This window comes from Myotis daubentonii, chromosome 3, assembly GCF_963259705.1.
Source record: "Myotis daubentonii chromosome 3, mMyoDau2.1, whole genome shotgun sequence".
Lineage (NCBI taxonomy): Eukaryota > Metazoa > Chordata > Mammalia > Chiroptera > Vespertilionidae > Myotis > Myotis daubentonii.
The window spans coordinates 97,582,291-97,654,379 of NC_081842.1; positions in this window are offsets into that span (position 1 = coordinate 97,582,291).

Genomic DNA, 72,089 nt, shown 5'->3' on the forward strand with positions numbered 1-72,089 from the left:
GCTGTTCTTTGGCACTTTTAAAGCCATTTCTATCCATATTCATACCACTCCCCTTTCAGTTATCTATCAATCCTCCTTGAAGATTTTAGCAACTTCTTACTATCAGTCTTTCTTGTACTGCCCCATTTCTATCCTTAGTGATTTTGATATCCACATAAGTAAGGGACTCTTTTAATTTAATGTCCTTTCAGTTTCTTGAACTCATATCCTCCAAAGTTCAAGCCTGTATGATACCCAACCATTAACACCCTGTTGTTACCAATAACTAATTCAGTAACTTCAGCTTTAAGCATCTTACTCACTGGCTACCATTTCTGCCATTTCCATCTCACTTTCTCTGTTACCTCAACACTATAAATTATTTGACCACCCCTCAGGTACCTCATAATCTTTCTTTATAAATTTTACCCTCCTCATATTCATGCACTCTTCCCTCTTTACCTAAGTCATTGCCTGTGGTCTATCATTAAAATGTATACACTCACAACTCCTTTGCCTCTTTATCCTTTATAAACTTCCTTGGAAAAACTGGAATGCTTGTTATGTACAACTCTCACCTCTTTGCATTAGCTGACTGTGACTAGGAAAAATACAGTTTAGTTAATTTTGTCCCATTAACAGCTATTAATATCAAGTAGGCACTTTATACTGACTAGAAATCAGAATTATTTCTTTAGATCATTTACCCCATTTTTTAGTTCTATCCCATGTCTTTTCTTCTCTTTTCCAATGCTTTGTACCTCTTCTTTAACTTCAGAGGGTAATCTGTTCCTTATGAAGCAATCCAGAGAAAATTTCCACTAGCACTCACCACCACACCTGCACATGCACCAGCATGTTTTCTTGTTCGTTGACATTCTTCCTGTTAAATAAGTGACCTGCCCATGTGAGGTGTCATTAATACTATTTTCCGAGGATTCTGGTTCTCTCTCCGTTAGGAACATAGTGACATTGTATGATCCCTTAGGTTGGGTGGGTCCATGAGTTAGTTCTGGTCAGTGAATTGGGAATGAAAATGATGTTTCACTTCTAGAAAAACCACTTAATGACAATGGAGAGCTTCAGAGATCTCTTTCTGTGTGATTTCAAGAGAGGTAATGGTCTAGATCAGTGTTTCTCAACCTTCCTAATGCCGCGACCCTTTAATATAGTTCCTCATGTTGTGGTGACCCCAACCATAAAATTATTTTCATTGCTACTTCATAACTGTAATTTTGCCACTGTTATGAATCATAATGTAAATATCTGATATGTAGGATGTATTTTCATTGTTACAAATTGAATATAATTAAAGCATAGTGATTAATCACAACAACAATATGTAATTATATATGTGTTTTCTGATGGTCTTAGGCGACCCCTGTGAAAGGGTCATTCGACCCCCAAAGGGGTCGCGATCCACACGTTGGCGACCCACAGATTGAGAACCGCTGGTCTAGGTAATGGCTGTACTGTGAGTGTAGTCATCATGAAGACATAACCTCTAGCCAACTAGTTTTGAATGTATTACATAGACAAAAAGGTTTTACTTTAAGCCACTTAAATTTTGGGAGTGTTTGAAGTTTAATTTATGCTGAACTGATTCATCATGGTGTTTCTAATGGAAGCATGACATTTTTTTGATCTTATTCCATTACAATCAAGAACACTGGCATTGTACCCCTTGATACCTTGCATTTCTTTACCTTTCCTTACTAATAGATTATTCCCATAAAGCAGTTCATGTTCAAAACATATCTTTTCTGTTCCTCATTCTTGATATATATGCCCAATCAGGATAGAATTCTAGGTTAATAGTTTTATTTTAGCATATTGAAAATATGATTTTACTTCCATCTAGTTTCCCTTCTTGCTGCTGTGTTATCAACAGCCAGATTATCATTCTTTGAAGGTAATCTGTTTTCTGTTTTTTCTCTCTGGTACCTGTTAAGAATTGTTTGACTTTAGTGTACTGAGGTATCACTATAATATGGCTAAGTTTAGATTACTTTTTATTATTAATTGTAATATTTTTAATATTTTTGGCATTTTCATCATTCTGAAAGTTTTTAAGCTATTCCACTTTGAAACAATACCTCAGTCCAAATTTCTATTTTTTCTCATTTTGGAACTCAAAATCACCTCTTCTAAAAATATTCGTTAAGTGTCAATTTGGTCACACTTTCCTACATGTCTTATTAAACACTGTGGAACAAAGTCTAAGGGTTGTATTAGATATGATCACCAAAGCTGTCAATTGCCTGGTATTCAACAGCAGCTCTGAGAATCCTCATATAGAACTAAGTGGTGCCCCCTCTCTGAAACTGTAATTACTTGTAACCTGAGCCTGCCACATTGTGTCAGTATTTCTACCAAGTTTTACCCTATGCACTGGAAATCAAATGTCCTTTGTAACATTACCTAGTACTTCAGAGAAATCAAAGAAGCTACTACTGAGATATTAAAATTTTAAGTTTTACTTATTTGTAAATTTCTAAGAAATTCTTATCTGAAACAGGAATTGGAGATTTTTACTTACCTATTGGACACTTTAAAAAATAAGCAATATGAGTATTCCTTAAAATATCTTTAATTTATTTCACAGAACAATCTTCTCTAATACCTGACCTATTATAAAAGGTAAGTTAAGAAAGCAAAAGATAGTGCACACAGCAGGGGCCCTGCCCGAGCTCTGGTGCTCTGAGTATCTCTGAGTGGCTGTGAGTCCAGGGCTGGTTCCTTCTCAAACCCTGCCCACTGTACTAACTGTTGGGAACTTAGTCCAAGTTCCTCTTTATCCTCTGCTCACTAGGAACAGGTGTTGGGTCTAAGCCCCTCTGCCTGGGACTGGACTTCCTAGGATGCCAGGTGTTAGATGGAGAAGCCATACTCCAGCAGACTTCTTCTCACTCCTGCCTCAGCCAACTCCAGCCAACTAGCTGATCAGTAACCTACTTTTATACCATTTAGACAAAGAAGGTGTTGTGACAATAGTTATATCAATCATATTGGCTACTGAAGGGCACAGTGTACTGTGTGTCCTTGTACCCATGGTGTCTTGGCCTGATTAGGATTCCCAGGCTCAGAGTCCTTGAACATCCCGTTTAGGCACATGCCCAGAGTGGCCTTTGGCCATTCTGGTGTATTGATAGTAAGGTCTCTGTGCTCCCACTGGCCTTGACTATCCAGGGACCTGGCTTGTATCCCACAACCAGCTAGAAGAAATCTTTATTTACATAATAGTAATACTTTGAACATATACTGGGACTTTGTATGCATATGGGATTGTTCTAGTGATTTACATTATTAATTCACTAGATCTTTATGGTCAACTCTGTGTGTACCTAGTGCTTAGATTTCCATTATACAGATGGAAAGCCAAGGCACAGGGAGTTTAAGTGACCTATTCTTTGGCAAGTGACCAATAAATTGTAGAACAGGTTCTTAACTCCGAGTCTGGCTCTAGAATGTTCTCTCTGAACCTTGACATTATATTGCTTCTGTGGGAAAAAATATCATGAGAATTTATTAAATTCTCACTATGAGAAGTCACTTTGCAAAGAACTTTCAAGTATAATATTTATTGCCATGTAGCAATTTACCATAAACTTAGTGGTTTAAAACAATACATATATATTCAGTCCGTGTTTCTGTGACTCGAATCCAGTCATGGCTTAGCTGTGTCCTCTGTTTGGGATCACACAAGTCAACAGTCAAGGTGTTCACCTGGCTATGCTCTAATCTAGATGCTGGATTACAGATGAGTCTACTCTCAATTGCACAGTATGATGGTTGTCAGGGTCATTTTTTTTTTCTGGATGTAGCACAGCGGGTCTTGCTACTGCTGTTTCTTGTTCGCTGTTGGCCACTGTCAGCTCCTCCAGTCCAGCCACAGTTACTGGAGGGAACCTGCACTAACAGGGGAGACCATGTAGGTTTCCTAACATGCTGCTTACTTCATCAAACCAGCAAAGAGAGTCTCAAGAACAAGTTGGCTAGTAGGACAGAATCTTACATAATGTAATGTAATCATGGGAGTGGCGGTCCTTCACCTTACCATACCATATTGGTTAGAATAAAGTCCCAGATTCTGGTCACACTAAGAGAAAAGGATTACAAAAGTTTAACTTTCAGGAGGTGGGAATCATAAGAGGGTCAACTTAGCGTCTGTCCAACACTGTCTTCTGGACCAAATGACATGTCTCTCACATCCAAATAAAGTCATCCATCCTAACTTCCACAACAGTATTGTCCCATTACAGTTATTTGATTAAAGTTCACAAACCTCAACATAAAAGTCAGGTCAAGGTACGGATGAGGTTGTTTAGTTGGCGGTCAAAAGCTAAGTTAATCCCCCATCATCTCTGACTTTGATGTCCATATCCTTGTATTATAACCGCCTTTTGAGTATGAGCAGGACCTGTAATTTGCTTCTAAACAGTAAAATCTGGCAAAGTGGCAAAGTTAATGAGATGTTAGTACCAAGATTGCATTGGAAGACATAAGACTATGTGGCTGTCAGACTTGCTCCAGCAATTTCCTCCCCTTTGGTGTTTTCCAAGAAGGAAGAGGCCATGCTGAGAGCCCTAGGTGGCAAGGCACTGAAGGCAGCCGATCACAGCCAGCCTGGGGCAGCCTTTAAACCACAGGCAAATGGAGCCAGGGCCATGGAACCAGGGCCTCAAGGAAAGGAAATTTGTCAACAATCTGAGTGAATTTAGATGCAGAGTCTTCCTTAGTTCAGCTTCCAGATTAGAATACTGTCTGTCAGGCACCCTGATTGCAGCCTTAGGACCTAAGCAGAGGACCCACCTACGATATGCCTGGACTCCTGATGCGTGGGAAGTCTGAGACAGGAAAATGTTTGTTTTAAGCTGCTAAAATTCAATATGAATCAGTTTCATTTTTCTCACAACAACCTATGAGTTATGAACTATTGTTTTACCTATTTTACAGTTGAAACACCAAAGGTACCGAAAACATTAAGCTGCTTTCCCAAACTCCCCTTGGCAGTTGAGACAAAATGAGGATTTAAACCTACTTAGTGTATCATCAGTTTGCCTTCTTCCACAAAGCACTACACAGGCTTTTTAATTTTATTTTGTTTTTTTAGCTCCATGAATATAAAAAAAAAAGATTCAGTCAACATTTTCTCCTGATTGTTATCAGTCACCTGTGACTACAGTTCCACAAGATTAAGTGTATTTTCATCCCTATTTGCTCAGCGGTCAAGAGAAATGATTTTAAAATATTAATTACAAGTTGTCTCTATATTTTCTCCATCAGATCGCTCTCTGTTAGGCAGGGCTAATGTTCATCTATAGATTGCTCAGATCACCTTGCTATTTCTCTTTACCCTCCAGCTACCTGCCATCTTGTCATTTGTCTTCTGCCCTGGAAGCTGTCCAAGTTCACTGAGAGGAGGGCAAACTCGAATGGCTCTTAATAGCAGCTCTTACCAATGCAGCTGTGAGGGAAGAGTGAGCAACTATTGTCTGACATCTTTATCATCTGTGAATTTTAATTATTCACATGATCCCCACCCCATTACACTGAATAATTGAGAGTTGGATTTACTGTATCTCAGAGATATTTTGCATTCCTTAATATTTATCACTAAGCTAATATAATCATAGGTATGCAAACTTATAAAACAAAAGCAAACTTATAAAACAAAGAAAATACTCATTTTTTCCTGTTTCATCCTAATTCCTGTGGGATATACAAGCTCTTATACACAAAGTGTAGTTTTATAATAACCAAATGCAATTTTAATGTGTTTTTTTCCATAGCTACTTGAAATTTTGGCTCAAATTTGAGATCATTAAATAGTTGTAATGATGTCACCAGAAGTGCCATGCTCAACCAAATGCAAACATAATTAGAATTGAAATGCCATTTTAATTTCTGTTACATATTTTTAGCAGGAATTAATTTAAGAATACTTGCATATCAAAATTATATATATGTACCATTCCAATTACTAATTTTTTCAACCAAATGCATTGATTTGATTAACATTTATTGTTTCAATAAGTGCATATAAATGCACACAGAGATACAGTAGAAATAGACAGGTAGATGATAGATAATGGATAGATAGTGTAAAGTGTATTTTTGGTACAATTTCAGAGTGCAACGCAGTGTGTTAGCTTGTACAAAAAATATAGGATATTCTTTAAATCACTGTCTGGGAGATGAACAAATTACACAGAATGAATTCAAAATTTTTTGCTCTGTACAAAAATTATGTTTTGCAATTATAAGTGGTCATATTCAGAATGATCCTTTCTGAAGTGGGTCAGGGAAGGGGAGCAAAAGACTGTGCAACACGTGGTAAATATGTTTTCATCCCAGTGTAATATTTTATATTTCACTTTTCTCCACTTAAAAAAAATCAACAAGCATATATTAATTTCTACACCAAAAATACTATTTAAAAGAACAATATTCTGGCTTAATAATAGTAACTGCTTACCTGTATTGAGAACGGTGAAGTGATACATTAGTGTTACGTACTTTACAAACATTACACCACTTTCATCCTTTCAGCCACCCTATTATGTTATTTCCACTTTCAGATGAGGAAACTGAGGCCAAAGAAGAGTTTATCCTGTCCAAGTCCCAGAGCTATCTCAACTTTGTTTTCTTATTACTCTGATACTTACTAGATACGTTAGCCACTTGTTCATTTTTTCATAAATTGTCAATATCAGGGAAAATGGATTATTGTCATTGGATTTTGGTTTATTAGCTACTGAAATAAATTTCTGGGGCCTTGGATTGATAAATACTAATTCCTGGAAGCTGTCCAAGAAAATTTGAATTTTGTTGGTAATGAAGGCTCTCCTTATAGAACACTTGACAATAAGGAGATGGTTTTGTGTCTTTGTTTACAACTGCATTTATGACCATCCAGTTACTATTGTGTAGCCCATAGAATGCAGGAGAATTGGTGTCTTCAACCCTGAAGGGGACTTTACTTACTGAGGAAACTATAATATCTTCAAATACAGGGAATCTCTTGGTAATTGCTGTTACTAAGAGATGTTGGCTCAGAAATAGTTGAAATAAAAAGTAAAGAAAAATGCCTCAAACCAAGAAAACCTTAAATTGTGTTGCACTTCACAAATAAAGAACCACATTTCTACCTAATATAATCTTCACAAACAAAGCCATTCATTTTTTCTCTCAACATTCAACTCTTTTGCCTCCCAAACAGGAACTCCAGGCTCATAGGAAATTTGGCTGGCTCTGTAGCCGAAACCATTTAAACTTTTATTGATGTTAGCTTAGTTCAACTTGAATTGAGCCTATATCTATACTTTATCCACGATACCTGACCTATGAAAGCCAGTTCTAGAACATCAAATCTTTTATTTCTCAGTGTATTAATTACAATCTGAAAAATTTACATCTACTTCTACCCCTACATGCACATACCCCTACACTATAAAATCTTGATATTTTATCCCTAAAGGAATTCTTGATGAACATAGATACATTATTACTGCATAATTAAACCATTATCACTAATTGTTAAATATGTAATTTAGAAAAAATATTAAATGAGAAATTTAAAGAAGTTGCTAGGTGACACAACAGATAAGAATGTTTTTATTTTTGAAAATAATCCTAATAATCCTATCATTTCCCCCTTTATGGAAAGTGGCTAGCACTGAAGCAGATTGCAAAGAGGGACAGAGGAGGAAATGTTCTTTGGCGTTATGAATGCCCAGGAGCATCAGCAGCTGTGAAGACTGGTAATGAAGCATTTGGCCCTCATTTGGCATTGCTCACTATTGGGAGGATTTTCCTACAAAAGATCAGCTATTCAAAGTGTTCTGCAGGCTATCACTTTGACTTTGGCTTATTGGCATCTACATCCTGTTGAAATTGATGTCCCACCTTCAGCATGGCACAGTGCCCTTTTCACAGATGGGCCCAGGTGTTGGCATGACACAGAGAAAATATTGTCATTACATTCAAGTGTTAGATACTAGATTTCTTTCCTTAAGTGTCACATTGTTATTTTGGAAACAATTTTATCCTACTGGGGAATAATAGTAGGCATTATTCAGGATTTTATACTGGCTGAAGGATACAAGAGGCAACAACTATAGAATTACTAATAAGATATTATTATATTTCTAAATTTTAAAGTATGATAGCAGAATGATTTATCCTAAGGTCAATTCTCCACTAAAAATATAAAAAGAGTTTATATCTAACTTGAAATTTATCTTATATGCTTTAGTTTCAAAATTCATTAGCATGCAGAACTTTCTTGAGTTAAATGAAATCTAAAAAATGGACTTATTAGATATTATTAAGCATTGGCTAAATCAATGTTAAAATTTTGTCTAAAAGCAGAGGGAGACACTTAAACTAGTTTTCCAAATGAAGACTGTATCTTTAACTGAAATAGTCCTCAAAGATTGACAGGGGAAGGACATTATCCAAAGTCATTTTGCATTTTGAGCACAGGGTGCCCAGCTGCGACATTGGTGAGGTTAAAAGGTGTTAGCGTGTGTGCCTTTTAAATGAGCATAGTCAATGACAGTGAACAGTTCGGTCAGAAATTTGGCTTACTGGCTGTGCATGCTGTGCTTTATTGTGGTGTTGCCAGCTTCTCTGAATGAAAACACGAGCACAAATTAAATGGCTTTATGAACTCATAGGGGGAACAGTTGTTCTAGTGGCTTTCCTACAAATGCCTAATTAATTCTTGAAGTAACCGAAATTGTTCTTTTGTGATCTGTGATTGAGAATCTGAGAGAAAACCTGCGCAAAAGAAACTATGTGAAAGGGGAGTGGGGATTTCATGATTAGCTTTCAATTCATTGCTTTGGGGACCAGCACAATTTAGTTATTCTCCTCATTAATCTTACATTAGCAAGCTAATGAAACATTTGGGTGAATAAATTATGAGTAATAAAAGCATTAATTTTATTTTTCTGAACACTCAATTATGCTAATTGGCATCTGTTATTGTTTATTGTATATATTTATCTATGGAAATTAAGAACAAATATAGAATACATGAATGATTTTAAATGCTGCCAATACAATAAATTTCTATACTTTGTACACTTTTTGTAATTTTGAGATTACCACCAAATTATAAACTTAACCATATTTAAATTATATTTCCATTTAAGTATACCTTCTTTTTTATTTAAAATACAATTGGGTTCTTTTAACATTGAACATAAGTTTCTGTTAAAATAAATGCCATTGTCTTACGAACCAACTCAAAACAACATGATTAGTATACATGTAAACTATTTCTAAGCATGAGCATTGTACATTGAGCTCTGAATGAGTTTAGGAGTTTATAAATTTTTCTATTTCTGGATGCTCAATAGGATAATTTAGAAAAAAAGACACCCTTATATTTTATCAGATGTTCTTATATTTAGGTGTTCGTTTGTTTTTCAGGAAGTCTCTCTGTTTTTTACTCTTTCACAGCCAAAGTACCTCTCTTCAATGTAGATTTCCATTTAAAGGAGACCTTATTTCTACAACATTTTTCATGGTTCCCTATTTTAATGTCCCATCTCATTAATAACAAATAAGAGACATTGTATTTAAACATTGTTTTCTAAAATAATTTATGCAATTAATTACATATAACAAGGTGAGCATGACTTACAGGTGTTAAGTCTTAAACACTGTATATCAGAATCTAATTTCTATATCTGCCCAAGTGTTGACTTATAATTCCATATACCTGTCATTGTTAATTAAAAGTCAGCTGCCCCTCCTCCTCCTCACAACATATAAAATGAAGCCTAGAAAGCTAATTAAACAATCTGGGTGAGTAAGTTGGTTGTCCAAACCAAACCAATTAATTGAAGAAGTTATATTAGTTTCTCTTGTATCCTCCTCTTGAGAATTATTCAAGCAATATAGTAGTGAGAAAAATAAATCAATAAATTACTGTGCAATTCCACTCCTGGAACTTGACTCATAAAAAAAGTTCTACCTTTTTCAATAGACTGTTTGTCTATTGTTATATTTATCTGACTATATTAAATGGCTGCATGTAGTTTTTTTTGTCCTAATTTTATCCAAATCACTTCAGCTTGAATGATGAGGCATATATGTGTTCTGTGTTTCTAAAGTCTTAATAAAAAATGTTAGTGTTCACCTAAAAACTAATTAATTCAATATGCGCATGCATGTTTTTTGCTATTGTCATAAAATGGAGACCAACAAATCACAGTAATAGTTTAGATACTTCTGACAAGTTTTAACAATCTATACTAATAAAAGGGTAATATGCTAATTAGACCTGGAGACTGGACATTTTCCTACCGTCTGACTTCCTTCCGGACGAAGCCATGGTGGTGGGGGCCGAGGCAGAGGTGGTCAGGAGCGATCAGGCCAGCAGGGGAGGGCAGTTGGGCGCCATGAGGCCAGCAGAAGAGGGCAGTTGGGAGCCATGAGGCTGGCTGGGGAAGTCAGTTGGGGACCATGTTATAAAGCTCTATTTGCAGGTTGGCCAAGCTGCCCACCAGGGACCCTCACCCTATGAAGGTGTGGCCACCCTGGGTGAGGGATTGATGGCTGTTTGCAGGCTGGCCACACCCCCTTCAGGGTGGGGACCCCCACTGGGGTGCCTGGCCAGTCTTGGTGAGGGGCTGCAGGCTCTTTGCAGGCTGGCCAAGCTGCCCAGCAGAGACCCTCACCCCATGAGGGTGTGGCCAGCCTGGGTGAGGTTCTGATGTCTGTTTGCAGGCTGGCCACATACCCTGCAAATTCAGGACTTTACCTCCTTGGTTAAACTTATTTCCAGATATTTTATTTTAATTTTTGATGCAATTAAAATGGGATTGTTTTCCTAGTTTTTCTTTCTGATTATTTATTATTGCTATATAAAATGTAACTGATTTTTGGATATTTATTTTGTATCCTGCTACTTTACTGAAATTATTTTTTCACTGAAAATAGTAAAATATAAAAAGTTGTCATGTCTTTCAAATGGTCCTAAAATACTTTAAAATGATGTTGTACAGAACTGGTGTTTCAGATTGTGCTAGTATTCCTTAAGATAATTATTTTTTTTAATTAATATGCTTTAAAATATGTATTTATTACATTACAGGGTCAATCCTTTTCATTAGCTTTATTTCTTTTGTTTACTTTTATTTTTTATTACATTTATTGAGGATTGATATTGGTTAATAAAATTATGTTGTTTTAAGTGTACAATTCTATAATGCATCATCCACATATTGTATTGTGTGTTCACGATCTAAGAGCCTAATCTTCTGTCACTATTTTGTCCCCCTTTAGCCTCTTCTACCACCTCCCCCATTCTCTGTTCCTCTGGTAATCATACTATAATCTCTTCCTATAATTTTTTCTTTTTTTGCTTAATCCTTTCACTTTTGTCAACCAGGCCCCCAGAACCCCTTTTCTTTGAAAACTGTCAGTATGTCATCTGTATCTGTAAGTCAGTTTCCAATGTGTTTTTTTTTTTCCATTAGATTCCACATATAAGTGAAATCATATGGTATTTGTCTTTCTCAGTCTGGCTTATTTCACTTAATGTAATACTCTCCAGGTCCATCCATGCTGTCTCAAAAGGTAAGATTTCCTTCTTTTTTTATGGCTGAATAATATTCCATTGTGTAAATGAACCATAGCATTTTCATCCACTCATCTAGAGATGGGCACTTGGGCAGGTATCTCTCCAATTTTCCCAACAGCATTTATTGAAGAGATAGTCTTTACTCCATTGTAAATAGTCCTGCAATGAAGATAGTGGTACAAATATTCCTTCACATCAGTGTTTCAGGTTTATCCGGGTACATTCCCAGAGGTGGAATCACTGGGTCATTAAGGCAGTTCCAATTTTCATTGTTTTAGGTAACTACATACTGCTTTACAAAGCGACTACATGAATCTATTCCCACCAACAATGTACGAGGGTTCCCTTTTCCCCACATCCTCCCAACACTTGTCATTTATTGATTTAGTGATCATACCCATTCTGACAGGTGTGAGGTGATATCTAATGTAGTTTTAATTTGCATTTCTCTGATTATTAGTGACATTGAGCATCTTTTTGAATGTCTATTGCCCATCTCCATATCCTCTTTAGAGAAGTGTCTATTTAGGTATTTTGCCCATTCAGTGGGTTGTCCTTTTATTTATTTTGTTGACCGTTTGTTTTCTGTGCAAAACCTTTTTAGTTTGCCCTAACCGGTTTGGCTTAGTGGATAGAGCGTCAGCCTGTGGACTCAAGGGTCCCAGGTTTGATTCCGGTCAAGGGCATGTACCTTGGTTGCAGGCATATCCCCAGTGTGCAAGAGGCAGCTGATCGATGTTTCTCTCTCATCGATGTTTCTAGTTCTCTATCCCTCTCCCTTTCTCTCTGTAAAAAATCAATAAGATATATTTAAAAACAAACAAAAAAAACAACAAAACAAAAAAAAAAACCTTTTTAGTTTGATGTACTCACATTTCTTTATTTATTTTTGTTTGTTTCCCTTGCCCAAGGAGATATATCAGGTTATATATGAAAAACCCACAGCCAACATTATACTCAATGGGCAAAAACGAAAAGTGTTTCCTTTAAGATCAGGAACAAAACAGAGATATCCACTTTCACCTCTCTTATTCAACATAGTATTGGAAATTCTAACCACAGCAAGCAGACAGGAAGAAGAAATAAATGACATCCAAATTTGAAAGGAAGAAGTAAAACTGTCATTATTAGTAAATGATATCATAGTGTATATAGAAAACCCTAAAGACCACACCAAATACTACTAGAACTGAAAAACAAATTCAGTAAACTAGCAGGATACAAAATAAATATTCTTGTGCCAGGACCAGGCTGTTTTGATTATAGTGACTTTGTGGTATTACTTGATTTCCGGTATTGTGATCCCTCCAACTTTGTTCTTCTTTCTCAAGATTGCTGCAGCTATTCGGGTTCCTTTTTGGGTCCAAATAAATTTTTGGAGTATTTGTTCTAGATCTGTGAAGTATGTCATTGGTATTATAGAAGGGATTGCATTGTATCCATAGATTGTTTTGGATACTGTGGACATTTTAATGATGTTAATTCTACCAACCCATGAACCTGGTATATTCTTTAACTTGTTTATATCTTCCTCTATCTCTTTGTCTTTTGCTCTTGGCATTTTAATTATGTGTCTTGGTGTGGTCCTCTTGGGTTCCTTTTGTTTGGGGTTCTCTGCGCTTCCTGGACTTGTAAGTCTATTTCTTTGACCAGGTAGGGGAAGTTTTCTGTCATTATTTCTTCAAATAGATTTTCAATATCTTGCCCTCTCTGTTCTTCTGGTACCCCTATAATTCTGATGTTGGTACTCTTGAAATTGTCCCAGAGGCTCCTTACACTATCTTCATATTTTTGGAATCTTTTTTCTTTTTTCTTTTTTGGTTGGGTATTTTTTGTTTCTTCATAATTCAAATCTTTGACTTGATTCTTGGGATCCTCTTGTCTGCTGTTGGATCTCTGTATATTATTCTTTATTTCAGTCAGTGTATGCTTAATTTCTAGTTGGTCTTTTTTCATATCCTCCAGGGTCTCACTAAATTTATCAGTAGTTTCCGTAAAATTCTTGAAAAACCTTATAAACGTGGCCTTGAACTCTATATCCAGTCGTTTGCTTTCCTCCATTTCTGTCATTTGTGACCTGTTTCTTTGTCTCCACATTTTTTATGCTTCCCTGTGTTGGTAGAGTGGTTTTGTGTGCTAGGTGTCCTGTAGGCCCAGTAGCTCAGCCTCCCCAGTTACCTGAGGTGGACACTCTTGGTGTACCCCCTTGTGGGCTATTTGCACAGTCTTATTGTAGTTATGCCTTGATTGTTGTAGGATCACTGGGAGGAATTGACCTCCAGGCCAATTGGCAGTGAGAATCAGCTGTGTATGCAGTGGGAGAACTTCTGTGCTGAAGACACCCTTCTGGGGCAAAACTTGCTTCAGTGGGGCTTTGGTGCTCACTGAGTCTGCACCCTGAGTGTGTCCCTTATGGATCTGAGGAGTTGTAATCTGGATGGTCCCCCTCTGACCACTGGGTACACTGGCTCTTGGATCTAAAGAGGTGCTAATTTAGCCTCTGCCTGAGGTTACCCAGCAGGAGCTACAAAGAGAACTGCAGATTCCCCTTCCTTTTTTGGAGTTTAGAGGTGCCCTGATGAGGCCCAGCTGTGAAGCAATGCAAGCCGCTGTGGGGCCTTGGGCCTTCTCTTGGAAGTTCTGGATCTGTCTGGCCCAGCTGCAGTTAGGTAATTTTCAGGTTGCAAAGGGCCGGGGCATTCATATGCAAAAGCCTCTGCTGCAGCCTGGGTGGGGCGGGGTCTCAGGGAATCAAAGGGCAGAGCAAGCAGCTATGGCGGATTCTCAGCCTTGCCCTAAGGGGCCATGTGTCTCAGTGTCCTGGTAATTGCTGCAAGCACCTCTGAGGGAAAGCCGCCCTCAAGTTCCGAGTTCTGCCCGCTGCCAGAGAGTCCAGTTTCTCCCCGTATGAGTCCTGGGTCCCCAGAGACTTCCCAGAACCAGAGTTCAGAGCAGTCTGGAGCTTGTGACTCCCTCCCGATTCAAAAAGACAGCCACGTCCTCAGGTGCCAGCCCCTTTACGTGTGCGCGAGCCTCCGTACCTCTGCACTTTACTTCCGCAGCTCCTCTGGCTCTCAGTGTGCTTTTCTTTCCTTCTAGTTGTAGAATTTCCACTCAGCCAGCCTTCCTGTAGTTCTGGATGATGTCCGTTTTGTCTTTTTGTTGTATTTTTGAAGTTGTTGTGGGAGGTAGCAATTTCCCGGTGTTTATCTATGCTGCCATCTTAGTTTCTCCTATAATTATCGTATTAATAATATAGTCCATGGATTTTTTTTTTTAGATAAGTATTGTGACAATTATCAGGAGTAAATAAAATTACATAAACCGGGAATTCAGTAAGCGATGGCTTACAGTAACATCAGTGGAAATTATTTTTATAAAAAAATATGTATTGATGCATTCCAATTTGTCAGAATTACAGCCTCTGAGTTCTAACATAAAATTTATATTTGTGTTTTTTGTTTGTTTTGTTGTTGTTGTTTTGTGTGCGTTTTTTTTTGTTTGTTTGTTTTGTTTTTTTTTTTGCTATTGAGAACCACCTTTTTTGCCAGGATAATTTTATATTATTTGGTTCATCTCTCAGTTCTGATAAAACATCATGTTATTTTCTTGGAGTCAAGACTTTCTTTTAGATTCTCCCACAGGTCTCTAAGTGACAGTTTTGTAAAGGCACTCATTCCCTCCACAGCTGCATGGCAGCTCTGAGGCACATTTTGCACCTCTATTCCTCCTCTTGCCATTGTTCCAAGCAACCTTACTAGCTGAGCAAATGATGAAGGTTGTGGAGCCCTCTGGGAACCCAAGAGGCTGAGGGGAAAGGCCAGACTGGAAGAAATATAAACTGATGATGTTTACGAAGTCTCTTTCAAATGGCAGGTTTTTGATCTTGTGATTCTTATTATAACGGGATGAAGCCTCTGGAGTATCGGCAAAAGCCAGCTTCCTTTACAGGTAGAAACTCCATTGAGGAGAAACTCTGCCACATACTCATTAAAATATGACTGAAGCTTCCCTTTCCCTCTCTCTGTTTAGATTTGATGGTATTTTGTTTGTTTGTTTTTCCAAAAGCGGATTCTAATAGTCAAAGAACTATGGTTTAATAATCTGAAAAAAACTTCATTAAAATGTATTGATTAACACAGTCATATTATCTATAATGTAGACAATTTGTAAGAGACAGAAGCATTTTGGAGGTTGCAGTTTGGCATGAAAAGCATCAGAGATCTCAATCTTGAAGAGTAATCTCAAGTTCATTTTTCCACTTGCTTTGATCAGTTTTCAATGTGAAGGTAAATCTTTCGAAGCTGCTAATTCTCATTCAAAGTGCAGTGGGAATTTAAATCACATGCGTAAGTGTGTGTAATAGCATCCATGGTTATTTCACAGTAATTTAGAAGGTCACTTTCAGGATGAGTGGCTCATTCTAACTATTATCACAGAAAACCTGTAAAAAAGGAGGACTGCTCTTTGCATTTTAAACTTCAGAGGTGCTGCTCAGATTTTAACAGTTTTTAGGGGAAGAGTATTATTGCAGCTAGGCATTGAAAGAGACAAAATGAAAAAATATAAATAAGGGGTAATGAAAAATTCAGTAAAAAGTATTCCATATTGCCTCTTTATTGTATTTGCTACATTCCCTGCTGTTAACCAGATGACATCATCTAAGTTATTTTCAAAGACATGAAATTTTAGTATGTAAATTGTAATATAGAAAATATATTGCTTCAGAACAAGGAATTTTCTTGCAGGTAAAAAAGCTGTCTAGGCAATTTATGGTAGAATATTTTAAGGCACTATATAATTTGTACATGTTCACTTGTCTCTGTAAAAATATAAAAAGAAAAAAGAAAGGGGCAGAAAAAAGGGGCAGAATAAAGATAGAAGGAAAACTGGTTGTTAAGAAACAGAAAAATACTAAGGGTGGGAAAGAAAGAAAAATGGGAAAAGGAGAGAAATGGAAAGAAAAGAGATAAGGATAACAAAGGAGTGACTGTTGAGTTGAATGGCAGAACTCTTGGATCGCAAGCATAAGAAAAACACTTTAATAAGACTAAAAGAATATGTAAAACGGTCATCACGCAGTATCGCAACTTGCTTTCCCTGGGAGCAGACTCTGAGTCAGAATTCAGTGTGCAGGATGCTTACTAGGGTGGGCCTTTCATATAAACACTTGTGGAAGCTAGGAGAAAAGAGGAGCAAACAGCCATAACCTCTGCAGCCATCAGTCATTTCATTTGTGTCACCCCAGCACAGTGCATGACCTTAGGTGAAGAGGGCCTCATGAAATTGAGTCATTCCTGAAGGGGTTGATAGCTGGAAGCTGTCTTCTGACAGCATTCCCAGGAGGGAAGACAAAAAGTCCTTCAAAGAAGGAGCATAGAGATAGGGAGCACATCATAATGTCAACCAAAGTCTGGCCTTTATTCTGCTCTCTCTACTTTTTTTTAGCATAAATTCCTAAAACAAATATTTCACAGTATCTCAGGGGCTGTCTTCCTGGAGAACACTAAGAGGGAAGGGGAGAGTGATGAACTATATCCCTTCCTCTTGGGTCCACAACTGACAGTTATGTTCTTCCTACTTCTCTACTCATTCTAGATTCCCTTCATGCTTTGCCAGTCTTCAGATGGTCTTGATGGTTGTCCGATGGCATGACAAAGACCCTCATGCTGGAGGGTCTCAATACAGATCTTTGTGGTTTTCTCAGGGTGAGGTTGCTGCACATGTCTATTTGGGATTGGAGCATCAAAGAGGCACTCTGGTAGATCACCTAGGTGCTAAACATAAATCCCTCTGTCACCACATGTTATAGCAGACTTTTGGGATTTTAATGATTATGGTAGATTACCCTCCCCGCCCCCTATATGGGAGGATTATTTTCTTGCTAACTAGTCCCTTAGCAAAAGGAATCTAGAGTTCCCAGGTGACACTCATAGCTTATAACAGATTTAGATGCTGGCTGCATCCCTGGGTGAAATTGTTCTCCTTTTAGGGATGAAAACATCTGCACTCTCAGGGTCCATATTTGACAGAAGAGAAAGAACACCTTCACAAGGGGGTCATGGGACAATTGCAGTTTCCACTTTTTGTTTGTATTTTTTGGTTCCATGATTCATGTTTTGGAGACATAGCGTCATGTAAATTTCTCTGATTCCAAATATATACTACTTCTGGGAATATGGTGTTTCATCCTCTTAATTATGGTCTTCTTTGACCTGGAAGTTTAATTATGCCTTTTTCAGGCTGTTCAAAAGCTCTCTCAGGCCTGCAGTTTCTGGATGGTGTGGTATGGGATATCGTGGTTCGCGTCTTATTCTCACACCTCTTTTCTATAATATAGGCCCTTGTTCTGAAGCTATATGATGTGGGAGTCGATGCTGGTGGATAAAACATTTGAAAGGCCTGGGAATAGTAAAGCTTGATGAGGACCATTGGGAAAAAAAAAAGAAAACATACATCTGATATCTTCTGCCAGAATGTATTCTCATCCAATGTAATCAACCTCCCACTAATGTCATGTGGTTTCTCTGGTGCCATATTGGGAACTGGACATCGGCCTCTTTCTGGAAGGTTGGGCCTTTGTCAGCAGCACTGCTAGATCAGCTATAACAAATGCTTCATGTTGCTGATCTCATGCATATCCTCTATCCTTCCTACTGTGATCCTTTTACTTATATATGATGTGTGCCAGCACTGGGGTGGTCATTGGTAAAGTAGATATCAATTGGCCATGTCATTCTATTTGGTGGTTTAGTGCCTCTTTTATGGTAGATGCTTTCTGTAGATACTTTTATGATATACAGTATATCAACATGAGAAACAGAGGTGACCACACTTTATGCCCATTCCGTATGTCAATCCACAGATTATAATGTTAATATTAATTTACCTACCATATAAACACAAAACATAAGCTACTATTTCTCTGATTACATCATCCAACAGTAGTGCCCAATAGTTTTCTGTAAGGTCATGATACTAAAAAATATTGTTTCTTTCTGAACTCAAAGTCCATTTTACTCTGTAGCTGTTTGATGAATGCTCTGTGACACAGTTCAGGTTTAACTGTTTATAAAAGTGGGCCTAGCCCAGCCAATGTGGCTCAGTGGTTGAACATTGACCTATAAATCAGGAGGTCATGGTTTGATTCCAAGTCAGGCACATGCCTGGATTATGGGCTCCTTTCACAGTGTGGGGCATGCAGGAAGAAGCCAATTGATTCACTGCCATCATTGATGTTTCCATCTCTCTCTCCCTCTCCCTTCCTCTTTTAAGAGGAAATTATATATATATATATATTTAGGGCCAATGAAAGAGGCTGATGAAACCTTCCAGAAAGAGGCCAATGTTCAGTTCCCAACATGGGACCAGAGAAACCACATTAGGCCCATATATATTTTAAATGGGCCTAATGGGCCTTATCCAATACAAGAAAATGTGCTTGCCTACTAAAAATCATCAGATGGTTATTTTGTGTGAGTGATTCCAAAACAAACCAATTCCTACCCAAGTTAACTCTAACCTTTGTTTATGCTTAATTTGAATTTTAAGTCATTAAATGTAAATCCTAAGAACTACTTGTACCATTACGTTTTAATTATCAAAACTCCTCATTTAATTGACAGTTATATAGCTAAATCAGTGCATCTCAAAGTTTCAAAGGTGTCTATATTATAAAATGTTGATACTCTTGAAATCTCAAATACAATTTTAAAACATATTTTACATTATATCTTAATCTTTTATAGTATAATGCAGGTATACTTTGAGGAACCTGGATGGTTAATATAAACAAATTCTATAAAATATTAGTTTTAAAATTTCTGATTATATTACAATATGCAGATGTAAATATGAACACAATATTATTAGTACCAATAGAGAGTAAATGATATCATGGTTGCTGTATTGGAAAGCAAACATATGAAGGTAGAAGTTAGTAATACTTCCTTGTCATAGAAATTAAAAATATTTGAAGGTCATTGCAACTTAGAAAAGTAATTACATGCTTACACCAACATCATCATTTGAAATATTCCCACAATGATGATCAAGGAATAATTAATTCTTTCTTCTGTAACATCAGGGACATTGTATTCTAGATAATTATTCTCTCAAAGTATGGTCATTCCATCCTTGGCAAATTTATACTCCATCAAGCCACCTAGAATTATTATATGAAGTGCTCATTATTGAAGTTGTCAAATTTGATCTAAATGTAATCTTTAAGATGAAAGATTTTCTCTTTTCAATCAAATAGAGTAAATTGTGATGATTCAATGTTAATATTTTTATTTTGGCTACCATTTTAAATAATTATTTTTCTTACCTGCCATTGTCTGCCTACACTGTCGTTATCATATATCTTTTTCCTGTATTCAGCCACCTGACATTATAGACATTTTTTTTCCTTCATTGCCTGCCATCAATGGGAGAAAGATACTTTTTATGGGTTCCTCAGGTCATAGAGGATAGATTGATTTACTAATTCCATCAATGGGGCATAGCTGCCTGGAGCAGTGTTTCAATATATAAGCTTTCAAACAGATTCCACGCAGCAACATGTCAATTTATTTTGCCAGCATTTGAATTCACTCACAGGCTAGGTATGATCTCCTTTATCTTTGAGAATATAAATTAGATATAAAATAGCCAAAAGGAGTAGTGTCTCTAAATTACATTTTAAATTAATTTTAAACTCAGCATTTTTTTTCATATAGATATCTATCAAGAAATCTTAAACATTCATAGATGGTACTATTCTGTCCTTGTGTTCACATTTATTCTATTATCAGTTATTCAATATCAACTGGTTTATTTTTTCAGAAATAACAAATTATAAGAAAGTATGTTGTTATTGTGGGGATTTGTTTTCTGTTTTTTCTTTGTATTCACAGAGGAGATTAGACAGAATAATTAACTCACCTAAACTTTTTTTTTTTTAATCTGCACCCAACTATATGTTTTTTTGTGTTTTTTTTTTTTATTGATTTGAGAGAGAGGAAGGGAAGACAGAGAGACACCTTAATGTAAGAGAGAAACATTGATTGGTTGCCCCCTGAACAACCCCAGCTGGGGATCAAACCTTTTGGTGTGCAGGACAATGCTCCAACCAACTGAGCCACCTGCCCAGGGCTGTCCTAAACATTTCTACAGCATTCCTTAATACCTTAAAACTGCAACAGCTTCTTTCCAATGCTGTATGCCTTATCAGACAGGAATTTCAGCATCATTATTTAAAAAACAACACAACCTTCTTTTAAAAAAATATGTGTTTATTGATTTCAGGGAGAGGAAAGGAGAAGGAGAAAGAAATAGAAATATCTATGAGAGAGAATCATTTATAGGCTGACTCCTGCACGCCCCCTACTGGGGATCAAGCCCACAACCAAGCATGTGCTCTGAACAGGAATTGAACTTTGACCTCCTGGTTCATGGGTCTGTGCTAAACAAGTGAGCCACACCGGCCAGGCAAAAAAGCAAACTTTTAATGGACTTAATGTTGGCTTATATTATTTATTAAAATAAAAAATGAAAACCAAGATAGCATCACTCCCCTTTGTAACATTTAACCACATGTGATAGCAATATTTAAAATCATTGTAAAAATAATGGGAAATAATACTCTGTCCATATAGTATTAAGCAGTCATCCTTATAGGAGTTGTTCCTATGCTCACTTTACAAATAAAAAATACTTTAAAAATGTTAACTGACTTATTAGTGAATATACAAATCATTGATTCAGCTGAGATCTTTCTTCCTTTTCCTCCACAAAAATTTCCAATTCTCATTTTATGAGAATTTATTGCTGTGTCAAATAACCCTAACAACTTAAAATGACAGCCGTTGGACTGGCTGGATAAGGTATTGCAAACACTCTAGGAAACACAGCACTGCTAAACAAAGCCCCATCAGTACCTTCCTTATTTGGGACACATCTACTAACTCACTTTCCTGCTTTGTAAAATATAGGTCTTTACCAACCCCCCCGCCCCCCCCCCACACACACACACACCAAAAAACACAACAACAACAACACAATTAGGTTCCCAACCAGAATTGTCATTCTCTAAGTTTTTAATTATTAGAAATGAAGCCCCTATTTTCAAATAAGGAATACATAGAACATTTCTTTTGCACCTAGTCATATGTTTCCTGTTGATTCTGTTTAGCCTTCTAGTATAACCTGTTACTATGAAATGCAAGTACTGAGAAATCTATTGAAGATGCTCTTAATTACAACTAAATGACACTTTGAAAGAAGAGTACATGGGACTGGAAAGGCAGATTCAGGAAGAGGAGTTACAAAACTCTTGACTGCTTAACAAAGGTGAATTTCTACTCATGAGACAAATTATTTTGCCTCTCTTCTCTCTTCCCAACTGCAAGAAACATAAAAAAATTAAATTGCATTCATTGGAATGATTTGATAAGCTAATAGCCTATCTAATAATAGACAAACATGGTAATTAACCATAGCTCTGACACACTTCCCATTGGCTAATTAGAGAGATATGCAAATTAACTGCCAGCCAAGATGGCGGCCGGCAGCCAGGCACCTGAAGAGAATAGGAGGCTTGCTTGATCCAGTGATAGAGGAAGCCAAGGTTCCCTGCCTGCCGCTGCTGGCCTCTGAGCTTGCACTCTAAGCAACTATGTTGTAATTATAGAAGTTAAACAATCCCCAGAAATCTGCTTTCAGCCATCAGAGCTGGAGCGAACAGGACCGCAACAGTGTTATAATTATAGAACCCAGACAAACCCAGATACCTGCTTTCAGCAGCCGAGGCCTCAGAGCTGGAGCCGAGCCTCAGAGCTAAAGCCAGCTCTCAGCTCCAGTGACAGCCATAGAAGGTAAATAAATCCAAGAATAAAAAAGGAAAAAAAAGGAGAGGTTGGGAGCTTCAGTCACCCGCCAGCCTGAAAATGGCCCTCAGCCCCTCACCCAGACTGGCCAGGCACCCCAGTGGGGATCCTCACACTGAAGGGGGGTGACCAGCTGCAAACAGCCATCATCCCCTCATCCAGGTTGGCCAGGCACCCAAGCGGAGCCTCCACACTGAAGGGGGTGTGACTAGCTGCAAACAGCCATCATCCCCTCACCCAGGCTGGCCAGGCACCCAAGCGGGACCCCTACCCTGATCCGGACACCCTTCAGGGCAAACCAGCCGGCCCCCACCCATGCACCAGGCCTCTATCCTATATAGTAAAAGGGTAATATGAAAACTGACCCTAACAGCAGAAAGACTGGGAATGACTGGTCACTATGACACACACTGACCACCAGGGGGCAGACACTGACTGCAGGAGCTGCCCTCTGGTGGTCAGGGCACTGTCACATGGGAGGAGCTCTGCTCAGCCACATGCCAGGCTGATGGCTGCCAGTACAGCAGTGGTAGTGGGAGCCTCTCCTGCCTCCTCAGCAGCGCTAAGGATGTCCAACTGCAGTTTAGGCCTGCTCCCTGCTGGCAAGTGGACATCCCCCGAGGGCTGCCAGGCTGCCAGAGGGATGTCTGATTGCCATCTTAGGCCCAATCCTCTGGGGAGCGGGTCTAAACCAGCAGGTGGTCATCCCCTGAGGGGTCCCAGACTGCGAGAGGGCACAGGCCGGGCTGAGGGATTCCCTCCCCCCTGAGTGCACAAATTTTTGTGCACTGGGCCTCTAATATATATATATATATATATATATATATATATATATATATATATATATATATATATGCATATATACTCATAAGGAGGAGTGTATTTTCATTGCTTCCATATTGCAAAAAATACAAATCTCCTAATGATGGAACCCCTCTTATTGACATTTTTGTCAAAATATATAATAAATTCCAGATTTCAAAATATTATTTTCCAATTACAATTAACATACAATATTATATTAGTTTCAGGTGTACAACCTAGTGATTAGACATTCATATTACTTATGATGTGATTATGCCGATAAATCTAGTACCCATCTGACACCATATGTAGTTATTACAATATCACTAACTACCTTCCCTATGCTGTACTTCACATCCCCATGACTATTCTATAACTACCAATTTGTACTTCTTAATTCCTTCATCTTTTTCACCCACTTACCCCTAACCCCCTCCCATCTGACAACCATCAAAATATTCTCTGTATCTATTGAGTCTGTGTCTGATCTGTTTGTTTTTCTTTTTCTTTTTAGATCACACATATAAGTAAATCATGTGGCATTTGTATTTTTCTGCCTGACATTTCACTTAGCACAATGCCTTCCAGGTCCATCCATGTTGTTGGATATGGCGAGCTTTCATTCCTTTTTATGGCTGAGTCATATTTCATTGTATATATATGCCACTTATTTATCCATTCATCTAATGATGGACACTTAGGGTACTTCCATATCTTGGTTATTGTAAATAATGCTACAATGAACATATGGATGCATATGTTTTGTCTTTTTCTCAATTTAGTGTTTTGGGTTTGTTAGGATAAATGCTGATAAATAGATGCTGAGTCCTTTGGTTGTCTCTTGTTATAACCTTTGTTTTAAAGTCTATTTTGTCTTCTATAAGCATTGCTACCCCAGCTTTGTTTCTTCATTTCCATTTTCATAAAATAACTTTTTCCATCCCTTTACTTTCAATCTGTATGTGTTTTTTAATCTGAAGTGAATCTCTTATAGACAGCTATATAAGGCTTAGGCCTGCTCCCGGGTGGCAGAGGGCAGGCCCAATCCCTAGGTGCAGCCCCTGGTCGAGCACAGAGCAGGGCTGATTGGGGAGTTGGGGCGCTGCCCCCTGTAATGCACAGAGCAGGGCGGTTTGGGAGGTTATGATGCCACCCTCAGTCACGCTCAGGGTAGGGCCGATTGGGGGTTGGGTCACCGCCCCCTGTCACACTCAAGGCAGGGTCGATGGGGAGGTTGTGGTGCCACCCCCTGTCACGCACAGAGCAGGGCCAATCAGGGGGTTGGGGCGCTGCCCGCTGTCACTCACAGAGCAGGGCCCATCAGGGGGGTTGGGGCTCTGTACCCTGTCATGCACAGAGCAGGGTCGATCATGGGGTTGTGGAGCTCCTCCCTGTCATGCACAGAGCAGGGCTGATGGGGGGGGGGTGAGGAGCTCCCCCCATCACTCACAGAGTAGGGCCGATAGCAGAGTTGGGGCTCTGCACCCTGTCACACTCAGGGCAGGGCCGATGGGGAGGTTATGGCTCTACCCCGTCACACACAGAGCAGGGCCCGTAGGGGGCAGTTGGGGCTTCGCCCTCTATCACCCGCAGAGCAGGGCTGATCAGCGGGTTGGGGCGCCACCACTGTCACACTCAGGGCAGGGACGATGGGGGGGGGGGGTTATGGCTCTACCCCGTCACACACAGAGCAGGGCCCGTGGGGGGGGGGGTTGGGGCACCGCGCCCTGTCACACATAGAGCAGGGCTGATCAGGGGGTTGGGGCGCCGCACCCTGTCACACACAGAGCCACAGGGTGATCAGGGGGTTTGGGCGCTGCCCCCTGTCATGCTGATCCCGGTGCTGGGAGGCCTATTACCCTTTTACTATATAGGATAGAGGCCTGGTGCAAGGGTGGGGGCTGGCTGGTTTCCCCTGAAGGGTGTCCTGGATCAGGGTGGGGGTCCCCATTGGGGTGCCTGGCCAGCCTGAATGAGGGGATGATGGCTGTTTGCAGCTGGTCACACACCTTCGGGGTGGGGGTCCCCACTGGGGTGCCTGGCCAATCTGGGTGAGGGGCGAGGGCTGTTTTCAGGCTGGCGGGTGACTGAAGCTCCCAACCGCTCCTTTTTTTCTTTCTTTGTTTTTTATTCGGGGCCAGCTTTAGCTCTGAGGCTTGGCTCCAGCTCTTAGGCCTTGGCTGCTGAAAGCAGGTATCTGGTTTGTTTGGGTTCTATAATCGAAACACTGTTTCAACTCTAGCTCTGAGATCCCGGCTGGCTGAAAGCAGGTTTCTGAGGTTTTGTTTAGCTTCTATATTTGTAACAATGTTTCAAACTGCAAGCTCAGAGGCCGGCAGCGGTAGGCGGGGAACGTTGGAGTCCACTGTCACTGAAGCAAGCAAGCCTCATGTTTGCTTCAAGCTGCCTGGCTGCCGGCCACCATCTTGGCTGGCAGTTAATTTGCATATCGCCCTGATTAGCCAATGGGAAGGGTAGCGGAGGTATGGCTAAATACCATGTTTCTCTTTTATTAGATAGGATTTCTTCTTCTTCTTCTTCTTCTTCTTCTTCTTCTTCTTCTTCTTCTTCTTCTTCTCCTTCTCCTTCTCCTTCTCCTTCTCCTTCTCCTTCTCCTTCTTCTATCTTCTTCTTTTTCTTTGTCTTCATCTCCATCTCTGTCTCATTCTCATTTTTATTCTTATTCTTCCTCTTGTTAAAGAAGACCCTTTACCATGTCTTATAATACTAGTTTGGTGGTAATGAACTACTGTAGCTTTTGGGACACTGAGTGCAAAGAAATGAAGAATCAGTAGGAGCTGGAGAGGGAAGTGCTCAGGAGAAAAAAATAACATCCCTGGATTGAAGGCTGGTAATCAAGTAAAAAGTTAAATAGAGAAAGCAAGTCTTGAGGATATGTTAGGTTATATCCCTCTCTTATCTAAGATATCAATAGAAAAGTAGAATAATTTTACTTAGGAGACAGTTTTCAAAAAAGGGCAAAAGAATAGAAATATCAGACAAATTAACATTATAAATATGAAAACTAAATAAAAGAAGATAAAGAACAGATACCAGCTGTCCAGAAACAAGGATTAAACATGATGCAAGAACAGGTTTGTTTGACCTCATCCATGAATGTGGGAAGCCTAGTTAGGATACTTCTGTGGACGGATTTAGGTAGACAGAGGTGTGTTAGACTGGGGAAGGTTGGATGATGTCAACAACGTTACATGGCATATACAAAGGTTAGGAATGAGGTTTTAGTCAATAGCTCTATTGGATTCAGCTTAATGTCTGGAAAATATAGAAACTAGAGAGGAATATGTATATGTATATGTAGGGAAATCACTCATAATTTTGAATAAGGCAATGAGAAATTGCTCCACTCCACTGAGAAGATAATATTTGAAGAGTACAAGGTAGGAACCACACGCATATTCAGGGAAAGAGTTTTCAGGATAAAAGAGCAAGTCTAAAGGCCCAGAGATATGAAAATGGTTGATGTGTTCTAGAAACTACAAAGGATCCAGAGTGAAAGACTATGAGGTCATTGAAGTAACTGGCATTTGGGACATATAAGGAACTTAGTGACCTTAGCTTTTACTTTAAATAAGGGAAGAAGAATTTAAGGGCTTTCAGCAGAGAATGTAATGATCTCATTTATGTGTTAAAAGGAACACTTACTTGCCTGATGCTATATTAAACATAAACCAGGGTTGGGGCAGGAAAGAAAAGAACCAGAAGAGCAGTTAGAAAACTATTGCAATAAACCAGGTAAGATGTGATGGTGCTTTGGACAATAGTGGCAAAGTGGAGGTGTTGATAAGTGCCTGGATTGTGCAGATATGTTGAAGGTTAATTTTACTGAATTTTCTTATAGATTTAAAGTAGGGTTTGGAATAAAGAGAAAAGTCATGGATTACCCAAGGTCATAACAAATCCATAGCATAGCACTGAATCTTTTTTTTTTTTTTAACTACTAAATTTTTGTCAAGTGGATCTGGATATTTTTGTTGAAAATAAATGTCCACTCAGGATCTCATTGGTTGCTGAATAAAAGCTAAGGATATGTTATCCTAACAGGATTCTGTGTTTTGGGGAAAAGGACAAACCAACATTAGCCGGGAGAAAATCTAGAAACAACCACTGGCAACAATTATCTATAATAATAAAAGCATAATATGCTGATTAGACTGGACAGCCAATGACCTTCCAGACATCATTTCGGATGTCCTTCCTGATGAAGCCGTGGCAGGAGGGGCCAAGGCAGAGGTGGTTAGGGGTGATCAGGCATGCAGGTGAGTGGTTATGGGCAATGAGGCAGGTATGCAAAGTGGTTAGAGATGATCAGGCAGGCAGAGTATTAGGGGCGATCCGGCAGGCAGGCAGGTGAGCAGTTAGGAGCCAGCAGTTAGGACCCCATCCCTTCATGCATGAATTTCATGCACCGGGCCTCTAGAATTATATAAAAGAACAAATGTTGATTTTTTAAAAAATTTAAGAATTAGTAATGAGGTAGGATGCTCTCTTTCTCAGCTCAAGCTGCTCTAACAAAATACCAATGACTAGGGCCCTAAAACAACAAACATTTATTTCCCACAGCTTGCTGGCTGGGAGGTACAAGGTCAAGGTATCTGGTGAGAGCCTTCTTCCTGGTTTGCAGACAGCCAGTTTCTCATTATTTCCTCACATGGCCTTTTTTTGGTGCATGAATGGCCCCACCTGCAAATACTAAATCATCAAGGATTAGGGCTTCAGCATTTGAATTTGGAGGTTTTACAATTGCATCTATTGCAGGTTGCTATAACTCAATACCATAGACTGGGTGCCTTAAACAACGGACATTTATTTTTCACAGTTCTGGAGGCTGGAAAGTTTAAGATTAAGGAGTCACCTATTTGGTTCTGGCTAAGAACCTTATTTTTGGCTTGCAGATAGCAATCTTCTCACTGTGTCTTCACATGGAGAAGAAAAAGAGAGCTGTGGTCTTTTTGTTTGTTTATTTCTTTCTTATAAGAATACTAATCCCTCATTGGGTCGCACCTTCATGACATAAGCCTAATCAGACCCTATCTGCAAATACCATCACATTGGGGGTTAGTGCTTCAATATCTGAATTTTAGAATCTGGGGACTCTAAGAATCTCTGAGACAGCTTGGTCAGAGTGGCTCAGTTGGTTGAGTGTCTCCCTGTGCACCAAAGGTTGTCAGTTCAATTCTCGGTTAGGGCATATACCTGAGTTGCAGGTCTCATCCCTGGTCAGGGCATGTAAGGAAAGCAACATTTCTCTCTCACATCAATGTCACACTCTCTCTTTCTCCTTTCATCTCTAAGCATGTCCTCGGAAGAAGATTAAAAAAAAAATAATCTCTGAGACGTAATATTTAAAGACAGTGGATAGTATTAGATCACCTTGAGACAGAGAAAAAAAGGAATATATTTTAAATTTTATAAAGCAGCCCAGGGTGATTCAGACCTTTATTTTCCTCATCACTCAACTCTCATCCCACTTTGCCCACCTCTTCAAATTATAATTCTATATGAATTGTTTTTGATGTATGTTTTTAGATTAGTTGGCATAATAGCTTTCTCACCCTGATAAGTCTGGGCAAAGGTAAAAATTAAACAACCTATGCAAAAGTGAGGACTGTTTTATGATACACTTATGAAATTATAAGTTAAACTTGGCTTGTAGAGCAAAGAACATCCTGTAAATGAGGAGAGTGGCAGGGAATGAGTTAATAAAGTTGCATAGAATTAGAACTTCTGTATGCAAAGGCAAATACTTTAGTATAAGAAATTTGTAACTTTTATCCTAGTCTCTCAGGATTTACTTTATTTTATATATGTATATACGTATATATCTATAGGTTGTTTTTTCTTACATTATAGAGGTTAAGTAGATGTTATGGGTTAGGTATATAAATTACATGAACCTATACTTAAACATTATAGACGATAAGTATTGATTTTGGAGTCAGACTCTAAATTTGAGCCTTAACTACACAATTTGTTGTTTTTATATTTATAGAAAAATTATTTAATTCCAGTGATTTATTTCTAGCACTATATCTATCTCAAATAATTCTTGTCAAGTTTAAATTTGATATATTTCTAAAGTTGTGGTACATGTTAAGTACTCAAGTATTATCTATTTCCTTTTTCATTCTTAACTGTGTTCTAGATATTTGATGTTACCACATAAGTTATCTCAAGATAAATGGAGTATTAAGATATGTGTCTGCCTTTAATGTTGTCCAGAACTCAATTGAACATTTCATTAGCATTTGAAAAGTGATTGATTTATTTTTATACTTTAATATGCATTTCACAGGCCAAAAACTTTGCTAGTGTTCCATGTCAGAGCTGTAAATGTTTTATAACTGCCTCTTTGAACATGAATTACTGTTTTCTATATTCCCTTGTGTCAGAAAAAATGTTCAGTTAGAACAGTGTTTTGCTTAACAGTGACTACCATTTATACTAGCAAAATTTCTGTTGATACTATTAGAGAAGATGAGGGTTGGGTTGAGCATTTTAATATATAGCATTTGAATATGGGATGGTATGATCAAACCTGATACTTATGTCAAGTATAATTTTGATCTTGAATATGCAGTAATATACTGGGGTTCCTTTACATCGAATGTTAAATCTCTAAGCAAACTTATTCATATTTTAAAATAATTGATCTGTTATTGAAGGAGAAGGATGTACTAATTATGCAGAAGGACAATTAACCTCAAATTGTTCTGTTACAACTGACAGTTTAGAAAGTAGTGTGCTATTAATGAGATTTTTATGGGTTTTCTAACTAATAAAATACCAATCTCACTTCTCACATTATACTTTAGGATTGAACCATAAGGGGGGGAAATGCAGGCACTGCATACCTCATTACACAGACCTAAGAGGAGGTGATGTAGCAAGGGTTACAAAATTACTGTGAATCATCAGAGCCAAACAGAAGCTGATGAAATAGAAATAGTTTATCAGAATCAGTCAATCAAAGAAAGCAATGGATTTAAATCAAAATGATTGTATAGAGACTAAAAGAAAATGTGCCCTGTATGAGCAATGGAACAAAAAAAAATTGTTATAAAAGGAAGCACTGGACAGAATGGAATTCATATAATTTTTTATGGAATTCGATAGGTAGTTTGCAAGTATGTGAATTGTAGAACTATTATTTTTATATGAATCTGTTAAAGTTAAATAGATAGAAAAATTAAGTTTCTTTTTAATATAAATTTTAACATATATCCCCAAACATAGGGAATGCAATTTTTACTTTTCCTTTTGGTTGTGTTAGGGTAAAACAAAAAAATATTTTATATTGAAAGAGAAAGCCACTCTTTTTCTCTGACATCCTATTTTTTCTTATGTAAAACAACAGCATTGGAATAGATGTTTATCATATATGCCTCTGGTTTCAAATTTGCATGATTCCATAAACATGGTTTTCTACTGTACTGAAATACCTTTCCATTCTTTACAAGAATAGTCATTTTAAGTGCTTTATTTTGTAATTTGTCAAAACTTTTAGTAACATTTGTTTGTGGCATTATTTGATTTCTCATTCTTCTCTGGTGGTTAATTATATCTAAAGTATTATTAAACCTCAAGCTATCTCCATAAACTGAAGATATCCTCTAATAAATATGTGGACTAATACATTTATGCTTATAAAATATTTTATAAAAGTCATTATTTATATGTAGGCCAATCTCTGTGCTTAATAACAAACCTACGATGTAACATTAAATCCTTGATAGGACAGGCTGTTTTTAAACCCACAAAATAAGTTTCAGTTTTCAACACACGGACTTTGTGTTTTTTTACAAAGCAAAATATACTTCACCTAACTTTGTGGAAATCCACCCCAAGCCCCAGTTAAAACTTCCAAACTTAAATTATCATACTGATATAGCTATCAGCTGTCCCTTTTGATAACACTATATAGATGAATAGGAACAGAAAGTTCATTTCATTTGTGTCAACATTAACAGAAAATAATATGACAGAGTTCGAGACTCAAGGGATTCATCTGACATTATTGAACAACCTCTCACCCTAGGAACTGCCTTTCACTGGGCCTTCTCCAGACACATTACACAAAGGAAGATCTTCCGGTGGCCTTTGAACAATCTGAGACACTGATCTATGCATTTTTGAAAGGCAGCCCTAATGGGAATGCAAATAATTTCATCTGGAAAGCATAGTGAAAAGCCTGAAGACTATTACTTTGTATGGTTATTTGAAAGATCTTTTACAATGACCATTCACTTCTATACCAAATCCTTTGTGGGGAGGAGAAAAAAAAAAACTTGACATAAAATTATAAAATACAATTAGCATTTTATTATTCAATTTAAAAGGGGATGAAATATGAGAGTGGTTTTAACTTACTGAGAAATGAACTTGAAAAAGAGAAGCAAAATGTGTCCAACTAATAAGTGTAGATTTTTAACTTCTAAAGAGATAGGTTTCATTGTCAAAAGTTACATTTGGCAGGATAATTTTCTGTACAAAATTATTGTTTATTATTAAATAAAATTATTTATCATTTATTTTTCATGAACAAATACTGAAATAGTGATTAAATATGGATATATATATAAGATATAGGCATGCATAATAATTTTATATGTAATAATCCATTAGTAAGTTATTATATGATATAGAATTGATTTTTTTCGGTATTTGAACTTCAATAATAATTAAAATTCCTAATTACTCAGGATTATTTTTAGTGGTTTCTTTGGTTCAGTAATGGTCAAACATATTTAGTAATCACTGGGATGATATGCAAATCCGGCACAAATAAAATTCTGTGGTGATAGTGCTAAGCTTTATAATTTTCTTTTCATAGTATTCCATGGTATAAATGTACGACAGTTTTTGTTTTGTTTTGTTTTGTTTTGTTTTGTTTTGTTTTGTTTTGTTTTGTTTTGTTTTTATCCACTCATCTACTGCTGGACATTTGGGCTGTTTCCAGATCTTAACTATTTTAAATTGTGCTTCTATGAACATAGGGGTGCCTACATTCTTTCTGATTGGTGTTTCGGGCTTCTTAGGATATATTCCTAGAAGTAGAATCACTGGGTCAAATAGTAGTTCTATATTTAACTTTTAGAGGAAATGTTTTCCAGAATGGCTGCACCAATCTGCATTCCCACCAACAGTGTACTAGGATTCACTTTTTGCCACATTCTCACTTGTCATTTGTTGATTTGTTGATGGTAGCCATTCTGACAGGTGTGAGCTGATGTCAAATTGTCATTTTAATTTTCATCGCTGTGATGATCAGTGACTTTGAGCTTTTTTTCATATGTCTCTTGGCCATCTGTGTGTCCACTTTTGAGAAGTATTTATTTAGGTTCTCTGTCCATTTATAATTGGACTAGAGCAGTGATGGTGAACCTATGACACGCATGTCAGAGGTGACACACAAACTCATTTTTTTGGTTGATTTTTCTTTGTTAAATGACATTTAAATATATAAAATAAATATCAAAAATATAAACCTTTGTTTTACTATGGTTGCAAATATCAAAAAATTTCTATGTGACACGGCACCAGAGTTAAGTTAGGGTTTTTCAAAATGCTGACACACCAAGCTCAAAAGGTTCGCCATCACTGGACTAGAGGCTCAGTGCATGAAATTCATGCACTGGGGAGGGGTGTCCTTCAGCCCAGCCTACACCCACTCAGATCTGGGACCCCTTGGGAGATGTCCGACTGCCCCCACAGGGATCGGGCCTAAACCGGCAGTCGGACATCCCTCTCACAATCTGGGACTGCTGACTCCCAATCACTCACCTGCCTGCCAGCCTGATCACCCCCTAAACACTCCCCTGCCAGCCTGATTGCTCCCAACTGCCCTCCCTTACACGCCTGGTCACTCCCAACTGCCCTCCCCTGCTGGCCTGCTTACCCACAACTGCCCTCCCCTGCCGACCATCTTGTGGCTGTGGGCACCACCATTTTGAGGGAATGGCATTCAATTCGTATATTCCCTCCTTATTGGCTGTGGGCATTGCCATCATTGCTACAGTGTGAGGGACAATTAGCATATTTCCTCTTTATTAGATAGGAGCATTTGTCTTCCTTTTGTTAAGTTGTATGAGTTCCTTGTATATTTTGGATATTAACCCTTAATCAGATATATCATTACTAAGCATGTTCTCCCATACAGTGGGCTCTTTTTACATGTCTTGATGGTTTCTTTTGCTGTGCAGAAATTATTTATTTGGATATAGTCACATTTGCTTATTTTTTTCCTTAGTTTCCTTTGCCCTAGGAGATACTAGTATAATTGCAAACATATTGCTAGAAGAGATTTCTGAGATTTTGCTGCCTATAGTTTTTTCTAGGATTTTTATGGTTTTATGATTTACGTTTAAGTCTTTTATCCATTTTGAGTTTATTCTTGTATATAGTGTCAATTTACTTTTGTGCATGGTGGTCTAGTTTCATTTTTGTGCAAGTATCTGTCCAATTTTCCCAACTCCATTTATTGAAGAGACGCTCTTGACTCCATTATATGCTCTCGCCTCCTTGGTCAAATATTAACTGAGTGTAATGGCTTGGGTCAAAGTCAAGGGTATCAGTTCTGTTCTATTGATCTATATGTTTGTTCTTGTGCCAGTACCAGGCTGTTTTGATTACAGTGGCTTTTTAACATAACTTGCTATCTGGTATTGTGATCCCTCCGATATTGCTCTTCTTTCTCAAGATGGCTGTGGCTATTTGGAATCGTTTTTGGTTCCATATACATTTTTGGAATATTTGTTCTAGATCTGTGAAATATTGTAATAGGTAGGGATTGCTTTGAATGTAATAGATTTCTTTGGATAGTATGGACATTTTAATGATGTTAATGCTACCAACACATGAACCATGGTTTATTCTTCCATCTATACTAAAAATAACCTAGGTGGCATCACGCCATCACGTCATCATAAGATGGCCATCACAAGATGACTGTCACAAGATGGCCGTCATAAGATGGCCGTTACTACATGGCCGCATGCACAATGGAGGCGGGGCCTGGTGGCCGCTCCACACAATGAGACCTGGGGGTCCTGCAGCTCCACGCAGCACAGAGGAGGTGGGTTGTGGCAGGGGAGGGCAGTTGGGGGGGATCAGGTCGGCAGGCAGGTAAGCGGTTAGGAGCCAGTGGTCCCGGATTGTGAAAGGGATGTCCCAGATTGGAGAGGTTCAGGCCAGGCTGAGGGACACTCTCGTGTGCATGAATTTCAAGCACTGGGCCTCTAGTTTGTTTATATTTTCCTCTATTGTTTTTTCCACATCCTGTATTTTTCTGAGGATAGCCCTTTATGTCCTTGGTTAAGTTTATTCCTAAGTATCTTAATTTTTTAGTTGGAATGGTAAATGGGATTGCCTGTTTATTTTCTCTTTCTGAGAATTCATTATTGATATATAAAAATGCCATCAATTTCTGGGTGTTAATCTTGTATCCTGGTACATTGCCGAATTCCTTTATTAAATCTAGTAGTTTTTGATGGAGTCCTTAGGGTTTTCTTTGTACAATATCATATCATCTGCATATTGTGGCAGATTTACTTCCTCCTTCCCAATTTGGATGCCCTTTATGTTTTCTTCTTCTCTGACCATATCCTCTTGTTGGATTGACCCCGTTAGTATTATGTGGTGACCTTGTTTTGTCTCTTGTGATGGTCTTCATTTGAAGTCTATTTTGTCATATATGAGTATTACTACGACAGTTTTTTTTTGTTTCCATTTGCATGGAAAATTTTTTTCCATCCCTTCACTCTGATCCTGTGTGTCTTTTGTTCATAGGTGGGTCTCTTGTGGACAGAATATATTTGGGTCATGTCTTCTTATCCATTTGGCTACTCTACATCATTTGATTGGATCATTGAATCATTTTGCATTTAATGTTATTACTGATAGGTACTTATTTATTCTCTTTGCCTATTTTCTCTCTATTCTTCTTCTTATTATAGCAGCCCCTTTAACATTTCTTGCAGTGCTAGTTTGGTGGGGATAAACGCTTTTAGCCTTTTTTTGTTTTGTTTTTTTGTCGTTGTTGTTGTTGTCTGGGAAGCTCTTTATTTCACCAGCTCTTTATTTTGAATTATAGCCTTGTGGATATAGTAATCATGTTTTCAAATCCTTGCTTTTCATTACCTTGAGTATCTCATGCCATTTTTTTCTGGCCTGTAGAGTTTCTCATGAGAAAGCAGCTAACAGCTGCCAAGACCTTCACTGTGGGGTTCAGGATCTGAAGGAGGGGCCTATGCAAAATGAAAATACTATACAAGAAATATAAATTTAGAAGGCATTGGGGGGCAGGTGAAGACCTCTTTCATGAAAAGGCACACCAACTTCTTTCCTGGTCCACTTTTTATTTACTTTAATACACATTTTCCCTTTAGCAATGCATATAGGCAGATCAAAGATAAAGTTTGGCAAACAGTATAAGGATTATCAGGTTAGGAAATTGCCTTGAGCCATTGAGCCCACAGCAGGGCAACATTATGCTGATTTTCAGCCCTGCTGAGTATCAAAGTCCATTGGTCTTCCAAGGTTTTCTTTTTGCATTAATATGCTAACTGCTGTTGGCTTTAGCCTCTGGCAACAGCCTTATGGGAGCTCCTTTGTAGATAACAAATTACTTTTCCCTTATTGCCATTAAGATTCTTACTTTGTCTTTAATTTTTGGCATTTTAAATATAATGTGTCTGGGTATGGGCCTGTTTGGGTTCCTCTTTCTTGGGACTCTCTGCTTTGTGCCTGCTGAACTTGTGTGACTTTTTCCTTCATCAGGTTAGAAAAGTTTTCTGACATTAGTTCTTCAAACACAATTTTCTATCCCTTGCTTACTTTCTTCCCCTCTGGTATACCTATTATGCAAATATTGTTAAGTTTCATTTTGTCTCACAGCTCTCTTAAGCTGTCCTCCTGTTTTATAATTGTGTTTTTTTTCTTCTTTTTAGTTATCTGATTGAGTGATTGTTTTCCACCCTGTTCTCTAATTCACTGATCAGATCCTCGGCTGTCCCTAGTCTAATGTGTATTTCTTCCAATGTGTTCTTTATTAGTGCTATGTAATTTTTTTCTTTCCAACTGGTCTTTCTTTATAGTTACTATATCTTTTCTCATGCTGTTGAGCATCCTTGCCATCATTATTCTGAACTCTATATCTGATAAATTTCTTAACTCCATTTCATTTAGCTCTTCTTCTGGAATATTCTCTTGTACTTTCATTTGAGGCTATATATATATATATATATATATATATATATATATATATATAAAATTGATTTCAGAGGGGAAGTGAAAGGAATAAAGAGATAGAAACATCAATGAGGAGAGAGAATCATCGATTGGCTGCCTCCTGCGTGCTGCACACTGGGTATCATGTCCTCAACCTGGGCATGAGCCCTGACTGGGAATCAAATTCTGACTTCCTGGTTCATAGATCAATGTTCAACCACTGAGCCATACTGGCCAGGCTGGGGCTTGTTTTTTGTCTCCCCATTTTGGCTGCCTATTTCGGTTTGTGTCTATTTATTAGGTAGATCTGCTATTATTCCCCATCTCCAGTGTAGGACAATGTCAGACATTGTTTGTGACTGGTCCTGAGTACCCTGTTTAGAGTTATCAGCAATCCACAGCTTGTGGCTCCCTCTGCTGGGACTGGGTACCTTTAGGAAGGACCTAAAGTATGTTACTTTTTAACATACAAGTTTTTATCATGTATTTTATATTCTGAATTAATTTTTGTATATTATAAGAAAAAAGTCCTTCAATAAACCTCGACAAAATTAAATATATAAGAAATTATTATTGTTATTTTTAAATAGTTTAATGGTAACAAGTTTGGAATAGGTATGAGAATTGAAAAAGGTTTTAGAGAAGGAGGATAAGAGATGAAAGAATGCACCCCAACAATTGATGTAAGCCCATGAGAACCATCTCCTCAAAAAGGATTTAAATATTTGTGCTAAGAATACTCCCTGATGATTCCCATGAACTTAAATGAGACGGCAAGGATAATTGTCAAGGAATTTGACAATGTGTCATACATTAAAAAATCACAGGAAAGATCATCTTTAGAATGAAATAACACAATAGCAAATTATTAATATGCAGTATGTGATACTTGAGGGCTTCATTTTCACTGACATGTGTGACTTTAAATGTGAAATTAATCCATGGAGTGAAAGTTGCACTTTTTTCTATCCATAAAATTTTTGTGTTGCAAAGTATAAGTTGAATTGTACTGTGATCCGGATTTCAATCAATGCAGTCAAAATAAATAAATAAACAAATACATGTCAGTGAATTATAACAAAATTTTATTTTGAGCAATATTAGTTTTCTTTCGGTGATCTTTTTTGACATTTGATAGACTTTTCAGTCATGCACAAATAGAAGAAGAATGCAAGTGGGATGAAAGTATAATACTTTTCGGCACCAAATGAAACATTAAACCATGCCAAAGAGTGCTTCTGGATGGGGCCATTTCACCCATGAATGCTTCAGGCTCCAGATCTAATGTGAGGGAAGCAATGCAGTGGCTGGTCTCCTGGGGCGCTCACATTGGGGACTAGGGCTAAGAGGTGGCTGGCTACATGATGCACTGCTGAGTTCTGCAAATAAATCAGTTCACTTCAGTTTTAGAACGAGGGTTTTCCATTTCCAGTCTGTGAAGTAAATTTGAATAATCATATATATATAGAGAAAGAGAGCTGCTGCTGTTCCATAATGACATTGCTTGCACATAATTTTAGTTATAAGTGCATCCTGTAAATATCAGTGCTCTTTGTTATCAATATTGTGAAGAATTGTAAGCCTAGAAAGTGCACAGAAAAATAATAACTATTCATGTTCTACCAAAATTAACAGTTTTTCCATAGTTTTATTATTTCTAATTTTTTTGGAAGTAAAAAATATGAGAGATTGAAGTCTCATCCCTGCAATTCTCTTCTGCACTGACCTCTGAGGAGTTAGTGTCTATCTCAAGTTTGGATATGACATGCCATATTTTTATTTTATATAAATGTGTAATTGATAATATATTCATATGTAATATGTGTATATATTGTTTTGCATATTATATTATCGCATATTTTTAAATGATGTGATGCTATATGCATCTGTCTTCATATTACTTCTTTTAACCAATTATTGGTTTGAGATTTTTCCATGTCTATATGTGCAGCTTTATTTTCAGTATTCTATACTGTTCTATTTTTAGCATGTATCAGAATTCATTCTTTCTCCTTAAAATTTTTTCTAGTTTTTTCTCTACTAAACACATGCTCTGATAAATATCGTTGCACATTTATCCTGGGTGAATATCTAAATTATGTATAAAAATATGTATTCCTATAAATATGGAATTACCAAGTTGAAGATTTTACACATATGCTACTTTAATTAATATTATTAAAGTCTTTGCTAATGTGTTTGAAAACTTCTATGCTTATCAGCAGTGCATGGACATTTTTATTGTCCAAGATCTTTGTCAAAATTTAGTATTGTGATAATAATTAATTTTTGTAAATTTGATGAGTGGAAAACAATATCTGACTATAGCTTAATTACATTTTCCTGATTGCTAATGAAATTAACCATATTTTTTAATTGTTTTCTTTATTGATTAAGGTATTAAATATGTTTTTAATGTTATATTGGCCATTTATATTTCTTCCTCTATGGTCCTATTTATAGGCTTTTCTGACTTTCTCATACTATGCTTGTATTTTGCTTATAGATTTTGTAGATTTCTTTATATAATTTTATCTCCCTAGCAGAGGCTTTTTTTGCTCTTTTCCTATTGCCTTTGTAATATAGAAACATTTAGCATGATTTTTTATTTCTATAGTTTTAAATTAATAGTTTATTTTTTTACATCTAAATTTTCCTTTTATATATGGTTTGAGGAAATTATTTTAATATTCCATTATACAGAACTAATTATCTCAGTACCAATATTCTATACAATTATACATTTTATAACATGTAACTTTCTCAATCCTATTACATCCTATTTTTTTTCTATTTAGCTTATTATTTCTTTATTTTTTTATTGCTTAAAGTATTACAAAGAGTATTACATATGTCTCCTTTTTTTCCCCCCTGCCCTTGACAATCCCCTGGCCTCCCCTACCCCCCAGTGTCTTATGTCCATTGGTTATGCTTATATGCATGCATACAAGTCCTTCAGTTGATCTCTTACCCCACCCCCGCCCCCCGCCCTCCCATCCTCCCCGGCCTTCCTGCTGTGGTTTGACAATCTGTTTGAGGCAGCTCTGCCTCTGTATCTATTTTTGTTCATAAGTTTATAATGGTCTTTATTATCCATGAATGAGTGAGATCATGTGGTATTTTTCCTTCATTGACTGGCTTATTTCACTTAGCATAATGCTCTCCAGTTCCATCCATGACGTTGCAAATGGTAAGAGTTCCTTCCTTTTTACAGCAGCATAGTATTCCATCGTGTAGATGTACCACTGTTTTCTAATCCATTCATCTACAGATGGGCACTTAGGCTGTTTCCAGATCTTAGCTATGGTGAATTGTGCTGCTATGAACATAGGGGTGCATATATCCTTTCTGATTGGTGTTTCTGGTTTCCTGGGATATATTCCTAGAAGTGGGATCACAGGGTCAAATGGGAGTTCCATTTTTAGTTTTTTGAGGAAACTCCATACTGTCTTCCACAGTGGCTGCACCAGTCTGCATTCCCACCAGCAGTGCACAAGTGTTCCTTTCTCTCCACATCCTCTCCAGCACTTGTCGTTTGTTGAATTGTTGATGATAGCCAGTCTGACAGGTGTGAGATGGTACCTCATTGTTGTTTTAATTTGCATCTCTTGGATGATTAGCGACTTTGAGCATGTTTTCATATGTCTCTTGGCTTTCTGAATGTCCTCTTTTAAAAGGTGTCTATTTAGGTCCTTTGCCCATTTTTTGATTGGATTGTTTATCTTCCTTTTGTTAAGTTGTATGAGTTCCCTATAAATGTTGGAGGTTAAACCCTTATCAGTGATAGCATTGGAAAATATGTTCTCCCATGTAGTGGGCTTTCTTGTTGTTTTGTTGATGGTTTCTTTTGCTGTGCAGAAACTTTTTATTTTGATGTAGTCCCATTTGTTTATTTTCTGTTTAGTTTCCAACGCCCTAGTATCTGTATCGGTGAAGAAATTGCTTCGGCATATGTCTGAGATTTTGTTGCCTTTGGATTCTTCTAGTATTTTTATGGTTCCCCGTCATATATTTAAGTCCTTCATCCATTTTGAGTTTATTTTTGTGTATGGTGTAAGTTGGTGGTCTAGTTTCATTTTCTTGCATGTATCTGTCCAATTTTCCCAACACCATTTATTGAAGAGACTATCTTGACTCCATTGTATGTTCTTGCCTCCTTTGTCAAATATTAATTGAGCGTATTGGTTGGGGCTGATTTCTGGGTTCTCTATTCTATTCCATTGATCTATATGTCTGTTCTTGTGCCAGTACCAGGCAGTTTTGAGAACAGTGGCTTTATAATACAGCTTGATATGTGGTATTGAGATCCCACCTACTTTGTTCTTTCTCAGGATTGCTGCAGCGATTCGGGGTCGTTTTTTATTCCATATGAATTTTTGGAGAGTTAGTTCTACCTCTGTGAAATATGCCATTGGAATTTTAATGGGAAGTGCGTTGAATTTATAGATTGCTTTGGGCAGTATGGACATTTTAAGGATGTTAATCCTACCAATCCAAGAACATGGTATGTTCTTCCATCTCTTTATGTCTTCCTCTATCTCTTTTATCAATGCCCTGTAGTTTTCTGAGTAGAGGTCTTTTATCTCTTCAGTTAAGTTTATTCCTAGGTAGCTCAATTTTTTGGGTGCAATGGTAAATGGGATTGCTTTTTTAGTCTCTCTTTCTGCAAATTCACTATTGGTGTATAGAAATGCCATAGATTTCTTGGCATTAATTTTGTATCCTGCTACATTGCCGAATTCTTTTATTAAGTCTAATAGTTTTTTGATGGAGTCTTTAGGGTTTTTTAAGTATAATATCATGTCATCTGCAAATAAGGACAGTTTTACTTCTTCTTTTCCAATTTGGAGGCCTTTCATTTCTTCTTCTTGTCTAATTTGCAATGGCTAATACTTCCAGTACTATCTCGAACAGGAGTGGTGAGAGTGGGCATCCCTGTCTTGTTCCTGTTCTTAGGGGAAATGGTGTTAGTTTTTGTCCATTGTGGGTTTGTCATATATGGCTTTTATTATGTTGAGGTATGATCCTTCAATTCCCACCTTGCTGAGAGTTTATATCAAAAATGGGTGTTGAATTTTGTCAAATGCCTTTTCTGCATCCATTGATATGACTATGTGGTTTTTTTCTTTCAATTTGTTTATGTGATGTATCACGTTTATTGATTTGCAGATATTGTACCATCCTTGCATCCCTGGGATAAATCCTACTTGGTCGTGGTGTATGATCTTTCTGATGTACTGCTGGATCCGATTTGCTAAGATTTTGTTGAGGATTTTGGCATCTATGTTCATGAGGGATATTGGCCTGTAATTCTCTTTCATTGTGTTGTCTTTACCTGGTTTTGTTATTAGGGTGATGCTGGCTTCATAGAATGAGCTTGGAAGTGTTCCTTCCTCTTGGATTTTTTGTAGTAGTCTGAGGAAGATAGGTTTTAGTTCTTCCTTGAATGTTTGGTAAAACTCCCCTGTGAAGCCGTCTGGTCCTGGGCTTTTGTTTGCTGGAAGCTTTTTGATGACTGCTTCAATTTCTTCCACAGTTATTGGCCTATTGAGATTTTTAGATTCTTCCTGATTAAGTTTTGGAGTGTTGTATTTTTCTAGGAATATGTCCATTTCCTCCAGGTTGTCTAGTTTGTAGGAGTAGAGTTGTCCATAGTATTTTTTAACAATCATTTGTATTTCTGTGGGATCTGTTGTTATTTCACCTCTATCATTTTTTATTTTGTTTATTTGGGTCCTCTCTCTTTGCTTCTTGGTGAGCCTGGCTAGAGGTTTGTCAATCTTGTTTATCCTTTCAAAGAACCAACTCTTGGTTTCATTGATTTTCTGTATTGTTTTTTTGGTCTCTATGTCATTTATTTCTGCTCTAATCTTTATTATATCCTTCCTTCTGCTCACTCTGGGCTTTTCTTGTTGCTCTCTTTCTAATTCTTTGAGCTGTAAATTTAGATGATTTACTATCATTTTTTCTTGTTTGTTGAGATAGGCATGTAGAGCTATAAATTTCCCTCTTAGGACTGCTTTCATTGTGTCCCAAAGGTTTTGGATTGTTGTGTTTTCATTGTCATTAGTTTCCAGGATGTTTTTAATTTCTTCTTTGATCTCTTTGGTAACCCAATCAATATTTGATAACATGCTATTCAGCTTCCAAGTGTTTGAGTATTTTGAGTTGTTTTTATTGTAGTTTATTTCTAATATTATGCCCTTGTGGTCTGAGAAGATGCTTGGTATGATTTCAATCTTCTTGAATTTGGGGATACTTTGTTTGTGACCCAATATGTGGTCTGTTTTTGAGGATGTCCCATGAGCACTTGAGAAGAACGTATATTTTGTAGCTTTGGGGTGAAGTGTTCTGAAGGTGTCGATTAAGTCCATCTGATCTAGTGAGTCATTTAGGATTGCTGTTTCTTTGCTGAGTTTTTGTCTAGTGGATTTATCCAGTGATGTCAGTGGTGTATTAGTCCCCTACTATGATTGTATTGTTGTCAATCTCTCCCCTGATATCTTCCAGGAGTTTTCTTATGTATGTGGGTGCTCCTGCATTGGGTGCATACATGTTTATCAGGGTTATATCCTCTTGTTGTATTGATCCCTTTAGTATTATGAAGTGGCCTTCCTTATCTCTTGTTATGGCCTTCACTTTGAGGTCTATTTTGTCCAATATAAATATTGCTACCCCACCTTTTTTTTCATTTCCATTTGCCTGAAAGATATTTTTCCATCCCTTCACTTTCAGTCTGTTTGAGTCCCTACTTCTGAGGTGGATCTCTTGTAGACAGCAAATATATGGGTCATGTTTTTTTATCCATTCAGCCACTGGATGTCTTTTGATTGGACCATTTATTCCACTTACGTTTAAAGTTATTATTGAAAGGTACTTGTTTGTAGCCATTTCTATTTTTTTGTGGCTGTTTTCTTTCTGGGCTTTTTAGTTCTTCTTTTTACACCAGTCCCTTTAGCATTTCTTGCATTGCTGGCTTGGTGGTGATAAACTCCCTTAGCCTTTTTTTTTGTCTGTGAAGCTTCTTATATCCCCTTCAATTTTGAATGATAGCCTTGCTGGATAGAGTATTCTTGGATTCAGTCCTTTGCTTTGCATCACTTTGTAAATTTCTGTCCATTCTTTTCTGGCCTGATGTGTTCCTGTTGAGAAATCATTTGATAATCTGATGGGGGATCCTTTGTAGGTAACTTTCTGTTTCTCTCTTGCAGCCTTTAAGATTCTCTCTTTGTCTTGTACATTTGCCATCATTATTATGACGTGTCTTGGTGTGGGTCTTTTGGGGTTCATCTTGCCTGGAACTCTCTGTACTTGTGTAACTTTTTTCTTCCCCATATCTGGGAAGTTTTCTGACATTATTTCTTCAAATAGATTTTCTAATCCTTGCTGTTCTTCCTGTCCTTCTTGCAGCCCTATTATGTGTATGTTACTTCATTTCATGTTGTCCTGAAGCTCCCTTAGGCTCTCCTCCTGCTTTTTAATTTTTTTCTCCAGTTGCTGCTCAGATTGAGCTTGTTTCTCTGCCTTATCTTCTAACTCACTAATTCGGTCCTCTGCTTCTTCTAGTCTGCTGTTGAAACTTTCCATGGTGTTTTTGATTGTAGCTATATCACTTTTCATTTCTTCCTGATTCTTGCATAGGTTGTTGATTTTCTCATCCATCCAGTGAATGAATTGTACAACCATTATTCTGAATTCTTTTTCTGTCATGTTGTATGCTTCAACTTCATTAATTTCCTTTCTTGGCGACTCCTCATTGTCTTTCCTCTGGGTGTTGTGTCGTCTCTTCATTCTGATTATCTCCTGATGGTTCAAACGTCGAGTTGTGTGGGCCTGGGCCGTGTGCAGTGGGAGCCTCCCACCACCCTAGTGTCACTGACGAGCTCTGACACTAAGATGTGTGGTTGTTGTGGGTTGGTGGAACCAGGTTCGCTCAGAGTCAGTGTTGTCAGCGCTCAATGTGGCCTCGTATGTGCCCTTAGAATCAGGGACCCTGCCTGCACCATGCTGAAACAGAGACCCCCTGGAGCATGTTGAAAACCAGAGCACCCTAGCATGAGCCATGAGTCAGAGTTCCCCAAGAATCCAGTATCAGAGTCTCTGTTGCTTCGCACAACCTTGCCTTGAGAATCAGGGTCCCTGTGTGCCCTTGCACCAGGAATTGGAGTCACTGGCTCTTAGTATGAATGCACAGGGAATCAGGATCTCAGGTGCAGGTGATAAGAAACACAGTCAAGTCACTGGTGCTTGGTGCTGCCTCCTGCCCAGAGAATTGAGGTCCCTGGGCCTGTGATACAGGGGACAAATTCCGGTGTTCACGCGATTGCTCACAGCCCAGGGCTCCGAAGCCGGCAGTGCGCATAGGATCAGTTCCTGGGGTTCCTGCGATTGCTCCCAGCCCAGGACTCCTGAACCTGGCCCTATGCCGGATCAGTTCCAAGATGCTCGCGCACTTCCAGGCTAAAGTTCCTGCAGCACTGAGGCCCCGGCAAGGGGTGGGTCTATCAGTTAGTTACTCTGGCTCTGCCCTCGAGCCTGCAGGAAGGGGGGATAGTCTCTGTTACTCACGGATCTGCCGCGGGGATTTCTGAACTTTTGGTGTCCGCAGGTCTGTAGCTGTGGTCACAGGTCTCTGTCCCCAGTGGCTGCAGGGTCCTGGTATGCGTCTGAGATCAGACTGGGTGGTGCTGAGGCCAGGATCCTAGTCTCAAGCAGCTCTGTTTCCCAAGATGGTGTGGTCTCTGTCCCTATTACATCCTATTGATAGTTTGTCAGCATTTTTCTTTTTTTTTTAAAGAACCTATTAATTTTATATACACTCTGTACTGCTTATTTTTTATTTTTGTATGTATGTTTCTTCATATTCCTCTCCTAACCTATTTGCATGTACTTAGTTTCATTTTTAAAAACATCCTAGAATAGAAATTTTATCAAAAATTTTCTATGTTATTTCTTTTCAAATGAAAGCTCATAAAATTGTAAATTTCTTCAATACCTAAGTGCATCACACATTTTGTCGATAAATAGTATTTTCATTATAATTCTAATTTATATGTTTTAACTTTTTATAATAATTGTCTTGATATATGAGTATTTAGATATTTGCTTCTGAAAATTTTAAATATGGATTATCTAAGAATAATAATACAGACAGTCTGAAATGCCCATATGTCTAAGTGTGTATGATGACTACAGATTTCCAGGTCCAGAATAAAACAAATTAACTTCTTTTGCCTGAATAACACTTACTTGTAGTTCTCCATTTCACTTAGAGTTAGCCCTGGAAAAGTCCTGACTTTGTAATGTATGTAGGTAAGGTAATTTGTGGATTTTAAATCACTATATTGTAGTTAGAAAACATGATATATAAATGGCATGATTTTATTACTCTTTTATATTTATGTTTGGCATAAATAGTTAATATTGTATATTATATATTTATATTCCCACATATTTATAAATACACAAACAACATATAGTTACTACTTTGTTATTATTTATATACTAGTAGCCCGATGCACGAAGATTTGTGCAAGAATGGGCCTTCCTTCCCCTGACTGCCAATAATGCCATCACTCTGGCCAGAGCCGCCTTTTTGCCTTCCCACACTGCCCAGAGGCCCAGAGTGGCTGGGCTGTGCAGAATGCCTGCATCCCGCCCCACCCCCAGCTGCTTGGCGTCTGCTGTGCAAATTAACCCACCATCTTTGTTGGGTTAATTTGCATACTCACTCCTGATTGGCTGTTGGGCATCAAGAAGGTACAGTCAATTTGCATATTTCTCTTTTATTAGTGCATATATTCAACAATTACTCGCTTGCCAATTTCTTGCTTCCTCTTTTTTTCTTTTGGTTTTCATTTTTTTTTATGCTATAATACTTGTTAACTATAGTGGTTCTCCACCAAGTTGTATATTAGAATCATTTACAGAGTTTTATAAAAACTGTGACTCAGTCTCACTCACAGGGACCTTAATTTAATAGATCTGAACTGTGACTTATCATTGAGAATTTAGATGTCCTCCAAGTGATTTTAATAGGCAGCCAGAGTTCAGAACCAAGCTCTTGTAGTTTTTTCAGCAAAGAGCTTTTGGAAAGTCTGTTTTGTTTTGTTTGTCTTCAAATGTTCTTTGTTAATGTCTTCTGATTCATAGGATATAGAATCCCAGGTTGACAACTACTTTCTTACTGCACTTTGAAGATGATGTGTTGTCTTCCTAATACTGTGGTTGAGAAATTTGCATTTGGAATCATTGTTCTTTGCTGGTTATTTGCCATTCATTTTCCAGCTGATTTTAATACTTTCTATCTTGCTTTTGGTCCTCTGAAATTTCACTACCACATTTCTTTTTAAAAAAACCTTTACTGTTGAAAGTATTACAGATGTCCCAGTTTTCTCCCCATTGATCTCTTCTAGCCTGCACCTGCCTCCCACCCCAAGCCTTCACCATGCTATTGTCTGTGTCCATAGGTTATGTATATATGCATATAAGTTCTTTGGTTGATCTCTTCCCACCCACCCACCTCCATCTTCCCTCTGAGATTCCACAGTCTGTTCCATATTTCTATATCTCTGGATCTACTTTTTTCATCAGTTTATTTTGTTCTTTAGATAGGTATCACATGATCTTACTCATATCTGGAATCTAAAGAACTACCATATTTCTTGATATATAATTGTTTGTATTTCTTTTTCAGTCCAGCATAGTATTTAAATCTAAAGGTTCATGTATTTTATCAAAACTGAATAAAATTCTGCCCTAACCGGTTTAGCTCAGTGGATAGAGCATTAGTTTGTGGACTGAAGGGTCCCAGGTTCGATTCTGGTCAAGGGCATGTACTTTGGTTGCGGGCACTTCCCCAGTAGGGGGTGTGCAAGAGGCAGCTGATTGCCGTTTCTCTCTCATCAATGTTTCTAACTCTCTATCCCTCTCCCTTCCTCTCTGTAAAAAATCAATAAAATATATATATTTTTTTTTTTTTTAAAAAAAACTGAATAAAATTCTATTACTTACTCTGACTATCACCCAACCCATTTGGGGACAGGCTATGATTTTTTAAATAGTGTCTTTTTTTTCTTCTTATTTTTAAATCTTACTTTATTTTCTATGTATATATTAGGGGGAAAAAACCAATGTTCATAAATTTTCTGTTATCTAAGCACTCGGGGGTTGAATCCTTCTGTTGTGTTATCTGTGAATTCTTTCTCATGGTGTATTTATAGTTTAGATTATGAGTTTACTTTCAGTGGGGCTTTATATATGTCTGGCTGTGTTGAAAATGTTTTTCCACTCATCTTTGTACTTGCTTCTGTTGGATTCCCCAGTGTTTTATCACAATGGTGTAAATTTTATGGCTGGGAGTTATCCCAGATCTTATAACACAGGATGTCTGAGATGCAGAAGTGCCTGAGGGCATATGATCGATATGCATTTTCAGGCCCAGGACAAAACACATTAAATTCTTTGTGCCTGAGTAGCAGACTATTTGTAGTCCTCCATTTCACTTACAGTTAGCCCTGAAAAGGTCTTTACTTTGTAATGTAAGGTAGAGTTTTAACTCCTCAGATTTCATTAGCCAAGACTTTTTCTCCCATCTTCAATCAGAAATTAATATTTAAGCCCCTAGAGCTTAATCACATCAACACCTTTGACATTTTGGGGTGGATAATTATTTAGTGGTCCCGTGATGGGGCAGATGATTGGGGTTATGTATCCTGTGTGTTGTAGGAGGGTTAGTAGCAATGTTGCTCTCTACCCACAAGAGGCCAGTAGTACACACCTCCTCCCGGTTGTGACAACCAAAATGTGTCCATTCATTTTCTAATATCCCCTTGGGGCGAAACTGTCCCCAATCAAGAACCACTGCAATAGATCACTGAGAGTTCAGCAAGCCCTCCCTCCAGAGCAACCTCATGATTAGCTCATGTACGTAATGTTCTCATTTTCAGTTTTCTGTTATTTATAGTTTGCAGAAATTCCCCTTACATTTTTATGAGCTTAGTTACATATTTAATAGGAGGTCCAAAAATATTCTATCTAATATTTGTAGAGACAAATTTTTATATCAAGAGAGTTTTCAGGTATTTAATTTTTCTCTATTGCCAAAACTGGAGTTCTAAATTATTTTTTAAATCAGAAATAACTTGCCAAGAGGATAAATTTTGAGCATTGTTAATTGATCTTGTAAGTAACTATGATGTAGTATTTAGATAAGCATGAGTAGACAAAACACCTGTGTCCTTATATTTCTAATACAGTGAATGCTGTTTACTAGGACTGGGCACAGCTGGAGGGTCAGATAACCTGGTTTATAAATGTTGGCTCTGCCTCCAACTAACTCTGTGACTACAATCGCATAAATAGCTTAATTTTTTAGTTCATGACTGTGATTTCAGTTTTTGTTTACCAATTACCACTCGTCACTTATTTTGATTATAGTAAATTTAATTAGTCTCTAGATATGAAAAATTTTCATTTTATGAATATTAAATTGATGATTTTGATGGCATACATATTATTTGTTGATTTATCTACCCTAAATAAAACCCATATTATATTATGAGCCTTCATTCATTAAAATTTTTAATAACTTAAAGTGCATTTTAAATTTTTTCTTAATGGTTTTCCTATGTAAAAACATTACCTAATATTTAACTGTCATAGAAATTAAGGAGATAATTTTTAAATTTGAGGACACTGTTTCTGGCTATTCCATGAATAGACACACCACACCACCCTTACTACTGACTTTCTTCATCCATGTTGCACAGAACCTCATTAAATATTTTACACAAGATGCAGAAAGCACATCTTCCCTACACCCATTCAACTTGGACAAGATAAAAGGCAGGCTTAGTTTTAATTATTGAGGACAGTATCAGACTCCTCAGTAAAGAAAACTTAAAGAATGGCAAAACTAAGGTGGCAGGATCCAATTGTATATTCTCTGGAAGTTCAGTTGTGGTTATGTACTGGGAAATTGTAGGATCCCAGGTGCTAAGAGTTCTTGACTTTCAACATCCATGCCTTCTAGGAGGCGAGAAAACTCAATAGTATAAGTAATGAGGGATTCCACAGTGGGGTTTATTATGACAACTTCAACATGATTACAATCCAGTAGAGGATTATTATGTTTACAGAAATATCCACAAAACAAAATAGCATATGGTTAATGATAGAATACAAGTAGCATGGGAGCTTAATAAAGTTAACCACTTAAGGAAAATTTCCTTGAAGTATACAAGATCTGGAAGGGTGTGTAGTATTTAAAATAACTTGATACAAGATTAAATTGGGGTATAAGTGAAGTCAAAACAGAAGTCATATGTTAGGAAGGGATATAATAAAAGCCAGAGTATCATTAGATTTGAAAACGGTGGTGAAAGGAAAGAAATCCTTTAAATAATTCTTTCTAAATGCAAAGTAGTTCAAAGTGATATAGAAACTCAATTTTTTAAAACTGGTTATCAATCTATGTTAAACTTCATAATGATTTATTGAATTACTTGGCACAAATGTCTTCATTTAAAAAGTATCTCACTTGAGATAAGTTCCAGAATAAATGATTCAGGATCCAAGGAAATTAAACTCAAAACATTAACTCACTTGTTTATGATGAGCAATTCTCCTCAACAGAAAAGATTCTAAATGTTCATGTCAGCACTCACTATAATAACTTTTTGTATCAATTATTTTTCAGTTGGAAAGTTTCAAGCACTTCGTAATAGTCTCTTATAAATCTTCAGCAGGGTTAAGTACAATTTAGAAGAGTTTATATCTCCATGGCAGGAAAAACTTGACAGAATATATATCATGTGCCTCTTCTGAGTTTTTTTCAGTTCCTAAGCATAGGATAATGAGAATAAAAATAGGAGAAATAAATGAAGAAAATTTTGAAATGAAACCATGAAGAACTCGGGAATATTCTAAAGAAGTAATTTCTTTCTTCCTTAGAATATGCTTTCTATCCTAGGCTTTAAGCATTCTTGATTTTATAATTTTATAGCTATACAAATTCTGGTGTATGCAAGCCTTTAGCAAGCTAACTAGAACTTTACATTTGAACAGTAAGCAAGAGGAGAAGAAAGTTTCTATTGTTAATCTTGCCCTTTTAAAAATACAATTTTACTACTTAAACTTTATATCAATTGAAGATGTAAAGAAGTAAAACCAATCATTTCTGGTAATTCTAGAGAAAACAACCAATATAATGACTAATACCAAATTAAAATGAATACTTAATAATTTTAAGCTAATGTTATGATGATCACATTAAAAATCAAGACACTTTGATTTTTAATGCATATTAAATATGTATTCCCCAAATTATCAGTTTCTTCTGTTTCTCCCTCCTCTCCTCCTTTCCTCCCTTTGAGTAATGGAATAAAGAAGGAACTTTAATATTCACATACTTAAAACATGAAAATTCTTTCTAACTCTTATAACTTACTGATGCATATTTTCAATAAATATTAAGGAAATAAATAATTGAAACCTCTAAAAGCATGGATGATAATCCTATAAAAATGGTATTTCTAATAACTTAGGCAAAATTAGAAGTGTTCAAAATAGGCTTGCTGTAACAATGAGAGAAGCACTAGTTAGTAGCCTCATTTTAATACCATGGCTAGTTTTTTTCTCCTAAAAAATTAGTTTTGTTTTATTGATAAATATCATAAAGCTATAGTGAAGTCTGCAGAGAAGGTTATCAAATTGAGTGGGATCAATTTTTATAGTTAACAAAAAGACTTTTTAGGTAAAAATATAGAGTAAATTATTAGGTAGCGATTTGTTATATCGCCTTAAGTAGTAGCATATCTTGGTAAAAAACAGACATTTTCCTGGTAGATAAAATCATTTGTCATTTGCTTATGAATGATTATCACAATCTAAGTTTATTCAATGTGAAATGGCTGCTGATTTATGCCTTTCTGGAAACATCCTTTCTTCTCATAGTTTACTGACTTAGTTACCATGAATATTATACTCACTTCCTAGTAGATCTATACTACAAAGTCCTTCTGAAAAGAAAGTTGGTTTTACCACTTTAAGGAAAAAAGTCAGAAATTAATGCATTAAAATACAATTAGAAAATGCATTTCTCAACTGGAAAAGCAAGGACACTGTTTGCATCAAACCTTTTAGTTTATCTGTGCTAAACGCTAACATACTTCCAGTATCATTTGACTGTGTATTTAATGCTATTAAGATAATCTATAAATATTACCTATAAAATTATTAATGCTATCTGAAACTGAGGTCATAATTTTTTAGATAAAATTAAAATTTAGGTAGAAACTCTCTCCTGGACTTGATGACAGTAAACATAATTTATGTATTTTTTTCTGTTCATACATCTTTTCCATTTGATATTGCCACTCTTAACATTTAAGTTTAATAAACATACATTTACACATGTGTTACAATGGTGGCTCTTGCTATTCTGAGAGCACAGAATTTTTCTCCTAAAATTCAGGAGTTTAGGCACACGATTCTTTCCATGGTGCCAATATTGGGCTATGTGGTACCAGATTGGGAGGAAGATTGGAAAGAAAGAGGAAGCATCTTCTTTTGTATTTAGGGAGTGAGCTTTCCAGCCTGCTGAGGAAGGTGAGCATGTCATTAGCATCAGTCAAGCTTTAAGATCAGAAGGCTTTTCTTTCTCTGAAAGAATTCTTGATTCTCTTCTATCACTCTTACTTGGAAAATAATAAGACATCTCATAAAGAAATTAGTCTGCTTGGCAGGTTTTTCAAAAATCAGAACTTGATAAAATTAAGAAAATACATTTGATTGTATTTTGGCAAGTTAGAAGCTGGGATTCATGCTAAATAAATTAGAATTACTTTAGGGGAAAATCAGACTGTTTTTCCTGCCTTTGCAAATATAATATGGCAGATGTGGCTTGTTGGCTACTGGACATTTGGTAGTACTGGAAATGGCTGTTTTTCTTAAATATCACTAATACTGTGTTATATGGTCTGTGCTGATTTCAGTGGCTGCCCTTCTACTGTTTCAGTCTTTTATTTTCCTAATAGAGTAGCCTGAGTCTATTGAGCTATTTGAAGCTTTAGGTAAAAAAATAAAATAATACTTGATCTGTCTGCATTTGATTCTGTGTAAGTGATGATTATTTCTCTCCTTTTTATTTTTGTTGTTACCATAATGTAATTCAGAAAAAACTCAACATCTGTTCTCATCCTAGCCATACATACCAAGAAAAAATGATTAAAATATACTCAAGCCAATGATCTTTTTAAAAAGGAAGCCTAGAGGACTGCTATACTATTTGTGGAATAAACAGAATGCTTGATAGTGTTTTTTATTGCCTCATTTAGAATTGCTAGTATAACTCAAAGATAGCCCTATCCTCTTTGAGAAATGGAGTCATTCTACACTCATGCTATAGCAATAAAGCATTGTAATATGTATTAAGCCATCCACGTGACTGCAGTCCAGTACCCTTTATAAAGATTTCATACCACGTAAAACAGAAAGCGTAACTACAGGTACCTGCAAATGTGATTGTACACTAGCTCTAAAATTACAAATGAAAATAAGGCTAAATCACCATGCACTATTGCTTGTGCTCTATTCAAGATATGCTATTTCTTAACCCTTTATAACATAGCATGTTAAAGATGAAAGGGACCCCAGAGATTGCTTTCGTTTTCTTTCTTTCTTTTTTTAGTATAAAATGCAATCAAAAAGAAGTTCCTCCTCTAAAAAGTGCTTGGGGGTTGGCAGTTTGTGAAGGAGGGTTACATTTTAAGCTTCAAGCTTTGTTTTTGTTATTTCTAAAATGAAGGTATAATATCTTTGGAAGTAGTGGGATATGCAATTTAAAAGTTTGGAATATAAATATTTCAAAATTATATGTGATTCTTCATCCAAAGCTTACTAACATTTGTATCAGTAAGCAATATTTTAAAATGTATTCTTCACTCTATAAATCTGTTAATAAATATCACTGACTCTCCCTGTGAACTTTTCTATCTGATCATAAGAAACTGCATATATTTGCATGGTGGCTGCACAAAATTAGAAAATTTCCAATTCATATTAATTGTTGGTCTATAAGTCTGTCAGATAGAAAATTCCATGATGATGAAAATATCTACAGGGTTGTCTAATATCTGTAACCACATGTGGTTGTTGAGCTCTAAACTTACCATAATTGAGTTTTAATTTTTATTTCATTTTAATTTTAATAGCAATAAACTCATGTCCCCTAATGGGTTAGCCATTTTTGTGTTAATAAATCTGGCTTTTGTCTTTTGAGCTCTGGAAAATTTTCATATTTTTTCAGAAAAATAATATTTAAGATCTGTAAAGAAGTAATTTAGATAAATAATTAAAATAAAATATTCTGTCTTCACAGTCTGGATTTTTATTATCTAGTTAATATGTTTCAGTCACCCTTGTAAATTCTAGCCATGCAAAAGTTATTTCAGTAATATCTTTGCTATCACCTCAAATCCTCCTCTGAAGCCAGCGATAGTGCCTGCCTGCAATACTTGTGTCAGAAGAAAAACATTTGTTGTTGCCCGTGTTATCCAGTGAGCTTTCAATTCTTCTCAAAATGGGCTTGTCTAGTGTAGGGATAAAAGTGTCCTGTCAGTGTCTGAACAGGGACTTCTCACCCATGATGCAGCAGAAAAATGTAAGGGGCTGTCAGGATCTTCAGAAGAAAGGTGTTCAGACAGGATATGTGATGGGCACGGACTGCACCGGTGATTGTACCAGAAGGAGAGCAGAGAAGAAAACCTGTAGCCAGTGACTTTATTGAGGAATTTGGAGAAGAATACCTAATAAGTGTCTTGTTAAAATTCATTAAAACAGATGGTTTTTCCATATTCAACGTAAATTCAAGAGATTTTGTTCCCTTTTTAGGTTGTTGTTCTCCAGTACATATGCACTTATGAATAAATTCATGGATGGAACTTGTTTGTATTTTATGAAAGAATGAACTAGGCAGCCCTAGAAACACTTTCAATGTTAAAAATTTATCAATATCACTGGGTTCTAAAGGAAGCCAAGGTGCAATGTGGGGAAGTTATTCTGAACTGAAATTCTGCTTCAATTTTTCCCAAAGCCTGTCTTAGAGTGCTTATTTTATAAAGTATGTAATCTTCTCTCAAGGATCTCTATATTAAATTAGTTAATATTTCAACCACCATAAATAATTAAACGAAGCAGGGAAGGATTACTAGCATAACAGACATAATACAAGTGGCAAAAGTAAGTGAAAGAAAAGGCTATGACAACAAAATAAAATCTGTGCATATATTTCAACTGGCATTTATTTACTGCTAATTTCCCTTAATTACTGGGAAGTACAGTTAGAAGAGACAAGTCTAAGTAAAAGAATGGGTGCAGTAATGAAGAGTCCAAAATATCCCCATTCCATGTCTACTTCCTATATTCCTTTATACACTTTCACTCCTTTTCTCCGCACCTCTCTGCTTTATGCTTTGACATCCTGTTTGTGTCACACTTATAATTAGCAACTTAATTCACAATGAAAGTTATAACCCTGCAAAATGTTAGAAGAAAAATAATTCCCACAGAGTTGAAACAAAAATAAAAAACAAAGGATATACTCCAATTTTCAGAATGAATATTGGCTTTAAGTACTTAGGGAAGATGTTGAATAATCCTTACTCAATGTATGATTTCAAATACCCACTATCCTATCTAATCATAGACAAACATGGTAATTGACCATACCTTCCCTATGCTTCCCATTGGCTAATCAGTGTGATATGCAAATTAACCGCCAACAAAGATGGCAGCTAATTTGCATACTGCAGGCAGGGCGGGACAGCGCAAGCCACCAGCGCACTGCCATCCAGGGCAGGCCAGCCCCAGAAGCCCCAGAAGCTGCCTGATATGGTAGTGACTCTATCAGTCAGCACTCTGAAAGTCAGTGGCCTAAATGCACCAATTAAAAGACAGATTATGAGGGTGAATCAAAAACAAAACCCACTTTAAATATAAAGACACATATAGATTAAAAGTAATGAATTAAGCTACAGCTTGTTTTGCTCAGTGGATAGAGCATTAGCCCATGGACTGAAGGATCCCAGGTTTGAGTCCAGTCAAGGGCATGTACCTCAGTTGCTGGCTTGATCCCCAGTCCCTATCAAAGCATGTGCAGGAGGCAGCCAATCAATGTGTCTCTCCCTTTCCCTTCACTCTCTCTAAAATTCAATGGAAAAATATCCTTGGGTGAAGATTAACAAAAACAAAGTAAATGGATTAAGTAACATTAAAGAGATTATAAGAAAAATATATTTCAAATGTTGTTAGTTAATCTGAGGCATTTCTATACACCAATAGTGAACTTTCAGAAAGAGAGATTATAAAAACAATCCCGTTTACCATTGCACCAAAAAAATTAAGCTACCTAGGAATAAACTTAACTAAAGAGGTAAAAGACCTCTACTCAGAAAACTACAGGACGTTGAAAAAAGATATAGAGGAAGACATAAACAGATGGAAGAACATACCGTGTTCATGGATTGGTAGAATCAACATCATTAAAATGTCCATACTACCCAAAGCAATCTATAAATTCAACGCACTTCCCATTAAAATACCAACGGCATACTTCAGAGATCTAGAACGAACTCTCCAAAAATTCATCTGGAATAAAAAAAGACCCCGAATAGCTGCAGCAATCCTGAAAAAGAACAAAGTAGGTGGGATCTCAATACCAGATATCAAGTTGTATTACAAAGCCACTGTTCTCAAAACTGCCTGGTACTGGCACAAGAATAGGCATATAGATCAATGGAATAGAATAGAGACCCCAGAAATCGGCCCGAACCAATATGCTCAATTAATATTTGACAAAGGAGGCAAGAACATACAATGGAGCCAAGATAGTCTCTTCAATAAATGGTGCTGGGAAAATTGGACAGATATATGCAAGAAAATGAAACTAGACCACCAACTTACACCATACACAAAAATAAACTCAAAATGGATAAAGGACTTAAATGTACTACGGGAAACCATAAAAATTCTAGAAGAATCCAAAGGCAACAAAATCTCAGACATATGCCGAAGCAATTTCTTCACTGATACAGCTCCTAGGGCACTTGAAACTAAAGAAAAAATGAACAAATGGGACTACATCAAAATAAAAAGCTTCTGCACAGCAAAAGAAACCATCAACAAAACAACGAGAAAACCCACTGTGTGGGAAAACATATTTGCCAATGACATATCTGATAAGGGCCTAATCTCCAAAATTTATAGGGAACTCATACAACTTAACAAAAGAAAGATAAACAATCCAATCAAAAAATGGGCAAAGGACCTAAATAGACACCTTTCAAAAGAGGACATCCAGAAAGCCAAGAGACATATGAAAACATGCTCAAAGTCACTAATCATCCGAGAGATGCAAATCAAAACAGCAATGAGGTACCATCTCACACCTGTCAGACTGGCTATCATCAACAAATCAACAAACGACAAGTGCTGGAGAGGATGTGGAGAAAAAGGAACACTTGTGCACTGCTGGTGGGAATGCAGACTGGTGCAGCCACTATGGAAGACAGGATGGAGTTTCCTTAAAAAACTGAAAATGGAACTCTCATTTGACCCTGTGATCCCACTTCTAGGAATATATCCCAAGAAACCAGAAACACCAATCAGAAAGGATATATGCACCCCTATGTTCATAGCAGCACAATTCACCATAGCTAAGATCTGGAAACAGCCTAAGTGCCCATCAGTAGATGAATGGATTAGAAAACTGTGGTACATCTACACGATGGAATACTATGCTGCTGTAAAAAGGAAGGAACTCTTACCATTTGCAACGTCATGAATGGAACTGGAGAGCATTATGCTAAGTGAAATAAGCCAGTCAATAAAGGAAAAATACCACATGATCTCACTCATTCATGGACAATAGAGACCATTATAAACTTTTGAACAATAATAGATACAGAGGCAGAGCTGCCTCAAACAGATTGTCAAACTGCAGCGGGAAGGCCGGGGAGGGTTGGGGGGCAGGAGGTAGGGGGGTAAGAGATCAACTAAAGGACTTGTATGCATGCATATAAGTATAACCAATGGACATAAGACACTGGGTGATAGGGGAGGCTAGGGGACTGTCTAGGGCGGGGGGATAAAATGGATACATATGTAATACCCTTTGTAATACTTTAAGCAATAAAAAAAAAAAGAAAAACAAAAACAAAAACAAAAAACAAAAACAAATGTTGTTAGTTGTATAATGGTTATGTTTAAATTATTAACACCTAAGAAATTGGGTGAAGGGTACATATAATACGCTGTAGTATTTTATAGTTTTTTTTTTTTTACATTCATGAGATTATTTCAAATTAAAATATTAAAAAATTAAAAATTAATAAAATATTAATTGAAATGTATCTGCATTACATGAAAAATCTCCTAATTGCTTCTAGCATAATTTGTTAAATTATGCTAAAATTTACAAGGGTTCAATTAAAAAATATCTTAATTCTAAATGATATAATAGAAAATATATAATAGTGCAGTTATAAGCACTTATCTGAAAATAAAAATTTAAAGAAGTGAATTTAAAGAAGGTATTAGCCAAAGAAAATATATGCACAACCCATGGACACAGACCACAGTATGGTGATGGCCAGAGAGAAGTGGGGGGCAAGAGCTGGGTAGAGGGGGAAAAAGGGGGAAATAGGGACATCCTATATAATAATAATAATAATAATAATAATAATAATAATAATAATAAAAGGCTAATATGCACATTGACTGAACGGCAGAATGACCAGTTGCTATGATGCTCACTGGCCACCAGGGGGCAGACACTCAATGCAGGAGCTGCCCCCTGGTGGTCAGTGCACTTCCATATGGGGAGTGCCACTCAGCCAGAAGCTGGCTCATGGCTGGTCAGCGCAGTGGTGGTGGCAGGAGCCTCTCCCACCTCCGTGGCAGCACTAAAAATGTCCAACTAACGGTTTAGACCTGATTCCTTGGGGGCCTAAGCCTTTAGTCAGATCCCTTCGAGGGCTCCCTGGCTGCCAGAAGGATGTCTGACTGCAAGCTTAGGCCTGTTCCCCCAGGGAGTGGGCCTAAGTCGACAGGTGGACATCCCCCAAGGGGTCCTGGACTGTGAATGGGCACAGGCCAGGCTGAGGGACCCCCCCCACCGAGTGCACAAATTTTTATGCACCGGGCCTCTAGTCTATATATATAAAAGCCTAAGTGATCATCACAACTGAATGGATGACTGAACAGGCTGCGCGGGATGACTAGGCCGGCAGGGGGGTTACTGAGGGGCGACCAAATGACTGAGCAGCTGGCTGGGCAGGGCAACCAGGCCTGCAATGGGGGAAATTGGGGGTGACCAGGCCAGTGGTGGGAGGCAGTGAGGAGGACCAGGCCACCAAGGGGAGCAGTGAGGGGCGAACAGGCCAGCAGGGGTGGGGGCAGCTAGGGGCGACAAGGCCAGCAGGGGGGGCAGTTGGGGAGAAACCAGGCTGGCATGGGGGCCAGTAAGGAGTGACAAGGCAAGCAGGGGGGGGGCAGTTAAGGGTGATCAGGCAGGCAGGCAGGTAAGCAGTTAGGAGCCAGCAGTCCTGAATTGTGAGAGGGATGTCCGACTGCTGGTTTAGGCCCAATCCCCAGGTCCCAGATTGGACAGGGTGCAGGCTGGGCTGAGGGGACCCCCTCCCATGCATGAATTTCATGAACCGGGCCTCTTGTCTAAAAATAATGTTGTAATTCACCTACTTTCTGATAGGGAAGTGGAGATACCAACCACCATATTTACTAGCACTAATGAGACCACTCTGGGCTCTTGAGATCAGGGAAATTACAGTTCCATGCATACTATTATATACAGTCTATAAGAAATCAAATTTATGTAATTGACATGATATTTGAACTCATTGTTTAGGCTGCTGTGTAAGCTTTATGCATGTAGATGCAGAGTGCAAGCCAACCCACAAATTACTAATAAAAAGGAAGCTGTAAAAGATAAGTCAGTTAAATGTAGCAATCTGAAAATGTGCCATGTATTTAAGTCCACACTCAAACATCTGCAGCTAGAGAGTTGAAACAGACTATCCAGGAAGTCTGGCACTTTGGTTTATTCTCAAAGAGCCCATCTGTTTTATACTAGTGTCATGAGGATTAACCACATGCATATATGTGACCCATTTAGAGAGAGTGCCTGATACATATTAAGTGCCATATAGCATTAACTGCTATCTTTTTCTCTTGGAACTTTGCTGGAAGGCTACATACAAATGATTTATATTTTGATGTTACCATTCTCCTATCAGATGGCATAACATGATTAAATTATAGCTGCATTACAAATAAAGATGGCACAAAAAGAACACATTTTTTTCCAGTCCAACAGCTATTGTAATTGCACAAGAAATTAAGTGACTTCTGTCCTTTCTTCAACATGTTTATAATTTTATTTTATTTTTTTAATGTTTTTTTAAATTTTTATAATTTTAAAATAATTTATGATGGTGAATTTATATATATATATATATATATATATATATATATATATATATATATATATATATATATAAAATTGATTTCAGAGAGGAAGGGAGAGGGAAAGAGAGAGAAACATCAATGATGAGAGAGATCATCGATTGGCTGCCTCCTGCATGCCCCCCACCGGGGATCAAGCCCGCAACCTGGGCTTGTGCCTTTGACCAGAATCGAACCAGGGACCCTTCAGTTCCCAGGCTGACACTCTATCCACTGAGCCAAACCGACCAGGGCTGATGGTGAATTTTAATGGATTAGATATAAATCACCCCATGCTTCTTTTTGTTTTAAATATTAGGCCAAATTGAAAATATACATAAGCAAACATATTTTGTAAAAATTAAGTACAGATATCCTATATAATAAAGAGTTCATATGCAAATTGTCCCCTTGACCAGGAGTTCAACCAGGAGTTTGACCAGTGGCCAGAGCTGGCCAGCCAACCACCCGGGCCCCTCTCCCAAGCCGGCCCCACCCCAGATCCCACTTGTGCACGAATTTGTGCACCTGGCCTCTAGTAAATAATAATAAGACTGTCAAAAGAAGTTATTCATTCTCTTCCAACACTTTCTTCTACAGATTATTAAAAAAATCATTTGGTTCTCAAAGAAGAGGTATATTTTGGGGGTGAATGAAGAGTATTAAGTGTTGGTAGAATTAAGAACTAGAACTTATATTTGTTTCTCTGTCACTGCCATCTGATGTAGGACTTCTTCCCCATGAAGAGTCCCAGAAATATTTGGAGTCCAGGGGGTGTCTCATCTACTCAACAAATTCAGGCACCTGCCTCGCCCTTGTGCTATTTGTCCTATTCTTGGGCTTTGCTCCCTGTTGCTGCTGTACAGAACCTTGACCATGGGAACCAAACTCCCTTACTGGACACCATTGCCACTTTTCATGTCATTCTTGTGTGCACGCCCTAAACCTTTGTATGTAAGGGCTACCTGGGTTTCATGCCCAAGATGGACAGAAATTGGAAGAAAGCAATCAGCTGGAATAATCATAGAGTGTTTATAATCATTAGCAGCAGACTTCTGCTCTAAGTTCCTTGGGTCTGAGACAGAGCTCAGTAATTCCCAGGCCTCTATTCAGACTCACTGCTTTCTGTTAGTGACTAGACACACGGCAATGTTAGAAGAAAAATAATTCCCTCAGAGAATATCCCACACAGTTGGCTCTCTTTATGTATGGGTTCACAAAAGGAAGCTTCTGAGTCCACTGGACTTTGTCCTTCAGGGTTTTCAACCATGTCCGATATGTCTGAATCACACAATGAACATTGTGGCTGAAAATGGAGCTTTTACCAAAAAGAAAATATTTGGTTTCAATTAGAAATCTCTACTAACAAAAGGGTAATATGCTAATTAGACCGGGTCTGCCAGACATATTCTGGATGCCTGACTTCCTTCCGGACAAAGCCACGGTGGCGGGGCTGAAGCAGAGGCAGTTAGGGGCGATCAGGCCAGCAGGGGAGCAAGCAGTTAGGGGTGATCAGGCCTGCAGGGGAGCAAGCAGTTAGGGGTGATCAGGCCTGCAGGGGAGCAAGCAGTTAGGGGTGATCAGGCCTGCAGGGGAGCAAGCAGTTAGGGGTGATCAGGACTGCAGGGGAACAAGCAGTTAGGGGCAATCAGGCCAGCAAGGGAGTAAACAGTTAGGGGAGAGATCAGGATGGCGTGGAGGAGCAAGCAGTTAGGGGGCGATCAGGCCAGCAGGGGAGGGAAGTTGGGGGCGATCAGGCCAGCAGGGGAGGGCAGTTGGAGGCGATTAGGCCGGCAGGCAGAGGTGGTTAGGGGCAATCAGGCAGGCAGGCAGGTGAGCGGTTAGGAGCCAGCAGTCCCTGATTGAGAGGGATGTCTGACTGCTGGTTTAGGCCCAATCCCGCAGGGGTCCCAGATCGGAGAAGGTGCAGGTGGGCTGAGGGACCACCCCCCATGCATGAATTTCATACACCGGGCCTCTAGTATTTTAATAATGACTGACAATTGACTACTGGATATCAGATTGTTTTTCCTTTCCCTTTTTAAAAGTACTATTTAAATATGAGCATAAAAGGTTTATTCCAGAGTAACAAAATTCTGAGCCCTTAACTCCATTAAGGATGGGTTTCTGGGTCAGAATTATGGCTGAAGAGTGTTTGCACTAGATGTCACTCCATGTACTTAACTCCATTACGCTAGGCTTCTATTTCAGTAATTGTGAAATTAGAATAAACATGTATGCATAGAAAAAAGACTATTTTTTTATGATACATATATGCATTTTGTGCTGCTAAATTTCAAATTCTAGTGTATGTAGTAGTGTATCATTGTATTAATCTATATTTGTCTTGTAACTCATAGTGTTGAAATATTTTTTTTTTTTAAAAAAGTCACCTTTTTTGCCATCTGGATATCTTTTTCAGTATGGGTTCATGCAAAATGTTTTCATTCTTTTAATTGGGTTTTTGTTTTTTTTTTGTGTGTGTGTGTGTGTTTGTTTGTTTGTTTGTTTTTTTAGTTTAGTTTTCTTTTATTTTTTACTGGGAAATTTATACCTGGAATGTCCCCTTTTTATTTGTATTACTTTTTAACTATTTATTTATTCATTTATTTTAATCTTTATTGTTGAGATTATTACAGATGCCCCCCTTTTTCCCCCCATTTCCCCTGTCCACCTGGTTCCTGCCTGGCACAGGCCTTTGCCACCCTATTATTAGTATCCATAGGTAATGCATATCCATCTATACCAGTATATATAGAAGTCAAGTGACTGGAATGATAGATTGACCGGAATGACTGTTCCCTATGATGCGCACTGTGGTTGCCAACCGGACGATTGGGGCTCTGGTCGCCGCCCCCCCCCAACCTCTCATGGCCCCCCCCCCTGGCCAGCTCAGCCCCCAATCAGGGGCGGGACTGGCCGGCCCTGCCTGCAGCACCTCCTCCTGGCTGGCCAGACCCCTCTCCTCCCCCTACCCCAATCTGGGGCAGGGCCAGTGGCCAACCTCCCACAGCCCCTACCCTGCCCCCACCACCCTGCTGGCCTGGTCCTGATCAGCCCCCATTGGGGCAGGTGGTCAGACCCCACCAGTGCACGAATTCATGCACTGGTCTCTAATATGCATATAAGGTCTTTGTTCAATCTCTTCCCACCCCCTCACCCCCTTCCCTTTGATAATCGTCAATCTGTTCCATTTCCATGCCTGTGGTTCTATTTCATTCACCAATTTATTCTGTTCATTAGATTTTTTGTTCATTTATTTTGATTTTTAGATTCAATTATTGATAGGTATGTATTTGTTGCCATTTTGTTGTTCATATTTGTGATCTTTTTCTTTTACTTATTCTTCCTCTTCTTAAAGAATACCCTTCAATATTTCATATAATACTGATTTGGTGGTGGTGAACTCCTTTAGCTTTCTCTTGTCTGTGAAGCTCTTTATCTGACCTTCAATTCTAAATGATAGCTTTTCTGGGTAGAGTAATCTTGATTGTAGGTCCTTGCTACTCATCACTTTGAATATTTCTTGCCACTCCCTGCTGGCCTGCATAGTTTCTGTTGAGAAATCAGCTGACAGTCATATGGGCATTCCCTTGTAAGGAATGAACTGATTTTCTCTTGCTGCTTTTAAGATTCTCTCTTTGTCATTAGTCCTTGGCATTTTAATTATGATGTGTCTTGGCATGGTCCTCTTTGGGTTCCTATGTTTGGGATGCTCTGTGCTTCCTGGACTTGCAAGTCTATTTCTTTCACCAGGAAGGGGAAGTTTTCTGTCATTATTCCTTCAAATAGAGTTTCAATATCTTGCTCTCTTTCTTCTTCTGGCAACCCCATAATACAGATATTGGTACGCTTGAAGTTGTCCCAGAGGCTCCTTACACTATCTTCATTTTTTTTGGATTCTTTTTTCTTTTTGCTCTTCTGGTTGGTTATTTTTTATTTCCTCATATTTTAAATTGTTGGTTTGATTCTCAGAATCCTTTACTCTACTGTTGAATCCCTGTATATTATTCTTTATTTCAGACAGTGTATGCTTAATTTCTGACTGGTACTTTTCTATTGTTTTTGTAGGTTTCTAGAAGATTCTTGAATAACTTTATAACCATGGTTTTGAACTTTATTTCCAGTAATTTTCTTTTTTCCTTTTCCTTCATTTTGGACATATTTTTTTGTCTCCGCATTTTGGCTGCTACCCTTTGTTTGTTTCTATGTATTGGGTAGAGCTGCTATGTCTCCTTGAGTTTGTAGAGTGGCCTTGTACAATAGGTCTCCTATAGGGCCCAGTGGCTTAGTCTCCCCAGTCACCTGAGCTGGTGCACCCCTTTGTGGGCTGTGAACACAGACTTGTTATAGTTGAGACTTGATTGCTGTTGGTGTCACTTGGAGGAATTGACCTGCAAACCAATTGGCTGTGAAGACCAAGTCTACAGTGGGAAAGCTGCTGTGAAGGAGACACCCCTATGGAGCAGGACTTGCTTCTGTCGTGCTTTCATGCTCACTGAGTCTGCCCCTTGAGTGTGTCATTTATGGAGGTGTAGAGTTGTAATCTGGTATGGTCTGACACTGAACACTGGGTATACTGGCTCTTGGGTCTCCAGGTAGGTGCAAAGTCAGCCACTGCCTGGGGCCACCCAGATGGAACTAAAGAGAGTTCTCCAGATTCCTCCTTTTTGTATTGGGTTTGGAAGTGCCCAGTTGAGGCCCAGCTATGAAGCAAGGCAGGCTGGTGCTAGTGTTGTGTCTGGGCCTTTGTTTGATAGGTTTGGGGTTCTCTGACCCAGCTGCAGCATTTTTGAGAGTTTAGCCTGAGCAAGGACAGTCCATTCATATGCAAAAGCCATTGCACACAGCTTGGGTGGGGTTGTAAATTGGATGAGTTAGGGTTTTAGGGAATCACCAGCAGGGAGCAAACAGAAATGGCTGCCAGTTAGCCTTGCCACCAGGGAGTTCTCAGCATAGGAACAATGACCCCTGCGAGAACCTCCATCAGGGAGAAAGCCACCCCTGAGTTCCTACCCTGATGCCAGACAATCCAGTTCCCCCGCATATGTGTCTGTATTCCCCAGAGCCTTGCCCTGGTGCTGGAGCTCAAAGGAAGCAGGACCTTATAAGTTCAGTACATGGTGCCAGCATTTTAAGAGGAACTGCTGGTACTCCAGCAGACTTTGTGTCACTGAGCTTCAATCCACACTGGTTTTTACAGCCTGTAGTTCTTAGTGCCTGTAGGGACTTCTTTTCCCAGGTCTGGGACCCTGGGCTGGGGGTCTGGTGCGTGGCTGAGACCCCTTGCTCCTCTGGGTGGCTTCCTCAGACACAATCTCCCTGTGATAAAAAAAAGGCCTACATGGGTGCCAACCCAGCCCATTCTGCACCTCTGCATCTCCTTCCAGTCCCAACGTGCTTTCTTCTTTACTTCTCTAATTTTAGGACTTCCATTTAGCCAGCTTTCCCACAGTTCTGCATGATGCTTCTTCTGTATTTTAGTTGTATTTTTGGTGTGGTTGTGGGAAGGTTTCACATGATCAAATTTAATTCTAATATAATAAAAATAATGAACTTTACTAAGCAAGAATAAAATGAAAATACTAGAAGAAAATATATTTGATATTTTACTATACCTGAATACTATAAAATGTTTGTCAATAGCTATTTATGTGCTTTATGAAATAAACAAAATGTGTATTGTTAAGTATAGGGAAATATGAGATGACTTAGTCATCTTTAAAACAAATTATCTTCTAGAAAAGAGAGGTTCTCCTTTCAGTATCCTAATATTAATCCAAAACAAGTACTGTGCATTATGAATTCAAATTAGACTTTGGTGATGTTAGCAGGCAACACATGTGTTAACATTTTCAAATATAGTTTAAAGCTAAAATTACTCTTTAAATCAGATAGTGTACTTGCTTTTCTTTCAGTCTATTTCCACTTCTCATTTGTTCTGTCTATATTTTATTCCAGTGTCTCTCAAAATAAGCATATGCTATCCATGTTATGTATTGTATATTTACAGTTGTTCCTTAAAAGTGTGCATTTGTCTATTATCTAAAAGTATATGTCAAAAAATAAAAGTATATGTCCATATTCTGCATAATATGAAAAAGTGTTTACTACCAACTGACTGCCTTGTTTTTAATTTTTGAACCTCTTAGTGACTAACAATTCCACTTTCGTACTTACACAGTAATGTGAAATAAATAGAGGAAGATTTGATGTAGAAATTATGAATGAAGTGAAGGCCAAGTAAAAATGCAGCACACTGTAGCAGTGAGTTCTGCAGTGTTCATAAAAGATAATACTTATAAGAGAATCACCATCACAATGAATATGGCATTATATCCATGAGAACTGAAAAATATTGCTTTATCATCATCAGAATCAACATTATCAATTTCTAGCATTTGTGTTTCATTTTAGTTGTGTTTTATGAGCTGTAAGTATGATGAGTTTTTTATATTTTTGTACATATTTAAATGGCAATATAATAAATATATGTTATGTTAACCCTTAAGAACCAGGGAATTTTTCTTTTAAATTATGCCTATATGTTAGTCAATCTTGAAAACAGTTTGTAGCATCCCTGAGATCAGAAATAAAGAAGTAAATATAATTAGAATAGATTAAAAAAATAAACTGCCAGAAATAAAAGTAAAAACAGTTTTATCTGCTCAACTCAGTCCCTCTACATCCACTGTCTCTTCCTTTAGAAATTGTGTCCTTGAGTTTTCTATCCATATGGGAAGTATAAGCTTCTCACAGTCATCACACTTTGGCAACATTGGGTTAAACATTAACTTAAAAGCTGTTTACCTGACCAAAGCAAGGCCCAGGAACACTCTCTGGGACTTTTGTATCTAGAAAGTGTTGACCAACCCCTCACGTGCTGAAGATACTATAATAAGCCAACCACCACTAGTGGCAAAATAATTCTATTTGATGATAATAATGGTGACATTGATCTTTTTTTAAAAAATGGTAAAGTCTGCCACAGTGCAACTAGGGAACAAATGAAATGAAACATATAAAGAAATGGGATCATTAAAAATTGCTTCTTTGTTCAATTTATTTTGACCATGGTTCTATTTATATGATGTCAAAACATCAGGTAAAGTTATTTTATTTAATTAAGAATTTCATTAATTAAAGAGATAAAAAGTCAATTAAGTTTATTTGGGTTAAAGATCATTTTAAGAATTGCTATTCAATATAACCTGTAGACATAAACAGCCTGTGCCAATACACTCTTGTCCAACCGAACTGTTCCTTCCCCGTGTCGCTAACTGCTGCAATATGTCTTATCTTGTACTCATAGCAACACTTCCACACCTCGCTTCAAGCTCTTTTTAGGTATATCAGAGATACCGCACAGAACTCAAAATGATCAGGTCTTGAAAGAGGCTTAAAATTAAAGTGGTTTTGGGCCAGAACATTTCAGTGCCATGAACAGTGCAGGAATTTAAATAAACATAATATCAGAGAGGGATAAAGGGCTCATAACTATTACAGCTACCTTTTGAGTTATAAAGAGGCTTTTGTGGACCACATGGAAAAACTAATCATAATTTCAACAAGAAAAATAACCCCAGTTTCCAAATGAAGAATGTCTATACTTGACAACATGTATATTTATTTTAAAATTTTACAAAGAATACAACTCATATAGCTATTTGGTAAAATTACACTAATTGATCAATATAGCACTGCATACATGCAACATAAATGTGATTTAGTTTCAAGATACTGTTTGCTTCTAAATCCGCTGAGACATTTATTACCCAACCATGTCTATAATGACTGTAAATATTCACCATTCAGGATATGACAAACATGTCTTAGGGCTGTGAACTATCATGTTCAATTAGACATTGCCTCTCCTGGGAATACATTGCATGTGAGTATGCATTTGAAAGGAGAGCCTGAGTGAGGAAGAATTTATTTTGGAAATTAAAACCTGTTAAAATAGTTTCTAGTTTTACAGCTTTTTAAATTGCCATGTTTATCTAAATTCCATTTCACCAATAAACAACTCAAGAAGCATGAGGAGAAAATAATAAATGGATGCAGTTGAACCCCATTGCTCCTCTGAAAATAAACTATCTTTGAAAACAGATGTATCAAATTTCCATGAAGATAATTTTATAAAACAATACATAAAAATCAATATCTTGGATGTTTTTGTTGTTGTTGTTACTCAGCAGACAATCATTTGGGCCAATATGTCTTATAATATACTATTATAGCCTTAAATATATTTTATTCTTCCTCTGATATTTTAAACTTAAATTTACCAGTCCATCTTATGAAGAAAATATTGATATTCAATGGGTAACTTAAAAACCTATGAGAACAATATATTTGTCAAATGTGGATTTTTCTGATCACTGTAATACTTAATAATAGTATTATGAATATGTATTTTTCTATAGTTTACTCATAAATATAGTAAAAATTCTGTTAAGTAATTTAAAAACTGTTAACCTTAAGAATGTAAAAGCAAATATTTGTTTTCATATTGTAAAACATACCAGTTTTCAGTGTTCCTGAAGGCAGGGCCACTTTTAGGTTGCTGTTTACTTTGTAATGAAAATTATTGAAAAATAGAAAAGTAATAAAACACTTAATTATGAAATATTCTAAGTTATATGCTAAGAAAATTGCTATCTGGAATCATAGTAGCAATCCTAGGATTTTCAGCACTAATAGTGGAAATAGTGGAGAATTTTATATAAAAATTCTTGATGCATCTTTTATTGATGATCATGCAATAAAGTGCACTAGTAAAGCAATATCTTATTTCAAAATTTAATATATATTAGAAACACATTGTATTTTTGTGCTTCATCAATAATAATTTATTAAATGTTTATATGTTAAAATATATAATAATACTGATTTGGATAAAGATAGGAGCCCTAAGTGGTCCAAAAGATAGACATCTGGCAGCCATAATATCAAAGGTGACCATTGGTCTAGTAATATGTCCCCAGTGGGTAGGAGGTGAAGGCTGCAGTATGATAGCATCACAGGTTAAGGAGTCCATTAATGCAGACCAGGTGGATTTCAGAGATTGTGAGAAGACTGACAAGAGAGGGGTATTCATGACCAATCTATGCAAAAAAAAAAAAAAAAAAAAAAAAAAGACATTCATTACTCAAAAGGGACTATTTCATAAATGAGAATACGTGAGGGAGCTGAAGCCTTGGAAAGGACTGAGGCTTAAGTTAAGGGTAAATGCTGTCCAGAGGTGACCCAAATTTTTAAGTTTGTTTAGGATTTTAGAAAATAATCTGATAATAGTTATCCTTAATAGTCCAGTAAGAATATATCAAAGAAGTCTCCAGGTTAAAAAATGAACCTCTGAAATAGTTGTTAAGTGTGAGGTAGCAATGTTCCTGAGTGAGTGTTGATATCTCACACACAAAAATTATAGGTGAAGGGCCATGTCTGTTGCTTTCACAGGTCCACTGAGAGGAAAAGCGGCCACAGGGACAGATTGTCTTTCAGCAGCACATGCTGGTCAGTCCAGTCCAGCTTGGACCGGTACCACAGTGTCCACACTTTGTGTCTCACTGCTCAGTGGGCTTGTTGCTTCTTTCTTTGATATGACTTTATTTCTTCTATTTCTTTACATAAGATTATTTAATATACACTACATGCACGTGATGCAGGTAGGGAAAAAAAGGTTATGAATCCATGTGTTAATGACAAGACAGACGGGTACTATTGCCAAGCATGCACTAAGTCAATTGGGATGTTTCTTTAAGTGCTTTATACTTAATGGTTTCCATAAAGATAATTGCAGAAATAGAAATGTGTACATATCCCAAAGCACCCTTTTCATTTGTTTCCTTTGCTTCTTTACAGTCTGTTTTCCTTTCACCTTTTCTACTAGTGGTATTACCTGCTGGTGTTCTGCTCAAGTTTTTAACAATCCACAATGAAAGACAGTTAATTGTACTTCCTCCTGATGTTTTCAATACTATATATTTTAAATTTATATACTTATTTTTTAAAAATTTATTTTTATTGTTGAACATATTACAGACGTCCCCCTTTTCCCCTATTGACCCTCTCCTTCCCACTCCCGTCCCCTCCCCAGGTCTTCGCCCCTCAATTATCTGTGTCCATGGGTTATGCATATATGCATAAAATTTCTTTGGTTTAATCTCTGTACTTCTTCAATAAGCACCTGATTTTTAGCAACCTCTGACTGAATAGCACTTAACATTATTGCTATGATCTGTATCCATGGTTCTCTGCAAGTTGTCCTTGTAACTCTGCAATCTTCTGTTCATATATCATTTGTCTGTTAGACACAATGGCCATATGGTCCTTTATCTCAGCCTCTCAGCATAAGATTGAGAACTGACACTAAAAGGTTTTGCTTTCTATCCCCTAAGAAAATGAAGAATGCATGCTGAACCACAGATGATACCATTATTTAATGACCCTTGCATTACTATTCAAAACTACAGTGACATATAAGCTCAAAATTAAGATGCTTATCAAAGTATTATGAAATGGCAGACTTGATTGGGAGAGTTTTCAATTATTAAAAATGTACTTGTATGATTTGATCTTATTATATATACTAGGGGCCCGGTGCACGAAATTCGTGCACTGGGTGTGTGGGGGGGGGGAGTGTCCCTCAGCCCAGCCTTCCCCCTCTCACATACTGGGAGCCCTCAGGCGTTGACCCCCATCACCCTCCAATCGCAGGATCGGCCCCTTGCCCAGGCCTGACGCCTCTGACAGAGGCGTCAGGCCTGGGCAGGGGACCCTCATTTCCCCCCATCACTGGTTCTGCCCCCAGCCCAGGTCTGATGCCTCTGGCCCAGGCAACAGGCCTGGGCAGGGGACCCCCAGACCCCTCCGATTGCTGGCTCTGCCCCTTGCCCAGGCCTGACGCCTCCGCCAGAGGTGTCAGGCTTGGACAGGGGACTCCCATCTCCCCCCGATCACTGGCTCTGACCACCGCCCAGGCCTGAGGCCTCTGGCTCAGGAATCATGCCTGGGCAGGGGACCCCCATCTCCCTCTGATCGCTTGCTCCAACCCCGCCCAAGCCTGACACCTCTGACCCAGGCTTCAGGCCTGGGCAAGGGGACCATCATATCCCCCCAATCCCCGGCTCCGCCCCCCACCCAGGCCTGATGCCTCGGCCAGAGGAGTTGACCCTCATCACCCTCTGATCACCAATCACCAGATCGGCCCCTTGACCAGGCCTGAGGCCTCCGGCAGAGGTGTCAGGCCTGGGCAGGGGACCCCCAGTTCCCCGCGGTTGCAGGCTCCGCCCCTGCCCAGGCCTAACGCCTCTGGCCTAGGCGTCCGGCCCGGGCAGCGGGGACCCGCAGCTGCAGCGGCCCCACGATCGTGGGCTCCGCTTTAGGCCCAGGAAAGGGACCCCTAGCTCCTGGGACTGCCAGCTTCGACCGTGTCCAGCTCCCATCGCTGGCTCCACCCCTACTTCCTGCTATCACTGGCCAGGGCGGCAAAGGCACCTGATTCTCTGATCATGGCTGGGGGGCAGGGCAATGGCGGCCCCAGGGCCGCCTTTGCCCTGCCCCCCAGCTCTTAGCTCCCCCCTGGGTTTCCGATCACTGTCAGTGGCAGGGGGCTTCTTCCTGCTTTCCCTTTCACCTCCCTGCATTGTGCCTACATATGCAAATTAACCGCCATCTTGTTGGCAGTTAACTGCCAATCTTAGTTGTCAGTTAATTTGCATATAGCCCTGATTAGCCAATGAAAAGGGTATCGTCGTACGCCAATTACCATTTTTCTCTTTTATTAGTGTAGATGGTTTTACTACTTGATTAATTGTTAAATGGAAAACAGAAAAAGCTGAGCATTTAATGCCAAATTGGACTTTTGCCCAGGCTGGGTCAGAGGAAATTTCTCAAAGTAAATGTGGCTTGAGGAAGATACCAATGTGACTTGAGTTAGATGCTTCTCAGGAATATAGCATGAGTGCTAGGATGGAGTCAAAAGATAGAATAATTTGAATAGGTAAAGAAGGGGTACCCGGTTATCCCTGAGAGAAGAAACAGTCAGAGAAAAGAAAGGGGAATATGGG